General features: G+C 35.0%; 1 protein-coding gene and 2 pseudogenes across 1 annotated transcript; 1 reads left to right on the top strand and 2 right to left on the bottom strand.

The window, feature by feature from the left end:
* The first annotated feature begins 2,463 nt into the window (after positions 1-2,463).
* Positions 2,464-13,964, top strand: LOC116109312 (annotated as a pseudogene).
* Positions 13,965-14,688: 724 nt separating this feature from the next.
* Positions 14,689-35,024, bottom strand: LOC116109362 (annotated as a pseudogene).
* A 14,399-nt stretch (positions 35,025-49,423) lies between these two features.
* Positions 49,424-51,213, bottom strand: LOC116109311 (xyloglucan endotransglucosylase/hydrolase 2-like). Its single transcript, XM_031395550.1, has 5 exons — positions 50,935-51,213; positions 50,669-50,865; positions 50,135-50,574; positions 49,938-50,005; positions 49,424-49,465 (listed from the first exon to the last, which is right to left on the bottom strand). The coding sequence occupies exons 1-5, from the start codon at positions 51,211-51,213 to the stop codon at positions 49,424-49,426; spliced, it is 1,026 nt and encodes a 341-aa protein (XP_031251410.1).
* Between the last annotated feature and the right edge of the window lie 7,950 nt (positions 51,214-59,163).

Raw genomic sequence — 59,163 nt, 5'->3', positions numbered from 1 at the left:
ATAATTGGATGGAGGATATAGTTGAGATGTTTAACTCATTACGACAGAAAGGGAGTGTGGAGGAGTTTCAAACCAAATTTAAAGAACTTAAACTTCATATGGAGAGACTAAACCCTAACTTGACTGAGTCTTATTTCCTATCTAGCTTCATTGGGGACCTCAAAAGTGAAATTAAGCTCATGATGAGGCTCATAAGGCCCACCAATTTGTATCAAGCCATTAAATAGGCCAAGATTCAAGAAATATTCCTTTAAGAGACTGCTAAGGCCCTAAACCATAACCACAAGTAAAATCCCTATTTTAGTACCAATGCAAACACCCACATTCCTACCAACTCAAATAACCAGCCTTATCTAAAATCCAATTACTCGAATTCTACAAACATTAGATTCCATTCTTCTAACAACTCTACCCCACAGTACGGAAACCACGCCAATTCCACAAACACAAACTGCATAAAATCTGCTCATTCAAGCCAAAAATCCTCCTTCATGGGATCTAGTAGGTCTAACACAAATAAAATTCGATCAAAGAAAAACCCTAGGAGCTGTTACAAATGTGGGGACAGATATTTTCTAGGGCACTAATGTCAATCAAAGAAATTGATAGCCCTACAAGAAGAACTAGAAGAATTGATAGTAGAAGACGAAGAGGGAGTGATGGAAAAAGGCTATGAACAGGAAGGGATTGACTATCATGACGAAAAAGAAGGGTGAATGAAGTTATCTATGAATGCTATCGATGGGGGAGTAAGTGATAATACCATCAAGCTCAAAGGGCAAATGAAAGGAAAGTCGGTTTTGATACTGATTAATAGTGGGAGTATCCATAGCTTCGTGGATGGCAAGATTACGAAGGACCTTAAGTTGGAGATGACGCAAGTTTCTCCAATGACTGTTGTGGTAGTTGATAGCAGAAAACTAATGGTGAAGGCCCAATTTTTGGGCTGTACATAGGCTATGTAAGGGCATAAATTCCAGTTTGATGAAAGGGTATTAGATTTGGGAGACTATGATATGATATTGGGTGTAGATTGGATGAAGACCTGCACACCAATAACATTTGATTTTGAGGAAAATCATTTGATAGTTAAGAAACTCGAGAAATTGGTGAAATTAAAAGGTATAACAGAGAAAGCCTCCTTAAAGATGATGAGTTGCAAAGGATTATAGAAGCTGGTAAAAAACAAATGGAATGGAATAAGAATGAAGTTGTTTTCACTAACCATCAGAGAACCTAAAGTCACAGGAAGGTCATAATAGGACAATGAGTTCCAATGGGGATTGGGGAAGTTACTTCACAGATTCTAGTGTGTATTCTCAAAACCCAAGGGTTATCCCTCTTTAGGACACACAACCATCAAATATCGTTAAAAGTAGGAGTCTAGCCCGTCAATGTTAGGCCATATCAACATCCTTAGTTCTAAAAGACAGAGATTGAGAAAATCACTAGGGAAATGTTGAATTTTGAAACAATCCAATCTACTTGCAACCACCCAAAACCTGGAGTAACCATGGAAATCAAAAATCAATGTTGAATCCTGACTATCCAGAAAACGCAGAAGATTGAAGTGGAGAATCACGAAATGAAACACAACAAGGGGCAAACCAAGCGCTTTTTCAAAGGAAAAAGCGAATTAATCAGAATGGAGACAGGGAAGAGAGCAAAAGAAAGATTTTTGAGCTTGCAAGCAGCAAGTAACAACGACTTTTCAGCTGCATCGCACTGCCGCATGAACAATGGATCCGCTAGGCTGGATGAGGAACCTTCTTTGCATTTCCAGATCTCTTAGTCAAGAAGAAAGATGGTAGTTGGATATTTTGCATAGATTAGTGACAACTTAATGAGAGGACTATGAAGAACAAGTTCCCAATTCTGATAATTGAAGACTTATTAGATGAGTTCCATGGGACAGCCATTTTTTGTAAACTGAATCTCAGGGCTGGTTACCATCAAATATGGATGGAACCTGTTGACATCCCTAAGATAGCATTTAGGACGCACACAAGCCATTTTAAATTTTTAGTTATGTTGTTTGGCCTAACTAACGTCCTTGCCACCTTCCAAGTCCTCATAAACCAAATATTTTAGCCTTATCTGAGAAATTTTGTTCTAGTTTTCTTTGATGACATCTTAATCTACAGTCAGGACCCTAAATCCCACTTGAGCCATCTAGAACAAGCCTTTCAAATATTGGTGGAGTAGCAGCTATTTGCCAATATGTAAGTGCAAATTTGGAAAGACCAAGATAGCTTATCTTGGACACCTTATATTTAGCGCGCGTGCACGGGGGGGGGGGGGGGGGGGGGGTGGGTGAGGGGTGTAGCAACAGATCCATCCAAAGTAGAGACAATGAGTTCATGTCTAGTACCTATTACATTGAAAGATCTAAGAGGATTCCTAGGACTAACTAGTTACTACAAAAGGTTCATTAAAAATTATGGAGTAATCAACAGACCCTTGATGGATCTATTGAAGAAAGATGCTTTTATATGGGGTTCTGAGGCTCAAGAAGCTTTTGAAAGCCTCAAAGTTGCAACGGTTTTAGCTCCAATCCTATCTCTACCAGATTTTACTCAAGGGTTTACACCAGAATGTGATGCTAGTGGTTACGGAATTGGCGCAATCCTTATGCAAAAGGAAATGCCTATTGCTTTCCTCTCAAAACCATTTAGCCTGAGAAACCAGCAGCTATCAAAATATGGAAGAGAATTGTTAGCAATCCTATTTGTAGTTTCTAAATAAAGGCACTAGTTAGAGCAAGGCCAATTTATTATAAGGACTAATCATGAGAGCATAAAAAAAGGTCGAGAATAAAGTTGTAGATGCTCTATCCTACAGGCCAGATTTGGAGTATGTATGCTACCTTGCTTTTTCTATTATTCCAACATGGATGGAAGAAGCCCAGGAATCATATGAAGGCGACGAGGAAGCTGTCAAGCTAGTACAAGCTCTATCAGTCAAACTTGACTCTGTAGCTAACTGTACTCTCAAAGCTGAACTTATATATTATAAAGGTAAGTTGTATGTGGGGAGCAGTAGAGATTTGAGGTCCAAATTAATGGAGACTTGTTATGAATCACCTCTTGGAGGACATTCAAGAATCTAGAACACTTACAAGAGGTTGAGACAAGTATTTTATTGGCCCCGCTTGCAAAAATCAATAATAGAGTGGGTTTTAACTTGTGATATTTGTCAAAGATGCAAGTTAGAGTCTTGTGCCTACCTGTTGCCTATCCTGTCACAAGCCTGGCATTCCATATCGATGGATTTCATTGACAAACTACCTAAGTCCCAAGGGTTCGATTCCACACTAGTAGTGGTGGACAGATTCACCAAGTGTAGCCATTTCTTTGCTTTATCTCATCCTTATTCGGTTGTTAAGGTAGCTAAAGTATTCATGGAAGGGTGTTCAAGTTGCATAGGCTGCCTGAAAATATTATTTTTGATAGAGATCGACTGTTCATTGGTCAATTTTGGCGAGAACTCTTCAAGTTGTTCGGCATTAAAATACAACTCAGTACCGCCTATCACCCTCAGACGGACGGTCAAACAAAAAGGGTAAATCATTGCCTAGAAGCTTACCTACGGTGAATGTGTTTTGCACAACCCAAACATTGGCCAAAATGGATGTATTTGGTAGAGTGGTGGAACAACACCACTTTTCACAATTCTCTGAAGATGATACCATTTCAAGCTTTATATGGGTACCCTCCTCCTTTACCGGTTTTGCCTGATCATTCCATTTCGATGGCAGCTGTTGAAGAATTCCTAACTTAGAGGGCTCAGATGTTGGAACAACTAAAGGACCAATTGGCAATTAAAAGCAATAAAATGAAGCAATATGCGGATAGAAACAGGTTAGAAATAGAGTTTAAAGTGGGGGATTGGGTATATTTAAAACTATAGCCGTATCGACAATCGAGCATCACACTTAGGAAGTCACTCAAACTAATAGCATGATACTATAGTCCCTTACAAGTGTCAGAATTGGACTTGTGGCTTACAAATTGAAACTATCGGAGAATAGTTTCATCCACCCTGTTTTTCACATTTCATTATTAAAAAAGAAAACCGGAGATAGAACTGTGCCAATCAATATTCTACTAGAGTTAAAGGAAGATGGGTTATAGTACAACCAGAAAAAATCCTCAATTAGAGGACAATTCTGAGAAACGATCAACATATTTCTCAACTGCTCATCAAATGGAGCAGCTTGCCATATGTAAACTCTACTTGGAGGACCTCACTTTTATTTAGGCTTAATTCCCAGACTTTATGCATTCTTGGGGACATGAATACACTCAAGGGGGAGGAATTGTTACGTATAAAAGGAAGGGAAAGGAGGCAAAGGCAAATTTGTTATGCTTTTTAGGCTGCTATGTTTTCATAATTTCTAAAAGAGTTTGTTATACTTCTTTAGACCCTTAGGCATTGCCAGCTGTAGTTGGTTAGAGATGGTCACTAACAAACCACCATATATACTCAATAATTGTAATGAGGGATTATTAATGAATTAATACAAAAACTCTCCAGACTTCTCCTCTCTAGTTTTCTTTCCCTTCTTCTTCCTTTCTACTCTGTTTTCCCTTAATTTCTCAGGATTGGTTTTAGTCATAATAAAATGCATTCTATAGTTTTGGCTTCAGTTATGGTGTATATGATGCTTAGATTTTGGTGTAATACAAGATGGAAAATTATGGGTTTTAAAGTGGCCTAGCTTGGAAATTATTCTTAATGAGTCGGAAGCTCATATATCTATCATGGATTTATCTTTCAGGTTTTGTACTAGTGATGGAATGAATTAAAGTGTTAATGCCTTAATCTGCAAGCTCGATGAAAAGATAATGAATTCACTACTTTGTTATCATTTATCTAGTTCTACTGATGGTTTGGCTTGGTTCTCTTGTAGCCCTAATGGAAATTCTTGTCTCCTTGGCAAATCTTGCCCCTGGTAGCTTCTCTACATATAATTAATCAATAATACTATACTCACAAACTATTTTTACTAACTTTCTCTCACAAAAGCGATGTGTCAACTCGTAATTGGTCAGCTCGTAATTGGTTTTGCCTGCCCAATAATGAGTCCCGCCTACCCAAATGCGACCTGCCACATCAGCATTTGTAAAAGAAGTTTATGAGAAGTGTTTGTCAGCCTATCTTTATTCATAATTAATAGTTGCTTCTATCTTAACAACAACAAGAAACACATCATGAACTTGTTTACTTCTCCCTTACAAGATAGAAAGATTCTTTTTTTATGAATTTGATCGAAGAAGCAACATGAAGGAACAAGTTAGGGCTGATTTATTTGGTAAATAATATTACTATATAGAGTTCTATTATAGTGTTGGGGTAACATAATGGTTAAGCAGCACAATAGTAAAATTAATATGTTATCCCACCAATATGACAACTCGCTTATGCTATTTGGTTCTTGTACTTAAAATTATGAATGTAACACTTACTAATCATGATTTATAAACCTCGTCACCTGGCTCTGACCATCACAAGCTATAACTTTTAACAAAAATATAACTTCATTTATTTAGGGCATGTTTGACACGTGATATAACATAATATTAAAAAAATTGCATAATATTTCATTGTATAATATAATGATATGCTAAATGTTGTATGATTTTTGTTTTTGGTATCTGGATGTGTCCGAGCTAGTTTGTGTGCACCTAAACTATTCTCTTAGGGCCTTAAAGTTAACGGTTAGGTAAGCCTCTAATGACTATCCCTTATTAGTAGTCGTGGGGATTCAAACTCATGACTTTTTAAGTAATAATGTTGTATGATTTTGGGTAGAACATTGCACTGATTAAATTTTATATTATGCTATATTTGGTGTATGAATTATGTTGTATAATTTTATTTTTATTCTTTAACAAAAATTCATCTATTAAAAACTAATATATATTTTAATTATTATTTAACTAATAATTAAGGGAAAAAAAGTCAAAAGATGAATGGATTAATGGTCAATGCCGGTCAATGGAAGTCAAAGCAATGGTCAAACACTGGTCAATATCGGTCAAACAATGGTTAATTGGTCAATAGTGGTAAATGTCATTGACCAATGTTGACCATAGTTTGACCAGCTATTGCAAAATTAAATTTATAAATACTAAACTAATAGGCAATATTTATTTACTTAAAATTAATGTTAAGTAAATTACAATAATCATACCATAATTTTACTTGACATTATTTTATGTAGAGTATACTGCATTATTTGAGACTTTACATTATTTAATAATAACAATTTACTTACAATTAGACAAAAATTGCACAAAATTTATAGAAAATGACTGTTTTATCTTTTGTTTTTTTGTCTAGTTATATGACTCAATTATAAGCATATCATTTGTCACCAACAATAAAACTACGCTTACAGTTTTTTCATACAACTTTTTTATACAACCCTGAGGTGGTAGGTCGATCACGATTGGTCAATCTGCATTTGGACAGAGGGAACTCATTACAAGCCAACCAATCTCGAGTTGTCACATCAGGGTTGTATGAAAAAATTGTAAGTTTAATGCTACTTTTAATATTATGTGAAATTGTGATATATTTATTTCATGGTTTAAAAATTGGCATATCGAAAAAAAATTGAAAGAACTTTTTTTATTTTTATTAAACTACTCTGGTACATTCATGATTTCTCTATTAAATGGATTTGTCTATCACCTTAATTTAATATCTACTTTTGTGTATAATCTTTGACTTATTTCATCAAATATCAATCCCCTATATAAAGCAATATTTCACTATCAACCTACCAAAAAAAAAAAAAATGCCACTTAGATATTATTCTTCTTAATTCAATTACCAAAAGATTCATCAGTTTTTCTGGAGAAAATTTGCAACATTGAGTCTCTAATTAAGTAGGAAACAAGTAATTAATTTTTTCTCAAACCACCCCTAGGTGGTTGGATAGTGTGATATGAATTCTTAGGTGTATTACTCGAGAAATTCTTTTGGTTGTTAATAAGGGTGGCCACTAGATACCCGGTTGTTAACTTCATAGTCTCGAAGGACTAGTTGAGGTATGCACAAACTGACTCGGACACTTAGTTACCAAAAAAAGAAGAATTAATTGTCTTAATTAGCTTAATTAAGCATCTTTCTCACACACGATTACTCGCACTTATAGGCAACAAAATTTCAAACAAAACACACGAACAAATCTTACCAGTTAGAAGCTTCACTCAAACAAATTAAAAATTTGGTGAACCAGGAATCCTGCATGATTCAACTGTCAATTTTCCCAGCAAACAAACAACTCCCATTACTTGTATATCCCTCTTATTAGATATTAGATACGTCGCGAAAAGCTCTTAAACCGCGCCCCTATATCTATAGATATATATATATATATATATATTATCCTTCTATATCAAGTATTGTTAACATTTTTATGCTCTCTCCAGTGGTGGCCTTGGCAGCTTGAGAACGAGCCTAGAAAGATGAGTGGAAAAGAACTTTCAGGAAAAGTGATTATTGTTCTCTTCATAGCTTGCTTCCTTGCAGGATCAGTTGTTAGGTCATGGACAAGTTCTCATCACGCATTTCAGAAGAATGATCATCAACAAGAAGAGCGAGAATTCCCGATTATTCGCCATCGTATTTCGAAGCGGCTTGCAGAAGTTAGAAGTGATTTTGACCCCGAGAATCCTTTGGTAGATCAAAATTCTACAGTTGCTCCTGACAATTGCCTGTGTTTTTGTTTTTGTCTCTAGAACTGCTTCAAAAATAAGCTGCTGAAATAAGTATGTGATTCAGAAAATATTTATAATGTTAATTCCTGTATAATAAACTGAGTTGTTCTTAATTATACAACTAATGTTGTTATTAATTTAAGCTAAACTCAAGTTTCAATTAATTTCTCGCTCTATATATGAATAAATACGCTCAAGTACTACTTGTGGGTGTAATTTAATTTTTTTTTTTATTTTATTGAATTTCAACAGTAATATGTTTAAATGTGAAATATGTTTTGTTTATTCATTATTTGTTGGACGACCCGACCACATGTTCAAGACCCATCTGTAATTGCCTTAGGTTTTGAGTTTATGCATATTTTGTACAGCCTCCACGCTTGTAATTTTTAAGTCTGTCTTCTATTATAAATATTTGTTCTTATATGGGTTGAAAGAGAAAGCCCAAATCTACGTTTAATCCATAGTTTTCATAAATGCCCTTTATTCTTTTTTTTATTTTTTTTTTATTTTTTAATATTTGAAAAGAGTTAATATTACCTTTTCTTCGTCCCCATCACCGTTGCTTCTGAAATAAAATTTTAGAAAATTGAATTGAAAGTTTAGAAAAAAATAATGCTAAAAAAATTGCTTACAAATAATCTCAAGAACATAATACAATTAAACAACACAATATATAGATTAAAAGTAGCTACCAATACTTTGAGAAAAACAAAAAAAATAAAACAACAAATTTATAAGTGAAGTAATTAAAAACTTACAATTTTATATTGTTTGTAACAAGACATATCACATTGCAAATCTTCTTCCTCCATTGCACTATATTTTTGTTCTAAGAATGATTTGAATAGCATAAAAAAAAAAAAAAAAAAAAAAGGGTTTATGAGATAATAGTGGGGTGTGAAAAGCATTTTTAAAGAACAGGAAATTAAAATTAATTTCTAAATTGATATCTATTATTTGTTATTATAAATTTATTGAAAAATGGAGTTTTTTTAGTCCATTAGTGGATGCCAATAGATCCACCTTTCTTAGTTACAAGATGTATTTATTATATGGTTTAAGCATTAACATATAATAAATATAAAAATAAAGATACACTTGACCAAAAAGCTATAATAGTTCAACATTAGTATTTATGTCCAACAATGTATCACATAAACGTGGATTTGGTTTGATCACTTATCTATTCTTTGAAAGACTTTGACCGGTGTTAAGTGATGGGAGAAATTATTTTACAGTTCATGCAAAAAGCTCAAATTTTGAGCTCTCTAAGCTCAAAAAATTCCCTATTCTATTTTATATTATAAATTTGGCTTAATCTATTCTTGTGTTGAAAACCCTTTTGATAAATTTTTGGAACGTTTCTATGGATTTATTAGAATTGTTACAATATCATAATTAGAATATTTATACACATTAATTTAATTGTTTTCTATTCAAATACAATGTTATTTAATTGAGACATTAGGGTTTAATTGTTAAAATTATCAATTAAGAATATTTATGTTATTTTAATTGTTTTGAGAGGGAAATCAGCCATGAATTTTGATATTAACATTCTCTTAAAATTGAAAATATCTATTCTATAGTTAAAATTGACATTAAATTAGAATTAAAGCTGTATATAAGATCTAACGCTATTATTTAAGTTCAACAAACCTTTCATGTGAAAATATTAATATGATTTTAAAGTTTAACGAACCCGAGCTTAATGCGATTGAAATTGGTTATAACAAATAATGAATAAATATAATAATGGTTAATTCCATACTAGTGTATATTAAATGAACACTTGACTTAAAAGTTAAATTAGTAAATAAGGTCTAACATCGATATTTAAGTCTAACCAAAAAAAAAGAACCAATTTATTATTATTTAACATATACCTTCGTGATTTCTCTATTAAATGGATTTGTCTATCACCCTAGTTTAATACTCTTTTTGGTATTCTTTGACTTATTTCTCAAATATCAATCCACTATAAGAAGCATATTTCCCCATCAAATTAAAAAAAAATAAATAATAAATAATGCCCACTTAGATATTATCCTTCTTATTCAATTACCAAAAGATTCATCAATTTTCTGAGAAAATTTGCAACATTGAGCCTCTAATCAAGCAAGAAACAAGTAATTAAATTGTCTTAATTAGCTAATTTAGCGTCTTTCTCACACGATTATAGGCAACAATTTCAATAAAACACACGCAAATCTTACCAGTTAGAAGCTCCACTCAAAGAATTAAAATCTGGTGAAGCATGAATACTGCATGATTGAACTGCCAATTTTCTCAGCAACCAAACAACTCCCATTACTTATATATCTCCTCATTAGATATTAATTAGATACGTCAAAAAATGATCTTGAACCCACCCCTAAATATTATATATCATCCTTCATATCAAAATTTATCATCAAACACCCCCCGCGATTAACATTTTATGCTCTCTCAAGGTATATTACTCAAAAGTTATATATATTTTTTAAGCTTGGTATGTAAATTTGTTTTTCCATTTAGGAAATTTGCATTAAAATTTGCCAACTTTTTTCAACATTACATATGATCAAATTTCTAGGAAATTTTGGAAAACGTGGAGAATATGAAGCTGGAGTATTCATTTTGCTTCTCGATAATTAATTTCAAGAGATTTGTCAATTAATACTTTGATTTTTTAATCGATTTAGCACATCATATTCCTTCACATGACATGTTTATATTAAACATTAATCTTCCTGTTTGACGATAATTAGCTAGAAAATTATTGACTGATTCAATTTCTTCTTCTCATTTTTTCTGTTTTTGCTTTCATGGATTTTGCCAAGGCAAAAACCCTAGGCTTTTGGCATCCAAAAAGACGAAGCTGACGGTGGGATTGCGGCGACTGATGCACACGGCAGGGGTGGCCTTGGCAGCTTGAGAACGAGCTTAGAAAGATGAGAGGAAAAGCACTTTCAGGAAAAGTGATTATTGTTCTCTGCATAGCTTGCTTTCTTGCAGATCAGTTGTTAGGTCATGGACAAGTACTCATCACCCACTTCAGAAGAATATAAACAAGAAGAGCGAGAATTTCCGTCATTCGCCATCATGTTTCGAACAGCTTGCAGAAGTTAGAAGTGATTTGAACCCAAGATCCTTCGTAGTTCTTAATTCTACAGCTACTCCTGACATTGCGTGTGCCTTTGTTTTTGTCTCTAGAGTGCTTCTGAAATAGCCGCTGAAAATAAGATGCGACTAAGAAATATTATAATGTTAAGATTGTATAATAAATTGAGTTGGTTCTTAATTATAAAATAAATATAAGCTCAACTCAGTTTCAGTTAAATTTCTCTCTAGAATTAAAAGCTCAAGTACTTCTTGTGGTGTAATTGAATTTTTGTTATTTATTGAATTGCAACAGTATAAATGTTACAAAATTAAGAATATTATTTTTTTTTTCTCTATTTAAGCAGAATTTTTGTTAAGGAAAATCAGTAGATATCATGGAAGAGGTCACAAGGCTCACCAAGCTTCCAGTAAGTTAATTAATCTTTCTATTATTGATAAGTTGAGATTACAATTATTTTACCTGAACTGTTTACCTCGTTGAATGATTGAAATATACTTGGAATTTTTCCACGTCGATATTATATTTTGAGGTTAACTTAACTCTTTGCTCTTGTTCAACGTCGAAATATGATCGGTATCCATACCATCTTCCACCGTAGAAATTTTTGGTGCTGTGTTATTTTGATGTTGGTTAATTTTTATATGGAATTATCTTTTTTTTTTTTAATTTTTTATAAATATATGATATGTGTAGGTCACTTGATAAAACATTTCACACTGGAAATGGAACTAGCATTGGCTAGAACAAGGAATATTGATGGCCAAATTCAGTAGAAAGAGCAAGTACATCACAGTTTACAGAAGGCTTTTGTGGTCATTGGAATTAATACAGCTTTTAGCAGCAAGAAAGGAGAGACTCATTCAGAGAAACATGGATGCCTACAGGTTTTCTATTTACCCATATAATGAACTTACAACTTTTGGTCAAAGCATATTAAATGAAATTTTGCAATGGATTATTTAGGCAAAGTTGAAGAAATTGGAGGAAGAAAGGGTAGTGATAAGTTTGTGATAGGGCACAGTGCCACACCAGGAGGTGTTCTTGACAGAGCCATTGATGGGAAGAGCTGATTTTTCTGATTTTCTGAGGCTCAAACATGTTGAGGCTACCATGAATTATCCACTAAGACTCCTTATATTTCTCCACTGCAATTCCATTTGGGATGTGAGTTCTACTTGAAGGTTGTATGATGTTTCATGTCATATAGGTTGTTTCTAATTACTTCTTTTATTTCTTATGAATGTTTTATCAAAACGTCTATGAATGAAATGTTCAAAAATTAAGTTACGTTAGGAAGTTTTTGTTACATACTTCGTCGAGAAGAGGTGTGTTTTTTTTTTAAAAACTTTTTATAGTTATATTCAAATAATAGCCGATTTGAAGTTAAAAGTTGTGAAAAAATTTATATTTGAGAAAAAAGGTTTTTATGATATAATTTCGAAAACGAATAATTTTGAATAATGGAATTTTCAAGAATTATGATACGATCAGAAAGTTTTATTTTTTTTTTTCAAAAATGTTAGATTTACTTATTAATCATAATATTAATTAATTAATTAATGATTATATAATTATTCATTGATTATTAATTATGATATCCATTAATAATTAAGGAATTTCTAATTTTGGCTGTTTTAGGAATGCTAATGAACACTTGGAAGGCACCGGTCCAAACCGAGAATCTATTTGTTTGCATGAAGTCCGGTCCGGTTCTCTCTCAGAGTTAGTGCTCTTTTGTTTTTTTTCCATTCGAATTACATTCCAATATATTTAATATTTAAAAATATATTTGATATAACTTATAACATCTTTCAAGGAAAAATTTATTAATAATAAAATAAAATGATTTTTTTTTAAATTTAATAATATTTTTTATAATTACATTCAAGAACAGTTTTTGAAAACATTCATCAAATTGAATTTGTATTATATATCAAACACGTCCATATTTTTAAACTTTAAAATCCTAAAATATGAATAATAGAAAATTAATGAGATTTTCTTAATGCAGAGGGGTGAAATATCATGAGCCGGAGTATTGGAAATTTGGGGAAGAAGGAACAAATATTTCAGGCATGCAACTGGCCAATCTATGCCATTTCCAGATCTTGCTGCCTATATCCCTCAATTCGTTAGTTCATCATCCCTTTCAGCTCTAAACCCTACATTCAATAAGATTGATTTACAATTAATCAATTCATTTGAATTTCATCATTATTAATTTGTAACGTTATCAAAATGATAAAGAGTATTACAGTTTAGAGACACTTATTTTCCACAAAATATTGATAAGTTTTAAAATACAGTAAAAAGCTTAGAAACTCGTTATTCCAATTAAATTTTACGAATATTAAAAGACAAAAATACCCCAATTGCATAAGGGTGTATCCATTTAACTATTAGTTTAAGGGCATTTATGTCTTTTACTTTTTTCCACACTAGGTTTCTTTGTAAGTTTTGAAAAAAAATGTTGTCTCTAAACTAATAAAACCATATCAATAATTTCTTTGTTATAATCAGAATCTTTGATTATATATCCACCGTTCAAGATTTCACTTTAAGGATGATTATCATTATGGTAAATTACAATTTACCCTTATCAAGATATCGTTTATGATCTCATTAACTACGATTTTTTATTGAATGATTGTCAGGCCTATATGCATAGATATGCGAATGAAGATGTTTCACTGGGGGATGGTTCCTAGGTTGGAGTTGAGCATGTTGATGATCGTTCAATGTGTTGTGGGACCCTCCAGGTATTTATTATTTAAAGCTATTAATCACCTAAATTATTGAATTATATAGATCGATAATCATAGATACAAATCATATCAACTCTATCGAAAAAGTTTTCAGTGAATGACTATATACATTTATCTAATCATTGTGTTAAAACACGTTATTATTCCCTGTTGTAAATTTCCGACCATCGTATTGTTATTGTAGATGATATTTGTATTGTTTGTGTGGTGATTTTGTAGATTGTGAATGGAAAGCAAGAGCTGGGAATGTTTGCGTGGCATCATTGATTGTTCTTGCTGGAATATGCAAATCAGTGGAAAATGAAAGAAGTTCATCATCTGTGGTGAGGAGATGATGCCCTTTGGAATGTTGATTTTTGAGAGGGATTCACATCTTTCCCCCTTTTTTTATTTTTTATTTTATTTTGGGTTATTTAGTTTTTGATAGCCAAATATGTATGGAGAGAAGAAAGAGAGGCTAAGAAATTACACTCTTTTTTATCTTTATCTTAAAAAAAAACCACCATGACGACAATAAATTTGAGATTTATGTTCGATGACACTCATCAACATCAATTTGTCAATAATGAAGGAACAAATTTCAATTGGTTTAGATAAACTTAGAAGATTAATACTACACTTACAAGAAATGTTACAAAGATTTTTCATACAAACTGATGTTTAAAAATGAATGAAATAGTGAATTTAATATTCCTTTATATCTTACCATCTCTTTGTTATGAAAATCTTGTAAAATTTCTTTAAATATATATTATTGAACTTAGAAATAAATAAACGACCTAAAAAAGAATAGTAGAATTCTACGAAGTATAACCAATTCTTCACTTTTTCAGTAGAATTGCGCACCCGTTCAAATAATAGAAAACAAATATTTATTTATTTCGATATATATTAATATAAAAATGAAACAAATGATTTCAATACATCAAAATACTAAATTTTTTGTCATCTAGTATACTTAACGTGTGCCCTCCTTGACCTTCAAGGACACAAGTTAAGACAATAACCTTATAAGGATAGATTTATATGTATCCAAATCAATGGATTTTTTCTGCTAATTCAAACTTACATTTGTTAAACAATGTTCAAAAGCAATGATTCCCTTTTGCATTTACCAGTAAAACTTCATACATGAGAAATCAATAACTTCACTCAAATAGAAAAATATGACCCATATAGAACAACAAGGTGTACAAAATTAGGTACAATAAGGAGTCTTGAAAAGACCTGTCAAAGGGTAATTCTGATTTTGCATAAGATTAAGATTAGTCGGTGTTGATGATTGTAGCTACTCTATATTGTCATTGGATGTTTCTTCAACTTTGGGCCGATTCCTTTTGTACATCATCATTGGCTGATCTTGGACTCCCAGGCAATCCCTTTTCTAGATCGTCGTTGGCTGTACCTGGAGGTCCTGGACTCCCAGGTAATCCCTTTTCCGAACCTGCGTGCAAATCAAAGATTATGAGTTGAATTTACCTGATATTATAGTGGAACTATAAAGCTGAACAGAAAGCAATGTCTATTTTTTGGTTTTTTAAGTCATCAGATGAGTAAATCAACATGATCTAAAACATCTGTATGAATCCCTTGCTTCAAGAAAATAGTGAACACACTTGTGGAACAAAGAAGAATGAGATCAATGAAATAACTAAAATTCTCGGCTTCAAATCAAATTAGCAGTATGCTGAGATTGAAAATCCAGATGCAATCCCAGCAACATTTGCCTCCACAAAATCTGTAATCGAATACCATGAGAATCTAATAATGTTCTGATTTTAGGGGGGAAGCTAACATGGTTTCTCTACGCCATGAATTTAAGAGGTGAAGCATTGGTGATCATCACTATAAATCAAGGTGCCAGACTTGATTGACTACGAGATGAAGTATGCTTTTAGGGAAAGGTTTTCTACATTTGGTTACTTTTAATAAGGTTTTCAAGTCCATGACAAACTTTAAAGAGTGTACCTTGATTGTCAGACGACTTTCCTCTCAGAAAAGAACAACAAAATGAAAAGAAACTTATTATCAAGTTACCACAAACTTTAGTATTCAAAAAATAGGTTAGCCAAGTGATTTCTTTTCGTTTACATGAGTTTGAGCGAGCAAGCGACAGACATGAACAAGTTTGAAGCAAAGCAAACTGAACTGGAAAACATATTACCAGAAAGAGATCAATTACCTCTGTCATCTTCTCTTTTCTCATCAATGCTGGTACTTTTTTCGGTAGGATGTGTTAACAAGACGTTTTTTCCTTCTGAACCCGGAATGGAGGGAACTGTCTTGGTCAGTGAAATGTGTCTAACTGATCTACAGAGACTTGTATATTTTGATACCACATCCTTGTACACTCTCAGCAATCTCTCCACATCTCCAACTGTTAAATCATCAGCCTCAGCTTCCATAAAAGGATAATTATATCCACCTGATTTGGTCACAGATGAATCATTATATAGAAAATAATCCTAAACATTGTTGCACTATTAGGAAATAAATAAATGATATATTATTTAAACTAATGAAAAAGATCTGCACTGTGATATACCTATACCGTTGATATAATATATCTACTTGATAGACAGATAGATACACTGTTATTCTATATATATGTATAGAGTCCTCCGATAAATCCACATTTTTTTACAATCCAGACCACTGTCTGCTATTACTGGTTAACTATTCACCACCACCAGTTAACGCTAAAGACAAATTATACAATCTTTGACTTGAGAGAATTTGACCAAAATTATATCTTTTACTGTTTATTGACGGTAGTAGCACCAGTCTCAATTGTAAAAAAAGTCAAACATTCCGATTAGAGAGACTCTATATAGTAATATACAAACTTATTAAAAGAATCCAAAAATCATGACATGACTTATTACAGTTATGTCTAGAAAGTACAATAGATGCCAGTGGAAAAACATCTCCAAGTACTTCGATGTTGATCTTAAAAACAGTGCGATAGTATAGATAGTAATCAACATTAGAATTTGCAGGGCAAAACCAGCATCAACAGTCATGTATAACAGATAATACTTCAGTAGTAACAAGCCACCACTGTATGATTTCCTTCGCCATGAATTCTTCCCTGAGTGCCAGGACTCTCAATCTCCAAGGCTTTAAAAGTCGTTTGCGAGGAGTGACATTACTACTTAGTGGGACTTTGTTGGCTAATCTTTGCGGCTCTGCGGATATTTTACCCAAATTCCAATTTCCCCAATAGAAAGAATTTAGCATATTAATCGACAACAAAGGTCCTTGGGCTGAGACAACGATTTGTGAAATAAAACTAGCTGCTTTCTGAAGACAAGGCTGTGCTGCCCTCCGGTTACAGCTGGATGCTTTAAGGTTAGAGTGCAGCTGCGGAGGAGTGGCAACACACACAACTCGAACCGTAGAAATGCATGTAGAACCAATCATGCCTCGCAAGCAAGCAGAATAATCAATAAACCAACTGAAATACAGGGAGCCTTTCAAAATCAAATTTGTATCTTCTCCAAAATCATGTTTGCCAAGTATCATAGAATGGAACCAAAGATAAAAAAATCTCAAAAAATTAAGGAAGAAGGCTAAGAAATTAAAAAACACCTTTTTTGTCATTTATTCTTAAAGAACAACCACCATGACGAGAAATAATTTGAGAATTATGTTTGATAAACTTGTTCAACATCAAATTTGTCACTAATGACAGGAACAAATTCAAGTGGTTTAGATAAAATTAGATAGAATAAAGCGGACCCAAGAAAAATAGTACCATTCTATGAAATAATACAAATGCTTCAATTTCTCGAGTTGTCTTACGCACACGTTACACAATAATAAAGACAAAAATATTACTGTATTAGATATACAAAAATACAAAGAAAATGATTTCAATACAATCGAATACTAAATTTATTTTGCCATCTAGTATACTAACTTGTGCCCTCAAGGAACAAACGTTCGATAATAATGGCAAATTGAAAATAGGGTTTATTACAATATAGATTTCCCGTATCAACTCAATGAATTTTTCTCTCTGCTAATTCAAACTACTTTGTTTACTCAAACAATGTCCCAAAAACCAAGAATCCCTTTTGCATTACTAGTAAACTTCATACATGAGAAATCAACTTTGGCCTCAAAAGAAATAAACCCCATATAAACAAACAAGAGTGTACAAAACTAGGTCACAATAAGGAGGCTTGAAAAGACCTGTCCAAAAGGGTAATTCTGATTTTGTATAAGATTTAAGTATTAGTCGGCGTGTATGAACTTGTTTTTAGACTACTCTATTGTCATTGGATGTTCTTCAACTTCCGGCCGATTCAGTTTTTTATTTATATCATTGGCTGCTTGGACCAACTAATTCAACAATCAACTTTTCAGCATCTAGATACAAAGTGTGTTTGTAAATGAAATGCAAGGACTATCAAACTCAATCCAAGTTTGACGTTCATAGACAATTTCAAAGCCATCTAATCCAAATAAAAGGTTGAGTCGAGTTCAAGTCAACACGAAAATTAAGTCGACCAAAATTTCAAGACAACTAACAATTTGTCCAAATAAAGTGAGCAAATATGCAGCAAGACTGAGCTAACTTTAGATTGAAGAACTCAATTTAAATCTATTTCTTCGTTTTTCTTTTGACTGAACATTTTTGACAGCATATGCTAATCGAACATGTTGAAATCGTTTTTGAAAATTGGATCAAATCGACTCCTCAAATTCATCAATCCTATCAAAAGAGTTGCCATGTATGAATGATCATTTTGGATAGATTAATTGTCGATTTTGAACAACCTATCCACTCTTAAGTCACGTTCTTGGACCAACTATGATTAATAACAGGGACACAGGAACCATGATTCCAAACTGAAGAAATGACGATAGGCAGAACGACTTATTACAAGGAGAGCTTGCCTTGTATACATAAAAAAGGACAGAGGAAGTCATGCAGCCCCTGCTAGTACCATAATCTCCGACATTGATGCAGTTAGAGTAAATTGCTGATCACTCTGCACCAATTCATAATACAGAGAAGCTTCTCACGAGGAGCTTTTTACAGTTTCATCTTTGTAATTCTTTCTCCGCAAGCTGGGGAAAGGAACAAATATGAATAAGACCGATATAAACTAATAATTTCAGTCCTAAAAATGAAAATCTAAATTAGAAAAAAATATAAAGATGTAAATACGTTAGCTCATCACTTGAATAAATGGCCCTCTTCCACGATGAGGGAAGAGTAACTATATACACAGAATGAACATAATCATCCATGTGGAGATTGAATAATCAATAATAGATCAAGGTCCAAGCATTGTTGCTAGATCATTCATAAGCTATTAATAATCATCAAAGCCTTAATCACCTAATTTAGTTTACATGATATTTATCTAGAACAACAGAATTTAAGCAGTGCATATTTTTGCAACTGCAAATACCAGCAAGAAATACATTTATAAGAAAATACAGAAACAAAATTTTATAAGAATTTCCCCATACCACGAGGTTTGCCGAAAAAAAAACATTATTTAAACTCAAAAATAAGATGACAATAGAAAATGCATGCAGCTAGACATTTCCCTTTTTTTTTTGGAGCCAAAGTAATGCTGCATCTAATGTCTAATAATAATAGTCAGATTACTGCGTGAATTAAGCATAGCCCATCTTGTAAGTTCATCTAGTGTTTTCAAACTCGCCTATTCTAACAAAATATCATTTTGTTTATCAAGTTTTGAGCCAGGGTTTGGAAATCTAAAATTAGAACTATAAAGAAACAGGGGGCGGTCTTCCCTACATGGTTTTTCTTTTAATTCTAGAACCATATTCACTTGTCGCATCAACATCAAAAAAAACTTATGTACGATGAACATCACTATTCTCAATTCTATAATATTATATGAAGTTCACAATTTAAATGAACAAAGGGCAATCATAACATAAAGCATTAAAAATGCTCAATTAACAGCACCACCATCACATCACAACACTTTAGAAAGTTATACCTAGTCCTACAATAAGCAGTGTAAGATTGATTTCAATCCAGACAAAATAACTTCCACACCAAAAGAAGGTCAGTACCATACAGCCATGAAGCTTCATTTTGAAGTACCACTGGTATATCCAAATGCTCAGCCTCAAGAAGGTTTGCAGCAGGCTATCTTCTCATAGATTTCCTGATCAATCTTCACATCCTCAGGAGTTGAGAAAACGTCCGAAAAACAGCTTTGTCATGAATACTTCTCCATCCCTGCAGAATATGGAAAAGTGATGAAACACTATCATAATGTGTATGAGATGGTAAATTTTTCTAGAAAATTTATAAAAACATAACTTTGAAAGAGGTTCATGACTATGTTCAGCAAACTTTTGAGAAGGTCAATTAAATTTTCAAATCGTTAGGCATTATTTGAATTTTCCACAGTTATAATTTACACAGAGTCATGGTAATCAGGTCATATAGATTACTAAAGTTATATTAGGCGTTAGAATTCAATTTCATTACACTGGTTTCATGTTGAATTTTCCCATGGTTATACATTAACAGCTAATTATTTGTCACATGCTAAATCCTACAAAAATAAAATTTGAATTATATTCATCAGAACCTCGATAAATCTATAAAGTCTATCATTACCAATGGTACCAAAATCAAAAACCTGCCAACTTAGTTACTGTGTCACATCTCATTACACTTATTGGTTACTCTTGACCAAGAACATACTTAAATGTCATGGTCATTCAATATTTTCAAAAACTATTAAAAACTGAAAGCGCTTAGTTAGTTTGTCACACGTTGATAGTATTACATAAACACCTTGACGTTATACTTTATACTTCATACTGAAAAAAATGTCAAAAAACCATGAGCAACGTTGTTTAAGTTACCAGTTCCTCCTCCATGCAGAGTCATTTCTTCCTCGGTACGCACCAACGCCACAAGGGATGATCTCTAATAGCACCTTCCATTGTAGGAGAACTCCTGTACTCTCTTTCCTCCTCATTCTCAGGATTTGCAGTATAAAACGAAAACGAAACTATTGAGCGAAATAAACATACAAACCCCAACTAGATAAACCAAACCTCAAATCCAATGGAGCAAGAGTTTGCAACGGTTGCAACGGTATTGAGTCTATAAATATTAATTACCTGTGTTTCGTTTACTTACATGTAACATCGTTATAACTTATAGTAATCAAAAACAAATTCTCTCCAATACCAGTTTATTTCAACACGAAACATCGTTTAGTAAATGCTACCTACAGGGTCTGCTCCGGTATCTGGACCCTGGTAGATGTTATACACTCAATATGGTTAGACTACTCATGATTTAGTCATCCAAAAACGTATTTTCAGTCCAATTTTCAAAAAATTGTCACCAAAAATCAACTTAGTATCGTTACTAAAAACATCTTTCAAACGGGACTTGCTACAGTATCGGTGTTGGTAACGTTACCATTTAATGTTTCATTTCGTGCACCATTGTTACGAAACCCAAAAAAACCGATTTTTCCTTCCTACAATTATCAAAACATTGTACGCTAAATATCAGCTTAGGACTTACCGCAAAAATCTCCTAAACAGGGTTTGCTACCGCACTAGGCCCGGATACCTTACCGATTATGTTTTCGAAAATTCTCAGTAGTGCAGCCACAAATTTGTAAAAGACCCCCAGAACATTGTTAACAATCACTTCTTTGCTACTGCACTGGATCTCGGTATCGTTACCGTATCTAACCTTTTGTGAAATTTTCAGGGTGTAAGCAACAAAATTGTACTAGACCCACCAAAACATTGTTACTTACTAACGAAAACTATCACCTCGTTAACATTACCGCACAGGTACGCCGACCCCATTCCACCAGAATCAAACAAATAAACTAAAGTAAACCAAAAAAAAACCCACATAAATAAACATAAACACAAAAAAAAAAGTAAAATGAAATGAATGAACATAGCGAGACCTTTTGATGACACGAGATACGAGGGAAGCTGGGTTTCGCATGCGATCGAGAAAGTCGTAGAAGTGACGGATGGAACAGAGGATGGCGATGAGGGTCCATTCGAAGAGTGAGTGTCTAAGGGGTGGGAGAAATTGGTGGAATAGAAGAGAAGAAGCCTTAAAAAGTATAAAAAGGAAAGACTTTATTAAGATGATGGGGTGAGTTTGATCGTTTCAAGAATTTAAAGATTTGATTTTTTTTTTTTTTTTTTTTTTTTTTTTTAAGAGAGAAGACCTGTTAGGTTGCGCACGTGTATGTGAGTACTCCCTCCCAGCAACAGAGTAACAATTTCGGGTGACATGAAACGGGTCGGGGTTTTTGTTTGAATGACATAAAAAATGTCCGATATGTTTTTGTTATTATTTGGGAGGAGGGGTTAAACCACTTTTTCTATCATCCAATATGGTTTTAGAGACACTTTTTTTTCACTTCAAAAAATTTTAAAATACAATTTTATTACCTAAAACTGGAATTTTATTATAATTCATGTAAAGAAGGATTAGATAGTCAAAAATCCGGTGTGTGAAAATAAGGGATTAAAAATGGTCAATTAATATGTGTCATGAAGAATGCAACTCCAGTTCAATTTAACCTTCTCCCTGCCCCAGCTGACTCTTTTTGGACAATTTTGGTCAGCAAAACTGGCCGTTTCCCAATGCTCACGCTACCATGGCCATACGTTTTTAGGGCCAGAAATCGGAAAATACCTCCCTATCACTTCCTCACAAAACCCCTCAAACACTCTCGGTCTAACCCTCCATTCGTCGACCACCGCACCACCTAGGTGGTTTCACGATTCTCCCTTTTTCGATCGCTTCCAACTTTGGAATCCCTCTCGAGACCACAATCAACTCACCAGCTCACCCCTCCAAAACCCCAACATATTCTATCGCCAATTGCCGTCGTTCACGTCTCCATCACCTAGGGTTTCGCATATTTGAAGACGTGGGTTAAAACAATTGAGGTGGGAGGAGTGATCGGAAAACCAACAATCAACGTATAAACACACCAAACACTCCAATAATACCAAATCCCTATAAAAAAAAACACCTTCAGAATCAATCGCCAACAAACCCACATTCGACAAACAAAGAACGTTAAAATTCGAAAACATAATAAATCATTGAATCTGCAAGGCGAAAAAATACAGGGAAAGAGTAAGGCAAAAGAAAGGGTTAACAAATAAGTTGAATGAAACATTGGGTTAAGCAAGAATTACATTATAAGAAGGAAGAAAGAAGAAGAAGAACGACAACAAAAGCAACATCTATCTTTCATTACTGATTCTGTTTGGGTCACTACGCGCATTTAATAGTCCTCAAAAACCGAACACGGCCCTTTTGGAAATAAGGACAAGTAGTTACACAATTCGTGGCCAACAAATTCGTAACTTCTTGTAATTCGAACCTGAGACCACAGGGGACAACATCCCTTGACCCAGCCCAGTCTTATCACTTGGCCAACCCATTTGGGTTACAATCTTCTAACTTCTCAATTACTTTTCAATAATAATAAATGTCAATTTTCTAAATGAATTTTTATATTTAATTTCAACTATAGAGACGCAGTCCATATAATTATCAATAAGATTTGTCTTCAATGTTAGCTCAAAACGGAAAAGTTTCTTCTTTTCACATTAGGGGTTCTAGAATAAAATGACAATTTTACACTTCTAAATGAAAGTTTACTAATATTAGGAAATGCATTCCCAAATTTTACTTCTCCCTGGGCTGCGGTCACGATACGAATAATGTTTTCTTTGAGAGTTCAAACCTATGATTAATAGTTTGAACATCTTGTATGATAAAGGATAAATTCGAAGTATGTACTGACTGTTGTAAAGCGATTGATTTTTAGGTTTTGTTAGGGTTGGTTAACTTACTTTGGTGAGTTAGATTACCCATTTTAAGTGCAAACAGAATAACTTTTCCTTTTTTTTTTTTTTTTTTTTTTGGGTGTGGTTTGTTATTGGGTAGTTTTTGGTAGCCAAAATTATGTAGGAGAGAGACGAAAGAGAGAGGCTACGAAATTAAACACTTTAGAGAGGGAATTCATGTGCTTTTTTTTTTTTAATCTTTTTCTTACAAGAAAACCACATAACGATGAAGAAATTGAGATTTATGTTCGATGAACCGTTGCAAAACATCAAAATTTGTCGTAATAATGAAGGTAACAAATTTCAATTGGTTTAGATAAACTTAGAAAATAGAATAAAGCTATTGTCAAGACGTGAGCCTGAAAAAGAATAGTAGAATTCTATGAAATAATACAAATTCTTTCCACTTTTCTTGAATTGTCTTACATATACATTACAAATTAATAGAAGACAAAATTTACTTATTTTGATATATATTTATATAAAAAGGGTGAAAAAAAATATAATTTCCAGATCCACAAAATACTAAATTTTTGTCATCTAGTAGACTAACGTGTGCCCTCCTGATCTTCAGGACACACTTTAAGACAATTAATCGCATAATTGAAATACTGGGTCCTTATTAAGTGCCCGCCTTGGATCTTCAAGGACACACGTGTTTAAGACAATATCGCATAATTGAAATACTTGGGTCATTATAAGATACATTTCTATGTATCCAATCAATGAATTTTTTCTGCTAATTTACAAACTACACTTTGTTTACTCTCAAACAATGTCCAAAAACTTTATTCCCTTTTTGCATTTACTAGAAAACTTCATACATGAGAAATCAAACTTAGCTCCCAATAGAAATATGACCCATTAAAACAACAAGTGTACAAACTAGGTACACCAAGGAGTTCCTGAACAAGACCTGTCAAAAAGGGTTACTTCTGATTTTGCAAGATTTCAGCATTAGTCGCGTTGATGATTGTAGCTACTCTATAGCTCTCTCAAGTTTCTTCAACTCCCGGTCTCGTTCTTTTTTTATATCACATTAATAGCTGATCTTGACTCCCTGGCAATTCTTTCTAGATGTCGTTGGCATGTACCTGGACTCCCAGGTAATCCCTTTTCTGAAACCTGAGTACAGATAAAAAATTTGAGTTAGATTTATCCGATTTATTTTGAAACTATAAAGCACTATAAAGCAAGTCTTTTTCTTTTTCTTTTTCCTGGTTTTTTTAGACAACAGAATGAGAAATCGACAGATCTCACACATTTGTTGTGAATCCTTGCTTCAGAAAATAGTGACACCACTTTCGGAACAAAGAAGAATGAGATCAATGAAATAAGTCAAATAACACCAGGTACAATTCTCGGCTTGCAAATACACATTTTTTTACAATCCAGGACACAACCACCGAGTGAATGGCTAAAGACCAATTATACAATTTTTGAATAGAATTTTGACCAAAATTATATCTTTTACTGTTCATAACGGTAGTAGACGGCGGTCAAAATTGTAAAAAAAAGTCAACATCCGCATTAGAGGATGGATCTATATATAAATAACAAAATATTACAAAGAATTACTCCAAATTCATGGCACTGCTTTGTAGTATATGCCTAGAAAGATACCATAACTAGATACTAGATGGAAAAATCGTCCCGAAGATACTTCCATCTAATGATCTTAGAAAAATTGACGATAGATAGTAATAATCAATATGTTATGAAATTGCAGACAAAACAGCTTTAAACCAGTCACGTATAACAGGATAGATAACTTCAGTAGTACCAATCCACCACTTGCATTGTTGTTCCGTCGCCATGGAATTCTCCGATGGGGCCAGACCTCTCACATCTCCCAAGGGCTTTAAAAAATCGTTTGAGGTGGAACGAAGACTTCTACTTGTGGGACTTGTTGGACTAATCTTGCGGCTTGCATATTTTCCTCAATCAATTTCCAATTTCCTCAATAGAAAGAGGATTTAGCATTTAAATCGACAACAAGGTCTTGGCTGAGACCAGATTGTGAAATAATACGATGCTTGCTTTCGAAACAGCTTTGTCTGCCTCTCCGGTACAAGTGGATGAATTTATGTTGAGTGCGCTGCAGAGGATTTGGCCCTAACAACACAACTCAAACCCCGTTAGAACTGTCTTCATTTAAGAACAATCGCTGCTCGCTGCTTCCCGCAAGCAGCAAATAATAAATAAACAACAATTCTCAACATACATAAGCCTTCAAACTCAAAATTTGTATTCTCCAGAATCCCATCATGTTAAGAGACAAGGTATAACATGAAAATGGTAACCACAAAGGCGATACATAATATTAATTTTCCCTTCCACCTTTTATTTTTCTAATTTTATAGTAAACAAAAAGAAACGTGAATGAGTGAATGAAAAAACGAAGAATAACAAGATTACATACGCCAATAAAATCTCAATAAAATAAAAATAATATTGTACAAACTGAATTCACAATCAAATATTCAGATAATCCTAGATACAAGTGCGTTTGGGTGATGGAATCACCAGAAAATCACACAACTCAACCAAATATTATTAAGGAAATTCAAATAAAACAACCTGCTCTGTAATACAAAACAACTGATATTCTCTATACAGATTGGGAATTGTTAACACTCGCAACAACAAAAATAATGACAAAGAAAAGTTAAAAGTTGGCTAGCACTTCGAGGGTCTAGCAGCCTCCTGATTCCAGATTTCATCTCCTCGAGTACAAATGTTCTCTCTTAAATACTGCTGAACTACACTTTCGCAATGCCTTAAGTGAGATTCTTCCTAACTGATTTAAAACTGCATTTCCTTGTTGCCCCTGTCCAGTGAATTTCCCATGCTGCCTTTCTCCTCTTTTTGAAACTTTGGTTATAGGAGGCCTACAATTACCACCCCTCCCCCCCCCTCCCCCCCCACTTCAGAGCACCTGTCCTCAAGGTGAAAAATCAGGAACTGTAGTCGGATCGTATCAGAAGCCTCTCAAGAACGCTTCAAATGTGGGGAGGTCCTGCCATTTAATCAGTACTTCCAGGGAGCCTCAGTAGTCGGCGTGTGGACAGGACTGTTTTCCGGGTAACCTGTATCAAGTCTTCGGTTAAAGGAAGGAGCTGCGCTGAATGGGAACGGAAGAATGGAGGCTTGGCTAAGTTGGGGAAACATGAAAAACCGGGTGGATTCGAGACGTAGGGGGAGTCCAATCGATAAGCAAGAACCCGATCCTTTATACCTTAAAAGGGTCATAGAAGCCAGGGCTTAGGTTCTCATTAAGCTTCCGAGCAAGATCTAAATCGTATGGTTGGAGCTTAGATAGGCGAAATCCCTGGTTGGAATACAACCTTTCGGCGATGGGCGTCGGCAGATTGCTTCATCTGACCCTGGCCACAGCCAAATTATGCTTGAGGTCCTCCAATATGGCATTGCTGTCCCTAATCTGGCGGTGACATCCTCAATCGTGAGGGGCAGTCATTGAGTTTAAACAGAATGGGGGGTCCTCCATAAAGAGCCTTGAAAGGTGTCATTTTGGTGGAGCTGTGGTATGTCGTGTTGTACCAAAACTCAGCCCACGCCAACCATTTGGGCGCCACGTCGCGGTTGGGAGCTGCAGAAACAAAGCGGAGTAGGCTTCAAGCATCTATAACTACCTCCGTTTGCCCATCCGTTTGGGGGGGGATAGGCCGGAACTGAATTTAAGAGATGTACCTGCAAGCTTAAAACAACTTTGCCAAAATTGGCTCATGAGACCTGTCGCGATCCTGAGACAATAGATAGTGGAAACACCATGGAGTTTAACCACCTGATATAAAAAACATTAGCTACGTCCTTGGCCATATAAGGATGGCTTAATAGGAAGGAAGTGGAGTATTTGGATCTCGATCGACGCAACGAAAATAGTGTCAATCCTCTGGCTTTCGGAAGAAACCCCCTATGAAAAATCAGATGAAAGGGTCCTCAAACACCTGGGTGGGTTTATGGGAAGAGGCTTCGTACAAAACGCAAGGTTTGAGTGAGGAATGCTTTTGACTTATGAGCACCGCAAAGCTGAACAAATTTAATTAACATCCGACGGATACCCTCCCAATAAACGATGGAGCAGCAACTTCGTTTATATGTCCTAAAAAACCCCGAGTGACCCCCACCGGGCTGCAAGGGCAAACTCTTATGAATAACTTTGATAGTGAAGGGGAGTCGAGGTTAGAACCAACCTGTTTGAACATGAGGCAGCTCTGCGAAAGTGGTGGTGGGGTGACTGTTGGGTTTTGCGAACAGAAGGTTTGGATAAAAAGTTTGAGCTTCGGGGCAGATTGTGTTCAGCGGATAGTCTCATTCGTCTGTTGAAATGGACATGGAAATGGCCGTTGTTCCTTGGGTGTCCTCTCTCCTGGATATGCATCCGCTACCTGTTAGAATTTCCGGGGCAGGTAGTGGATCTCAAAAGAGACACATGAGCTTCGAAATCCACTTGTGTTGATCTGGTGTTTAAAAAAAAAATCTACTTGATCCTAAAACTGCAAGAGCGCTGGTCGTTTTGATGAAAATTTTCGGACAATGAGTACTGACTCCACTTACGAAACGCGAAGACAACTGCCATCCGCTCCGTCCATAAGCTGATTTCAATCGGGATTGCCGGGTGAGGAAAGCCTTACTGATGAAGGCAATCGGTCTTGCATTCTGCACTAAACAGCCCCATTCCGCCCGGAAATCAGTCTGAATTTTCAAATGGTAGCTCAAAATTAGGTACAGTAAAACGGGGACAGTAGTCATGGCCGTCTTAAGACGGTTCGAATGCCTCGTGAGCTTGCTTATCCCAGCGAAACGAATCTTTTTTATAAACTGAGTCAGTGGTTGGGCTATGGATCCGTAACCTTTCACAAATCGCGGTAATCCCCGTGAGCCCGAGGAACCCCCTCAAACATTTCACATTATGTGTACTGGCCAGGAGTCATTGCAACAATCTTTGCGGATCAGCCTCTACGCCGGCAGCTGAGATTAAGTGGCCCAAGATATTCCAGCTTATGTTAGCAAATAGACATTTCTTTTGGTTGACCACCAACGCTTATCCTGCAAAATTGGAAGGCTTGTCTCAAATGTGAATGTGTGTTGACCATGTCCGGCTGTAGATGAGGATATCATCAAAGAAAACTAGAATAAACTTCCGCAGTAAAGGTCGAAAAATTGTGTTCATAAGAGCCTGAAAAGTGGATGGTGCGTGTGTGAGCCCGAAGGGCATCACCAAGAATTCATAATGGCACCCCCATGGGTTCGGAAAGCTGTCTTCGGACATGTCCTCTTCCTTAACGCGAATTTGATGATATCCCGACTTCAAATCTAACGTGGAAAAGACCGTGGCCCGGCTAGCTCATCCCAACAGCTCTCAATGGCAGGAATCGGAAACTTGTTTGGTATGGTGATGGTATTGAGTGCTCTAAAGTCAAACAGAATCTCCAACTCCGTCTTTCTTCTTGACTAACAATAGGGGCTGGCGTAGGGGGGTGTCGGTTGAATGATTCCCGCATCCATCATTCCCCAACTAATCTCTCGATCTCATTTTTTTGCAGGTAAGGGTATTTATAGGGTCTGATATTGGGTGGGGCTAGTTCCTGGTCAGAGTGATAGCGTGGTCAAGTTGTCGGTGGGGGGGTAGCCTAGGGTTTGGTCAAAAACTGGTTAAAAATCCATAAGCAACTCTGCCACCACGGGGTTCCAATTGTTCCTCCTCTCGGTTCTCATGAACTTCTATTGAGCTGCATTCAACCAGGAATCCATCCCCTTCCCGTGGCAACATGCCCAGTAAGGTTTCAGAGAGACAACAGTTTAACTAGGGAAGATCACCTTTGAGAACCACCCGTGTTCCTTCCTTATAAAAAGCCATAGTCAATCGGCCCCAATTAGAGTTAACATCCACCTAGGGTACTAAGCCAAGTGATCCCAAGGACCAATCCGCACGCCAATTGGAATGGAAAAAAAATCTGCTGCACTTCATCCCTTGCATTTCAATCTTAACCTCTCTGCATATTCCCTCTCCCTGGGCGACCTGAACATCATTGCCCACCATGACACCGAAAGATTTCGATCAATCCACCGGGTATTCCAATTTTCGCACAAACCCTTGTGAATGAAGTTATGTGAAGCTCCACTGTCCACTAAAACACCATCCTCTACTCTCACGATCTGCCCCCCCGAAGCGTCATTTGTGCGATCGGTAGTGATGCCCACGATGGAGTTAATAGATAGGTGAGTGGACCACTTCTGAAAATTTTTCTGGTTCTAGTTCACTCGTGTTTTCCCCCTCTTCAGCTTATGTCATCCATCAGTAGAAGAACTTGAAGGATCGGCTTGCACTTGTGATTTGGCCAAATTTTTCGTCACACCGGAAGAACAACCCCCTTTCGCGTTGTACTGCAAATCTGCCTCGGTCAGTCGTCGGAAGCCGTCGTGCGTGGTGGCGTGAGGGTTCTCCCATGCTTTTCTCCTATCCCATGCGCGATTACCTGTCCTGTTTCTGGAGGTCTAGCACCTAGGTTCCACAACTTTGTCTCCCTAGATCTGCGTGGTGATACCCGACTGTATGATCTCTGGTTTGCTCATGGGCTGTCGGATCTGCCCATTTGATTTCTAAAAGGCCTGGGTTTGGATTTGTCCCAGGACCCAGTTTTTTTCTTCTATGCGGAGGGCCCTGATCCATTATAAATAGGTCATTGATTTGCTCACTCTATTCAGCCCTTAACTCTTCTAGCCCATTACGAAAATGCCATCAGGAGGTCTTCTCCTCAAACACGTAAGGGAGCGGACTTCTTCAAACTGCCGCGGAATTCAGTCACTGTCCCTGTTTGCTTAGCAGTACCAGTGCCTCATGCGCCAGATCCCTATACAAAGGTCTGAATCTCAATAGTGCTGACTGAAGGAACTCAAAGAATTTATTGGCGACGAGACTCAAACCCAGTGGTCAGTTCAAGCTCTCCCCTCATACAACCGCTGACTGCCCGCATTTATCTTCATCTTCATATTATTCCGCAAAAGACCTATCAGCTATGAAGGTCATACGAAAGGGTCATGCTCTGTTTAAATACGGTAGTTCTAGTTTGGAATTTCTTATCCTCTCTCATATTATCGCTGTGGATTTTCTTTCCAACTCCTGTCTGGGCTGGATTTTTGTCCCACGCTGAGGTTGATGATTCTCTTGTCTCGCTTTTATACTTTCCTCCCTCATACGCATTAATTCGCGATCTCCGTTAAGTACTCCCTCACATTCCAGTCAGTTTTCATTGTGTCCATACTTTCCTTAACTGTTTCATTTCTTTTTCAACGTTTCCATCCATGCTACATCTTTGGTTTGACCATTCCCCAACCAGGCTTGATACCAAATTGGAGGAATCACCAGGAAATCACACAACTCAACCAAATATTATTAAGGAAATTCAATAAGACAACCCTGCTCTGTAACACAAAACAACCGAAATTCTCATATACAGATTGGGAATGGTTAACACTGCAACAGCAAAAATAAATGACAAAGAAAAGTTAAAAGTTGGCTAGCACTTCGAGGGTCTAGCAGCCTCCCTTGATTCCAGATTTCATCATGCTCCAGCTTACAAATTGTTCTCTCTTAAATACTGCTGAACTCACACTTTTCGCACTGCCCTTACGTGGAGATTCTTCCTAACTGATTTAAAACTGCATTTCCTTTGCTGCCCCTGTCCAGTGAATTTCCCATGCTGCCATTTCTCCTCTTTTTGTAAACTTTGGTTATAGGAGGCTTATCAATTTGTAAATGCAAATGCAAGGACTAGTCAAACTCAATCCAAGTTTGACTGGTTCGTAGAAATTTCAAATCCATCTAATCCAAATAAAAAAGGTAGATTCGAGTTCAAGTCAACAGAAAATTAAGTCGACCAAATTTCAAGACAATCTAACCTAATTTAGTCCAAATAAAGTGAGCAAATATGCAGCAAGATTGAGCTAACTTTAGATTGAAGAACTCAATTTAACATCTATTTCTTCAGTTTTCTTTTGACTGAACATTTTTAACAGCATATGCTAATCGAACATGTTGAATCGTTTTTGAAAATTTGGATCAAATCCAATCCGTCAAATTCATCAATCCTATTCAAAATGAAGTTGCCATGTATTGAATTGATCTTGAGAGCCAACCAATGAATTAATAAATATACAGGACACGGGAACCATGATTCCAAACTGAGAAATGACGATAGGCAGAACGACTTATTAACAAGGAGAGCTGGCCTTGATCATAACATAAATAAGGACAGGAAGGAAGTCATCAGCCCCTGCTAGTGCCGTATTCGCCGACATTGATGCAGTTAGAAGTAAATTGCTGATCACTCTGCCACAATTCATAATACAGAGAAGCTTCTCACGAGGAGCTTTTACAGTATTCATCTTCTGTAATTCTTTCACCAAAAGCTGGGGAAAGGAACAAATATGAATAAGTACACAATATAAACTAATAATATTCAGTCCATAAAAATGACAATCTAAATTAGAAATAAAATTTAAAGATGTAACTGGATAAAGGTATAGCTCCAGTCACTTGAATAAATGGCCCTCTTCCATGATGATGGTGAAGAGTAACTTACATACACAGAATGAACATAATCATCCATAGATAATCAATCATAATATCCAAGGTCCAAGCTATTGTTGCTAGATCATTACATAAGCTAATCACTAGTCATCAAAGCCTTAATCACATAATTTAGTTTACATGATTATTTATCTATGAACAACAGCATATAAGCAGTTGCAATATTTTTGCAACTGCAAATCCAGCATAAAATACATTTATAAGAACAAATACAGAAACAAAATTTATAAGATTTCCCTCATACCATCGAGGTTTGCCAAATAAAAAAAAATCATTATTTAAACTCAAAATAAGATGGCCAGTGGAAAATGCATGCAGCTAGACATTGCCCTTTTTTTAAGCCAAAGTAATGGTGCATCTAACGTCTAATCATAATAGTCTGATTGATTGTGTGAATTTAAGCATAAGCCCTATCTTTGTAACTTCATCTAGTGTTTTCAAAATTCTGCCTATTCTAACATAATATCATTTTGTTTATCAAGTTTTGAGGCCAGGGTTTGGAAATCTAAAATTAGAACTATAAAGAACAGGGGAGCGGTCTTCCCTAAATGGTTTTTCTTTTAATTCTAGAACCCATATTTCACTTGTCGAGCAAGAATCAAAAAACTTTATGTTACGATGATACATCAACTATTCAGTTCACATTCTATAATATTTATTTATTGAAGTTCACAATTTAAATGGAACAAAGGGCAATCATAACATAAGCATTAAAAATGCTCAATTACAGCACCACCATCACATCAACAACACTTAGAAAGTTATACCTAGTCCTACAATAAGCAGTGTAAGATTAATTTCAATCCAGACAAAATAAACTTCCCACAACAAAAGAAGGTCAGTAACCATACCAGCCATGAAGCTTCATTTTGAAGTACCACTGGTATATCCAAATGCTCAGGCCTCAAGAAGGTTTGCAGCAGGCATATCTTCTCATAGATTTCCTGATCAATCTTCACATCCTCAGGAGTTGAAGAAAACGTCCGAGAAAACAGCTTTGTCATGACATACTTCTCCAATCCCTGCAGAATATGGAAAAAGTGATGAAACACTAGCATAATTGTGTATGAGATGGTAAATTTCTAGAAAATTTTATAAAAACATAACTTTGAAAGAGGTTCATGACTATTTTCAGAAACTTTTGAGAAGGTCAATTAAATTTTCAAATCGTTAGCATTATTTGAATTTTCCACAGTTATAATTTACACAGCCAGTCATGGTAACTCATTTCATATAGATTACTAAAGTATTATGGCGTTAGAATTCATATTTCATTACACTGGTTTCATGTTGAATTTTCCCATGGTTATACATTAACAGCTAATTATTTTGTCACATGCTAAATCCTACAAAAATAAATTTGAATTATATTCATCATGAACCTCGATAAATCTATAAAGTCTATCATTACCCAATGGTACCAAAATTACAAAAACCTGGCCAACTTAGTTACTGTGTCACATCTCATTACACTTAATTGGTTACTCTTGGACCCAAGAACATACTTAAATTTCATGGTCATTCAATATTTTCAAAAACTATTAAAAACTGAACAGCCTAGTTATTTTGTCACACGTGATATATTACTAAAACACACTTGAGTTATACTTTATATCTCATACTGAAAAAATGTCAAAAACCATGAGCAAAGTTTTTAAGTTAACCAGTACCTCCAATGCAGAGTCAATTTCTTCCTCGGTAGCACCAACCCACAAGGGATGATCTCTAATAGCACCTTCCATTGTGAGGTAGAACTCCTGTACTCTCTTCCCATCATTCTCAGGATTTGCAGTATAAAACGAAAACGAAACTATGAAGCTGAAATAAACATACAAACCCCAATTAGATAAACCAAACCTAAATCACATGGAGCAAGTTTGCAACGGTGCAACGGTATTGAGTCTATAAATATTACTGTACCTATGTTTTTGTTACTACATGTAACATCGTTATAACTTATAGTAATCAAAAACAATTTCTCCAATACCATTTAATTACACGAAACATCAGTTTAGTAATGCTACCACAGGGGTCTGCTCCGGTACTGGACCGTTACTACACCTAAATTATGGTTAAGACTACTCATGATTTAGTATCCCAAAAACGATATTTTCAGTCCAATTATTAAAAAATTGTCACCAAAACATCAACTTAGTAGCGTTACTAAAAACATCTTTCAAACGGGGACTTGCTACAGTATCGGGGTTTGGTAACGTTACCATTTCTATGTTTCATTTCGGTGCACCATTGTTCTAGAAACCAAAAAACCGATTTTCTTCCATACAATTATCAAAACATTGTACACTAAATATCAGCTTAGTAACATTACCGCAAAACATCTCTCAAACAAGGGTTTGCTACCGCACTGGACCCGGTATCCTTACCGCATCTGTGTTTCGAAAATTCTCAGTAGTGCAGCCACAAATTTGTACAAAGACCCACCAGAACATTGTTAACTATCACTTCTTTGCTACTGCACTGGATCCGGTATCGTTACCGTATCTAACTTTTGGAAATTTTCAGTGGTGTAGCAACAAAATTGTACTAGACCCACCAAAACATTGTTACTTACTAACGAAACTATCACCTCGTTAACATTACCGCAAAGGTACCGACCCCATTCCACACAGAATCAAACAAATAAACTAAAGTAAACAAAAAAAAACCCACATAAATAAACAATAAAACAAAAAAAAAAAAGTAAAATGAAATGAAATGAAATAGCGAGACCTTTTGATGGATCGAACGAGATCGAGGGAAGCTGGGTTTCGCATGCGATCGAGAAAGTCGTAGAAGGTGACGGATTGAACAGAGGATGGCGATGAAGGGTCCATTGCGAAGAGTGAGTGTCTAAGTGGGCTGGGAGAATTGATGGAATAGAAGAAGAAGCCATTAAAAAGGATAAAAAGGAGAGTAATTTATTAAGATGATGGGTGAGTTTAGATCGTTTCAAGAATTCTAAGATTTGATTTTTTTTTTTTTTTTTTTTTTTAAGAGAGAAGACTGTTAGGTTGCGCACGTGATGTGATTACTCTCTCCAGCAGCAGAGTCAAATTTCGGGTTGACATGAAACGGGTCGGGTTTTGTTTGAATGACATAAAAATGATGCCCATATGTTTTTATTATTATTTGGGGAGTAAACCACTTTTTTCCATCCAAATCATGGTTTAGCGACAATTTTTTCACTTAAAAAGTTTTAAAATACAACTTTATTACTCAAAACATGATTTTATTAATAAATTTCATTGTAAAGAAGGGTAGATAGTCAAAAACCGTTATAAATATGGATAAAATGGTCAATTAATATATTGGTCATCGAAGAATCAACTCCCAAGTTTCAATTTCAACCTTCCCCTGCCTCAACTGACTCTTTTTGGACAATTTTGGTAGAAAACGTGCCAGTTTCCCATGACTCACGCCCATTGGCTATCGTTTTTAGGCCGAAATCGAAAATACTCCCCATCACTCTCTCATCAAAACCCCTCCAACTCTCGTTCGTCTAACCCCTCCATTCGTCGACCACCGCACATGGTTGGTTCTCATGATTCTTTCCCTTTTTCGATCGCTTCCAATGTTGGAAATCCTTCTCGAGACCACCAATCAACTCACCAACCTGCCACCTCCAAAACCCCCAACATTTCTGACGCCAATTGCATGTCGTTCACCGCTCTCCACCACCTAGGGTTTCGCATATTTGAAGACTTGGGGTTAAAACAAATTGAGTGGGGAGAGTGACCAGAAAACCAAAAATCAACCGATAAACACACAAAACACTTCCAATAATCCAATCTCCTATAAAAAAAACAACTTCAGATCAATCTCCAATCAAACCCACATTCGACAAACAAAGAACGTAAAATTTTTGAAAACATAATAAATCATTGAAATCATGCAAGGAGAAAAAATACAGGGAAACAGAGTAAGGCAAAAGAAGGGTTAACAAATAAGCTGAATGAAACATTGGGTTAAGCAAGAATTACATTAATAAGAAGAAGAAGAAGAAGAACGACAACAAAAGCAACTCTTATCTTTCATTACTTGATTCTTGTTTGGGTCAACTTACGCGTATTTCGATTAGTCTTTCGAACCCGAACAAAGCTTCTGAAATAAGACAAGTCGTACACAATTCGTGGCTAACAATATTAGTAACTGTTCTTGTAATTCGAACTTGAGACCACAGGGGGAGCAAATTCCTTGACCCCAAGTCTTTATCACTTGGCCAACCCATTTGTTGGTTATAATCTTCTAACTTCTCAATTACTATTTCAAATAATAATAATATGTTCTAATTTTCTAAATGAATTTATATTTAATTTCAACTATATATGATCGTCAAGCTCCATATAATTATCTAAATGAATTTGATCTTTTCATCAATGTTAGCTCAAAATGGAAAAGTTTCTTCCTTTTCACATTAGGGCTTCTAGAATAAAATGACAATTTTAACCTTCTAGAATAAAGTTACTTAATATTAGGAAATGCATTCACCAATATTTTACTTCTCCCTGTCTTGGTCACGATACGAATAATTGTTTTCTTTTGAGATTCAATATTGATTATATAGTTTGACATCTTGTATGTTAAAAGGATAAATTCCGAAGTATGTGACTGACTGTTGTAAAGCGATTGATTTTTATTTTATGTTAGAGTTGGTTAACTTACTTTGGTGAGTTAGATTACCCATTTTAAGTGCAACAGAATACTTTTCCTTTTTTTTTTTTTTTTTTTTGGGTGTGTGTTGTTATTTAGTTTTTGGTAGCCAAAATTATGTATGGAGAGAGAGAAAGAGAGAGGCTAAGAAATTAAACACTTTTAGAGAGGGATTCATGTGCTTTTTTTTTTTTAATCTTTTTCTTAAAAGAAAACCACCATAACGAGGAATAAATTTGAGATTTATGTTCGATGAACTCGTGCAACATCAAATTTGTCGAATAATGAAGGAACAAATTTCAATTGGTTTAGATAAACTTAGAAATAGAATAAAGCTATTGTCGAGACGGAGACCTGAAAAAGAATAGTAGAATTCTATGAAATTAATACAAATTCTTTCACTTTCTTGAATTGTCTTACAGATACATTACAAATAATAGAAGACAAAATATTTACTTATTTTGATATATATTATATATAAAAAGGTGAAAAAAATATAATTTCAATGCATCAAAATACTAAATTTTTTGTCATCTAGTAGACTTAACGTGTGCCCTCCTTGATCTTCAAGGACACACGTGTTAAGACAATAATCGCATAATTGAAATACTTGGGCTATAAGTGCCCCCTGATCTTCAAGGACACACTGTTAAGACAATAATCGCATAATTGAAATACTTGTCTTATAGGATACTTTTCTATGTATCCAAATCAATGAATTTTTTCTGCTAATTCAACACATTGTTACTCAACATGTTCAAAAGCATTTAATTCCCTTTGCATTTACAGTAAAACTTCATACATGAGAATCAAAACTTAGCTCAAATAGAAATATGACCCCATATAAAACAACAACGTGTACAAAACTAGGTACAACAAGGAGTCTAAAGACCTGTCAAAAGGGTACTTCTGATTTTGCATAAGATCAGATTAGTCCGCTTGATGATTGTAGCTACTCTATATCGCTTCAGACGTTTCTTCAACTTCCGGTCGATTCTTTTTTTATATCTATTAGCTGATCTTGGACTCCCTGCAATTCCTTTTCTGATCGTCGTTGGCTGTACCTGGACTCCCAGGTAATCCCTTTTCTGAACCTGAGTACAGTAAAAATTATGATTTAGATTTATCCGTATTATTTTGAAACTATAAAGCTGATATAAAGCATGTCTTTTCTTTCTTTTTCTGGTTTTTTAAGACAACAGATGAGTAAATCGACATGATCTAACACATTTGTTTGAATCCCTTGCTTCAAGAAAGGTGAACACACTTTCGGAACAAAGAAGAATGGATCAATGAAATAAGTCAAATAACTACATCTCGGCTTCAAATCCACATTTTTTACAACCAGACACAACCACCAGTGAATGCTAAAGACAAATTATACAATTTTTTGACATGAGAATTGACCAAAATTTCTTTTACTGTTCATTAACGGTAGTAGACGGCGGTCAAAATTGTAAAAAAAAGTCAAACATCCGCATTAGAGATGACTCTATTATAATAAACAAATTATAAAAGATACTCCAAAATTCATGGCACTGGCTATGTAGTATATGCACTAGAAAGATACATAAATAGATACGATGGAAAATCTCCCGAAGTACTCCATCTAATGATCTTAGAAAAATGTAAGATAGATAGATAATAATCAATATGTTAGAAATTGCAGACAAACAGCTTTCACAGTCACTTAAACAGATAGTACTCAGTAGTACAAGCTCACCACTTGCATGGTTTCCGTCGCCATGAATTCTTCCTGATGGTCCAGGACCTCTCACATCTCCCAAGGCTTTAAAATCGTTTGAGGTGACGAACTTCTACTTGTGGGACTTGTTGGCTATTCTTGCGGCTTGCATATTTTCCTCAAATTCAATTTCCTCAATAGAAAGAGATTTAGCATTTAAATCGACAACAAGGTCTGGCTGAGACAAGATTTGTGAAATAATAAGCTGCTTCTGAAACAAGCTTTTCTCGCCTCCGTACAGCTGGATATTTAAGGTTAGATGCAGCTGCAGAGGATGGCCTAACAACACAACTCAAACCCGTAAGAACTTCATTTTAAGAACAATCGCTGCCTCCGCAGCAGCAAATATCAATAAACAAATTCAACATACACTAGCCTTTCAAAATCAAATTTGTATTCTCCAAATCATTTTGACAAGTAAACAGAAATGGAACCAAGGGCCATAAAATATTAATTTTCTCACCTATTTTTCTAATTTTATAGTACAAAAGAAACGTGAAGTGATGATGAAAAAGAAAATACCAAGATATACATACGCCAATAAAAAATCTCAAAAAATAAATAATATTGTACAACTAATTCACACATCAAATATTCAGATATCTAGATACAAAGTGCGTTTGTGATGAATCACCAGAAAATCCCACAACTCAACCAATATTATTAAGAAATCAATAAAACAACCCTGCTCTGTATCAAAACAACTGATATTCTCATAACAGATTGGGAATTGTTAACACTGACAACAAAAATAAATGACAAAGAAAGTTAAAAGTTGGCTAGCACTTCGAGGGTCTAGCAGCCTCCCTGATTCCAGATTTCATCCTCCCACTTACAAAGTTTCTCTCTTAAATACTGCTGAACTCACACTTTCGCACTGCCCTTACGTGAAGATCTTCCTAACGATTTAAACTGCATTTCCTTTGTGCCCCTGTCCAGTGAATTCCATGCTGCCCTTCTCCTCTTTTTGTAAACTTGTGTTATAGGAGGCCTATCATTACCCCCCCTCCCCCCCCCCCCCCACCCCCCCTTCAGAGCCACCTTGTCCTCAAGGTGAAAATCAGGAACTGTATCGGATCGTATCAGAAGCCTCTCAAGAAGCTTCAAATGTGGGGAGGTCCTGCCATTTAATCGTACTCCAGGGAGCCATCCAGTAGTCGGCGTGTGGACAGACTGTTTCCGGGTTAACCTGTAGTCCAAGTCTTCGGTTAAAAGGAAGGGAGCTGCTGAATGGGAACGGAAGAATGGAGGCTTGGCTTAAGTTGGGAAACATGAAACACCGGGTGATTCGAGACTAGGAGGAGGTCCATCGTAAGCAACAGACCCATCCTTTCTAATACTTAAAGGGTCATAGAAGCCAGGGCTTAGCTTCTCATAAGCTTCCGAGCCAAGGATCTAAATCGGTATGGTTGAGCTTAGATAGGCGAAATCCCCTGGTTGGAATACAACCTCTCGGCGATGGGCGTCGGCAGATTGCTTCATCGGACCCTGGCACACAGCCAAATTATCTTGGGTTCCAATATGGCATTGCTGTCCCTAATCGGCGGTTGACATCCTCAATCAGTGGGGCAGTCATTGAGTTTAAACAGAATGGGGGTGTCCCTACCATAAAGAGCCTTGAAAGGTGTCATTTTGGTGGAGCTGTGTATGTCGTGTTGTACCAAAACTCAGCCCACGCCAACCATTTTGGGCCCCTGTCGCGGTTGGGAGCTGCAGAAACAGCGAGGTAGGCTTCCAAGCATCTATTAACTACCTCCGTTTGCCCATCAGTTTGGGGGTGATAGCGGAACTGAATTTAAGAGATGTACCTGCAGCTTTAAACAACTCTTGCCAAATTGGCTCTGAAGACCCGGTCGCGATCCGAGACAATAGATAGTGGAAAACCATGGAGTTTACCACCTCTGATATAAACACATTAGCTACGTCCTTGGCCATATAAGGATGGCTTAATAGGAGGAATGGGAGTATTTTGTGATCGATCGACGACAACGAAAATAGTGTCAACTCCTTTGGTCTTCGGCAGACCCCCTATGAAATCCTTGAAGGTCTCAAACACTTGTTTGGTATGGGAAGAGCTCTAACAAACCGAAGGTTTGAGTGAGGTGTTGTTAACTTGGCAGACCGCACAGCTTGAACAAATTTAATTACATCCCGACATACCCTCCCACATAAACGAGAGCAGCAATTCGTTTATACGTCCTAAAAAACCCAGAGTGACCCCACTCGGGCTGCAATGGAAACTCTTCGAAACTTTGGAATGAAGGTGGAGTTCCGAGTTAGAACCAACCTGTTTTGAACATGAGGCAGCCTCTGCGAAGCTGTGGTGAGGGTGACTGTTGGGGTCGAACAGCAGGTCGGATAACAAGTTTGAGCTTCGGTCAGATGTGTGCTTCAGCTGGCGATAGTCTCATAGTCTGTGAAATGGACTGTGGAATGGCCGTATTCCTTGTGTCCTCTCCCTGGATAATGCATCCGCTACCTTGTTAGAATTTCCGGGCAGGTAGTGGATCTCAAAAGAGTACCCATGAGCTTCGAAATCCACTTGTGTTGATCTGGTGTTTAACTCGTTGATCCGTAAGAAACTGCAGCTGCGCTGGTCCGTTTTGATGACAAATTTTCGGCCAATGAGTATGACTCCACTACGAACGCGCAAGACAACTGCCATCAGCTCCCGTTCATAAGCTGATTTCAATCGGGATTGCGGTGAGAAAGCCTACTGATGAAGGCAATCGGTCTTGCATTCTGCACTAAACAGCCCCATTCCAGCCCCGGAAGCATCAGTCTGAATTTCAAATGGTAGCTCAAAATAGGTACAGTTAAAACGGGACAGTAGTCATGGCCTCTTAAGACGGTCGAATGCCTCTGAGCTTGCTTACCCAGCGAAACGAATCTTTTTTTATAACTGAGTCAGTGGTTGGGCTATGGATCCGTAACCTTTCACAAATCGTCGGTAATACCCCGTGAGCCCGAGGAACCCCTCAAACATTTCACATTATGTGGTACTGGCCGGATGTCATTGCAACATCTTTTGCGGATCAGCCTCTACGCCGGCAGCTGAGATTAAGTGGCCCAAGTATTCCAGCTTATGTTTAGCAAATAGACATTTCTTTTGTTGACCACCAACGCATTATCCTGCAAAATCTGGAAGGCTTGTCTCAAATGTTGAATGTGTGTGACATGTCCAGGCTGTAGAGAGGATATCATCAAAGAAAACTAGAATAAACTTCCGCAGTAAAGTCGAAAAATTGTGTTCATAAGAGCCTGAAAAGGGATGGTGCTTCGTGAGCCCGAAGGGCATCACCAAGAATTCATATGGCCCTCATGGTTCGGAAAGCTGTCTTCGGATGTCCTCTTCCTTAACTCGAATTTGATGATATCCCGACTTCAAATCTAACGTGGAAAGACCGTGGCCCGCGCTAGCTCATCCACAGCTCTCATGGCAGGAATCGGAAACTTGTTTGGTATGGTGATGGTATTGAGTGCTCTAAAGTCAACACAGAATCTCCAACTCCCGTCTTTCTTCTTGACTACAATACGGGGCGGCGTAGGGCTGGTGCTCGGTTGAATGATTCCCGCCATCCTTTTCCCCAACTAATCTCTCGATCTCATTTTTTTTGCAGGTAAGGGTATTTATAGGGTCTGATATGGGTGGGCTAGTTCCTGGTTGCAGAGTGATAGCGTGGTCAAGTTGTCGGTGGGGGGTAGCCTAGTGGTTTGGTCAAAAACTGGTAAAAAATCCATAAGCAACTCTGCCACCACGGGGTCCAATGTGTTCCTCCTCTCGTTCTCTGACTTCTATGAGCTGCATTCAACCAGGAATCATCCCCTTCCCGTGGCCAACATGCACAGTAAGGTTTTCAGAGAGACAACAGTTTTAACTAGGGAAGATCACCTTTGAGAACCACCCGTTTCCTTCTTATAAAACCCATAGTCAATCGGCCCCAATTAGAGAAACATCACCTAAGTACAAGCCAAGTGGGGATCCCAATGACCACATCCGCACCGCCCAATTGGAATGGAAAAAAATCCTGCTGCACTTCATCCCTTGCATTTCAATCTTAACCTCTCTGCATATTCCCTCTCCCTGACCTGAATCCATTGCCCACCATGACACCGAAAGATTTCGATCCATCCACCGTTATCCCAATTTTCGCACCAACCCTTGTGAAATGAATTATGTGAACTCCCTGTCCACTAAACAACCACCCTCTTCTCTCCGATCTGCCCCCGAAGCTATATTGTGCTATCGGTAGTGATGCCACCGATGGAGTTCTAGATAGTGAGTGGAGCCACCTTCCTGAAAATTTTTCTGGTTCTAGTTCACTCGTGTTTTCCCCCTCTTTCAGCTTCATCGTCATCCATCAGTAGAAGAACTTGAAGGGATCGCTCTTGCACTTGTGATTTGGCCCAAATTTTTCGCACACCGGAGCCAACCCCCTTTCGCGCTTGTACTGCAAATCTGCCCGTCAGTCGTCGGAAACCGTCGTGGCGTGGTGGCGTGAGGGTTCCTCCCATCTCCTTTTCTCTCCTATCCCATCGCGATTACTCTGTCCGTTCTGGAGGCTTACACCAGGTTCCACCCACTTTGTCTCACCTAGATCTGGCGTGGTGATACCGACTGTAGATCTCTGGTTTGCTCATTGGCTGTCGGATCTGCCCATTTGATTTCTAAAAGGCTGGTTTGGATTTGTCCCAGGACCCAGTTTTTTTTCTTCTATGCGGGGGGCCTGATCATTAGCTCACATAGGTCATTGTATTTGCTCACTCTTACTTCAGACCCTTACTCTTCTCTCAAGCCCATTTACGAAAATGCCCCATCAGGATCTTCCCTAAATCACGTAAGGGAGCGGACTATTTCTTCAAACTGCGCGGAATTCATTCACTGTCCCTGTTTGCTTAGCGCTACCATTGCCTCATGCGCAGATCCCTTATACAAAGGTCTGAATCTCTCACTATTGCTACTGAAGGAACTCCATGAATTTATTGGCGACCGAGACTCACCCATTGGTACCAGTTCAATGTCTCCCCTCATACACACCCTGCTGCCTGCACTTTCTCTTCCTCTTCATCTTATTTACCGCAAAATACCTATCAGCTCTGAAGGTCCATCCGAAAGGGTCATCTCTGTTTAAATATCGTAAGTTCTAGTTTGCGAATCTCCTTCTTCCTCCTTCTCATTATCGCTGCTGGATTTTCTTTCCAACCCTTGTCTGGCTGGAATTGTGTTCCCCCGCTGAGGTTGATGATTCTCCTTGTCTCTTTTCATCCTTTCCTTCCCTCATACGCATTAATTCGCGCATCTCCGTTAAGTACTCCTCACATCCCACGCAGTGTTTCATTGTGTCCATACTTTCCTTCACTGTTTTCATTTCTTTTTCAACTTTTTCCATCCTATTCTCCATCTTTGGTTTGACCATTCCCAACCCAGGCTCTGAACCAAATTGATGGAATCACAGAAAATCACACAACTCAACCAATATTATTAGGAAATTCAATAAAACAACCCTGCTCTGTAATACAAAACAACTGATATTCTCATATACAGATTGGGAATTGTTAACACTGCAACACAAAAATAAATGACAAAGACAGTAAAAGTTGGCTAGCACTTCGAGGGTCTAGCAGCCGTCCCTTGATTCCAGATTTCATCCTCCTCAGCTTACAAATTGTTTCTCTTAAATACTGCTGAACTCACACTTTTCGCACTGCCCTTACTTGGAGATATCTTCCTAACTGATTTAAAACTGCATTTCTTGCTGCCCCTGTCCATGAATTTCCATGCTGCCATTTCTCCTCTTTTTGTAAACTTGGTTATAGGAGGCTTATCAATTTGTAATGCAAATGCAGGACTAGTCAAACTCAATCCAAGTTTGACGGTTCGTAGAAATTTCAAACCATCTAATCCAAATAAAAAAGGGAATTCGAGTTCAAGTCAACAGAAAATTAATCGACCAAAATTCAAGAAAATCTAACCTAATTTAGTCCAAATAAAGTGAGCAATATGCGGCAAGATTGAGCTAACTTTAGATTGAAGCTCAATTTAACATCTATTTCTTCAGTTTTCTTTTGACTGAACATTTTTGACAGCATATGCTAATCGAACATGTTGAATCGTTTTTGAAAATTTGGATCAAATCCAATCCGTCCAAATTCATCAATCCGTTCAAAATGAAGTTGCATGTATTTGAATTGATCTTGAGAGCCACCATGAATTAATAAATATACAGGACCACGGGAACCATGATTCCAAACTGAGAAATGACGATAGGCAGAACGACTTATTAACGAGAGCTGGCCTTGATCTAACATAAATAAGGACGAAGGAAGTCATCAGCCCCTGCTAGTGCCGTATCCGCCACATTGATGCAGTTAGAAGTAAATTGCTGATCACCTCTCACACATTCATATCAGAGAAGCTTCTCACGAGGAGCTTTTACAGCATTCATCTTCTGTAATTCTTTCACCAAGCTGGGGAAAGGAACAAATATGAATAAGTACCAATATAACTAATAATATTCAGTCCATAAAAATGACATCTAAATTAGAAATAAAATTTAAAGATGTAACTGGATAAAGGTATAGCTCCAGTCATTGAATAAATGGCCCTCTTCCATGATGATGGTGAAGAGTAACTTACATACACAGAATGAACATAATCATCCATAATAATCAATCATAGATCCAAGGTCCAAGCTATTGTTGCTAGATCATTACATAAGCTAATCACTATCATCAAAGCCTTAATCACATAATTTAGTTTACTGATTATTATCTATGAACAACAGCATTAAGCAGTTGCAATATTTTTGCAACTGCAAATCCAGCATAAAATACATTTATAGAAAAATACAGAACAAAATTTATAAGATTTCCCTCATACCATCGAGGTTTGCCAAAAAAAAAAAATCATATTTAAACTCAAAATAAGATGGCCTGGAAAATGCATGCAGCTAGACATTGCCCTTTTTTTTAAGCCAAAGTAATGGTGCATCTAACGTCTATCATAATAGTCTGATTGATGGGGTGAATTAGCATACCCCATCTTTGTAATTCATCTAGTGTTTTCAAAATTCGCCTATTCTAACATAATATCATTTTGTTATCAAGTTTTGACGGCCAGGTTTGGAAATCTAAAATTGGAACTACAAAAACGGGGACCGTCTTCCCTCAAGGTTTTTTCTTTAATTCTAGAACCTATATTTCACTTGTCGAGACATCACATTCGTTCACATTCTATAATATTTATTTATTAAGTTCACAATTTAAATGGAACAAAAGGCAATCATAATATAGCATTAAAATGCTCATTACACCACCACCATCACGTCAACAACACTTAAAACTATGCCTGGTCCTACAATAAGCAGTGTAGATGAATTTCATCCAGACAAAATAAACTTCCCACAATAAGAAGGTCAGTACCATACCAGCCATGAAGCTTCATTTGAAGTACCACCGGTATATCCAATGCTCAGCCTCAAGAAGTTTGCAGCAGGCATATTCTCTCTAGATTCCTGATCATCTTCAAATCCTCATGAGTTGAAGAAACGTCCGGAAAACAGCTTGTCATGACATACTGCTCAACCCCTGCAGCATATGGCAAAGTGATGAACACTAGCATATTGTGTATGAGATGGTAAATTTCTAGAAAATTTTTAAAAACAAACTTGGAGAGGTTCATGATATTTTCAAAACTTTTGAGAAGGTCAATTAATTTTCACACCGTTAGCATTATTTGAATTTTCCATAGTTTAAGTTACACAGCCAGTCAGGTGACACTATATATACTAAACTAATGTAGCGTTAGAATTCATATTCATTACCTGGTTTCATGTTAATTTTCCCATGGTTATACATTCCGCTAATTTTTTGTCACATGCTACATACTAAAACACAAATAAAATTATAATCATCATGACCTGATAAATATAAAGTCTATCATTACCCAATGTACCAAATTATGAAAACCTGACCCGCTTAGTTACTGTGTCACATCCATTACACTTAATTAGGTTACTCTTGAACCAGAACATACTTAAATTCCATATCATTCAATATTTTCAAAACTATTAAACACGACCAGCCTAGTATTTTTGTCACACTGATATATTACTAAAAACACACTTGAGTTATACATTATATCTCATACTGAAAAAATATCAAAACCATGGGCAAGTTTTTAAGTTAACCAGTACCTCCATGCAGAGTCAATTTCTCCTCGGTAGCACCAACCCACAAGGGATGATCTCTAATAGCACATTCCATTGTGAGGTAGAACTCCGTACTCTCTTCCCATCATTCTCAGGATTTGCAGTATAAAACGAAAACGAAACTATGAAGCTGAAATGAACATCAACTCAATTAGATAAACCAAACCTAAATCACATGAAGCAAGTTTGCAACGGTGCAACGGTTGAGTCTATCAATATCACTGTACCTATGTTTTCGTTACTACATGTATATTTAGTATTAAAAACATCTCCCCAACAACGGGTTTCTTTTTCCCCAAAAAATTATCAGAACTTGTACACTAAATATCTAGCTTAGCAACATTACCGCAAAAAATCTCTCAAACAAGGGTTTGCTACCGTACTGGACCGTTATGTTCGTATCCATGTTCGCAAATTTTCAGTATTGTACCCCAAATTGTACAAAGACCCACAGAAACCTTGTTACTTAGTAACCAACTACACACGACAACTACGACACTGGTACCTGTTTGCTACTGACTGGACCTTCCGTAACCGTATCTAAATTTGGAAATTTTCCTGCAGTGTAGCAACAAAATTGATAGACCACCAAAACATCGTTACTCACTATCAAACTATCACCCGGTAAACCCCACCGGTACCGACCCCATTCCACACACAATCAAACAAATGAACTAAATTAAACAAAAAAAAAAAAAAAACCTCATAAATAAACAATTAAACAAACCCAAATTCACAAAATTAAATAAAAAGTAAAATGAGATGAAACAGCGAGACCTTTTGATGATCGAACGAGATCGAGGGAAGCTGGGTTTCGCATGCGATCGAGAAAGTTAGAAGTGAGGATTGAACGGAGGATGGCGATGAATGGTCCACTGGGAAAGCGAGTTGTTTAGTGGGCTGGGAGAATTGTGGAAATAGAAGAAGAAGAGAAGAAGAAGCCATTAGAAAAAGATAAAAGGAGAGTATTTATTAAGAGATGGGTGAGTTTAGATCATTTCGGGAATTCTAAGATTTGATTTTTTTTCAATAGAGAAGACCGTAGGTTGTGCATGGATGTAATGTGATTACTCTCTCAACAAGAGCGTCAAATTTCGGGTCGATATGACGGGTCGGGTTTTATTCGATAGACATTAAAATTATGTCTAAAGAGATTTTATAATTACTCAAATAACAAAATAATCATGAGTAAGAATAACAAAATAAATAATAAATTTATTAAATAATCTGAGAACTCTAGAATTGATTTTAAAAAAGTATCTTTAGAGGGATGTAATAAGCCCGCCTTATCATGGTCTTGACTCCGTTATTTTATACTAAAAAAAAAAAAATGTTCATAAATCAACAATAAACATTAAAATTCAAAAATACTACTAAAATATTGATTGAAATAAAAACTCTCAATGATTAAACCCCAAAAAGTGTATGTTTTTGAAATATTTAATAAAAATATATCCCTCCCCATTACAAAATACAAAATAAAAAATATATAGAGACTTTATAACTCAATGCATGTGACCTAATGCCTTTTGTTTTGGGCTATGAACATATAATTTCAATAGTAGCTGTTATGTGGTTTGACACTTTAATTGCGCTTATGTGTCTCTTGGATTTTGTAAGTGCTTTAGAAATATTTGATTAAGAACTACTACTGAATAGTCTGATAAAAGAGTGAAATGAGGTTTTATGAATTTTTAAAGTTCAAATCCCCACAAGCCTTAATAGGGGTGACCATTAAAAGGCTTACGTAATCGTTCAACTTTAGGGTCTCAAAGAATTAGTTAAGATGCGCACAAACTGATTTTCTAATATCAATATTATCTCGTCATAAGCAGGGTCAGCCCAAGGGGTAGGCAGGTGAGGTGAGGCACCTGCCTAGGACCCCCAAAATAAAAGCCCCAAAAATCTCTCTTGAACTTTTGGAGATCATCAGGAGAAGTTCTCTTCTTGAATCTTTTCCGAAGACGGCTTGCTGGATAAGATAATCCCATGTGCTTACCAAATGAATTTCTTACTAAAAATCTTTTCCAAGTTGCATTTTTTGTTGTTGCTTTGCCTGATTGCAACCCAAATATTAATGTCTATCCCTTGAAAATTCACACTTAGTGCACGAAAGACAAGGGAAGCCTATTGTCCCTTTATTTGATACAAAATCTATTCATTCACCATAGCACCGTGAACTTATTGCAATATTTATCGCAACATGGGTTACAAATTATAATAGGTCTCATTAATGCTCTGTTATGTTCACAACATTAATCATCATACGAACTAACAAAGATTTATGAGGATTGAAATGTCACTTTCGCATTTCGTTGGAGCCAAATTTTTTTCCCAAACCTAAGCGACGTATCTGTTATTATCCTAGAGATTCCATAATCTATTTACGATTTGAAACAGACGGTGGAGTTACACAACAAAATAAAGCTCTAAAGGAACCAAATTATCATAATATCAAATACACCCCCTTATTTGTGAATTAGTATATAAACATACATTTAAAATGGGATGATAATAAATGAACCAATTTTTTAACCTTAAAAGCAAAAAGAATATTAATTTTTATATACTTAAGAAATTTTAAATTAATAATAATAAAAAAAATTAACTAGTGTTGTTCATTTTCTTGCATAAACTTCTAACTTGTGTATTACAATTTCCAAACAATAATATTTTCTAGTGGTTTTCTACATTAATTTTTATTTTATGGTCAAGGATATAGTCCTCTTTTCACCCTTTACATTTCCTCCTCTTTGAACAAGTCCAATAGTGCAAGTGCCTGCAATATATCCAATTGAAACATTAATCAATAATATTATAAGACCAAAATATATTTATCCACAACCAAATCCTAAAGTTTGACTCCATCCAACGAATATCAATCATTCGATTGACATTCAAAATTTGTGAAATGCTAAGTATTGTCTTTTTTTCACTTTCTCACTCTCCTTTTAACACATATACAACAGACAATATAGCAAAGACAAAAATATTTTTCGCATTTCTCTTAAAATATCGCAAAGTGTACAGTAATAAAAACAAAAACAAAAACAAAAAACAAAAGCAAAGTGTACCTCTGGAACAGAAAGCTGCAAGTGAAATTTTGGGCCGTCATAGTGATATAAAATGGGCCTAAAAGCATCTTCTTCCAGTGGTTTGTATTTCTTCTTCATTCTAATTCTAACCTGAAACTAATTAATCATTATTAATTACTCTAACTTAGAGTAATAATAATTAAGAATTTAAATTACCTGGGCTGGAAATCTCGATTCTCCTCTGCACTTCTTATCTTCCCATGCCGTTGGGTCAATGTTTGACCCTCCAAAACTTACAGNAAACTAATCAACAGCAATAAGAAAGCATAACCAGCATTGCAAATTACATGTTTGGATTCCTGTATTTGTGCTTATTGTTGATGGTACGTGTAAAAGGTTTCAGTGAATAGTACCGTTTGGAGCCTGTTGAATGGTGTTTGGAGCAGGTTGAGTAGTGTTTGGAGACGGCTGAGCAGTAGTAGTGTTGGGAGTGGGTGCTGTTGTAGGAGCCATTCCAGGCTGGATTGATCTTACAAACTGGCATTCAGTATCGTTGGCATAGGTGTCGCAGTAGTTGTAAATCATGTGCTTCACTTGCACCCTGTGAAGATCTATTTTTTCTTGGTCAGTAAATCCTATTTTCTCGCCTGCATAAGGCGTTATTTTGAGATTCCTGTAGTAGGCAGTGAAAGGAGCCTTTGTCCAATCGGTCTTCTCCAGCCCTTTTTTTGTAGCCCATTGGTCAGCATTCCAGAGACTGGCATAAAGCCTCATGGCTTGTTTTGTTGGGAATGGAACTCCCAGTCTTTCCAGGTTCTCGTGCACCCTTATAAGCTTTCCATCCACCATGAACCTACACTTATTTTCAATATTAATTATTAGAAACGAAACGACTATGTTTTCATTACAGACAATTCGGTATAATATAATTAATGAGAGTTGTTTACAAGATCTGTTCAGGATTCCAAACGATAGAGTAATTGTGGAAGTCCTTTGTGCGATCAAACCAGAGATTGAAACCTTGTTCTCTCCTGCCTTGTCCCTGTGCATACACATTGGTATGCATTGTATATGGATCCCCACTTGTGTTGCCCAAGAACTCAATATCAATCTCATCGTGAGTTGGTCCTTCTGGTGAAGTTAGCTGCATAAAAACTTAATTAAGTCAGCCATTAATATAATATATAAAACTTTGATCAAGGTTGAAACTTACATAGAATGTGGTTACGGTGCCAGCTGAATTGTCAGGCACTAGTTTCATTTCCGCTTCAAATCTTGCAAAGATGAATTCATTCTTACTCCTAAAGCCAGAGCCAGAAGTTTTGTCCAGAGTAAGAGAAAGGGTTTGGCCTCCATCCATTATCTTAGCACGACCTTCACCAAATGTAATGTCGACGTCGGCGTTAAAGTTACCCTCTGAGACTGCCATCAGACTACATATTACCAAGGGAATCAGCACCATTGATGGTAGCCTCAGCGAAGTCGACGACATTTCTTTTGGTTTTATTTTGCTGATGATAAAAACTCAACTTCATTCAAATTCTTTGTGTAATCATAACTGAGAACCCTTTATATATTGGTATATGTTTTAATTTTTCCAAGCAGGGAGTACACTCAAATTAGTTATTGAATATGTCAAACGTGTCAAATACAAAATAGCCTCAGAAATGAGAGAGATAGATGCAGTTCCAAATTGATTTGTATGGCAGATTTTGGCAGAGCTATTTCAAGAAAGAGGGATTATTGGGTTGTTCCTATGTTATTGGATATCCAAGACAAAGTACAAGAAATCCTCTAGTATGAGACACGGCTTATTTGTTTATTAACATTGACCCTGCCAAATTAGTATGATAAAAAATTGAAGTTGTTAAGGCTTAAAAGCAGTTTTTGAGTGTATGTGTTTTCTCATTAATAAATCCCAATATTAGTAATTGATATAGACATTAGACAATATATATCTGCATATTTATTAAGAGATATATACATACAAAATATTAAATATTATATCTAATTTTAAGAGTTACCTTATAATTTAATGACCATATCTTATGAATATTTTTGTCTTGAGAGTTAACTTTACAGATTGAATCATAAACAAAAAGCTTATATATATATATATAACTCCTCTTGGTTGATCGACACATGACACATTTTGGAAGCTCTAAAATTATTCTATTTTGACACATAGGATTTGTAGTTGTCATGTGATTGAATTTTATTGGTGATTGAATTTTATTGGTGATGATGTGGACATATATTAATTGTTGCATTGATATTCCAAATCCAAAGTAAAAATATAATTATTTGAGTGACACGTAGGACACTTTTTTTTTTTTTTTTAAGCTCTAAAATTGCTTTATTTTAAAGCTCTAGAATTACTCACTCTTGCCACGTTAGATGTGTGGTTTAATGAAATGTTAATGCACTGCATTGATATTGCAACTGTTCATATCAACCCAAACTTTTCTCGATTAGGTTTAATGAGATATTAATGCACTGCATTGGTATTCCAAACGTTCATATCATTCAGGATTGCTATTAATAATTATATAGATGCATTGTATTGACATTGCAAACATTTTTTCGTATGCAGTTCGTATTTAATTGTGTTGGCATTCGAAAAGTTTAAATAAGGGGTTATAAAAGGGGCATATGTTCAGTTGTGTATTATCGCAATATGTTAATTGGTGTCAACAATACATCTGGTCTTTTGTTAATTGTTTATAGGTCATGTTAGTTTGTGTCAATAATATGTCTGTTCTTCATGATTTTGTTCATCGATGATTTATTTATGTTTTTGTTATTTACAGGTCAAAAATTCATGAATTGACATGAAATAAAGGCAGGATGTCCAATTGACATTGTCAAATGAGTTGTTATTTTGATTCGTTCTTCTAAACTATAAGTATATCTTCTAATTATTTTAATATAAAACTGTAAGTATATCTCCTAACTATTTTAACAGTTATTATTTGATTGAATGATTGTTTTTATTCGGTCAATCTATTTAAATGATTAATTGTGTTAATCCTGTCAAACGGTAAGTATATTCCTTTAAAAGTTTAATATGAATATTAATTAACTTTTGTTGATTTCGTTTTCAGGTAACAATTATTATACGAATGAATGATTGTTCCCTAACAATCTTAACATGAAGATCAATTAAATTTTGTTATGTTTGTTTTCAAGGAAATGTTTATGTACTTTACTAAGATCAAATCGAAGATGATCCTATTATCAGCCGAACTGTGAGTATGTGTCATATCTATATTAGTAGAAACAGTTCATTTGTGTTGAATATGTTTTATGTAAAAACGTTCATGTATTTTAATTTGTAATATAAATGATTAATTGTTTATGTCTTGCTGGTGTGCGAGTATATATGTTAAATGAATTAATTTTGGCTGATTCTGTTTTCCAATTAATAGGTGTTATTTGAAATATTTCTTATTAGTCCTAATATGATAATCCATTAAATTTGGGTTAAGTAAACCATTCATTTTATCATCACATGTATTTCAGTTTCCACTGAACAATCAGTGGTAAATTGACAATAACTTGCTCAATAAAAATTCAATTGATGAGAGGATTGAATATTTAGAAACTATATAGACAATGTTTTAATTATATATATATATCCAAATTAATATATATATATATATATTATATTATTATATATATATATAAGTATATATATATATATATATTAATTTGGATAACTGTAGCCCCATTGCCCGAACCATTCATTTTATCATCGCACACATTTCGGCTTCCACTGAACAATTAATAGTAAATTGACTATAACTTGCTCAATAAAAATCCAATTGATAAGAGGTTTGAATCTTTAGAAACCAGACAAACAAGGCTTTAAATTTATATATTATACGCTTAATTTGGATAATTGTAGCCCCACTTCCAAACCATTCCTTTTATCATCACACACATTATGTTTCCCCTGTTTCTCAATTTCTACTAAACAATCATTGTAAATTAGCTATAACTTGCTCAATAAAAATCTAATTGATGAGCGGTTTGAATCTTTGAAAACTAGACAAATATAGCTTTAATTTTTTATATTATACGCTTAATTTGGATAATGGTAGCCCCACTGGCGAACCATTCATTTTATCATCACACACATTTCAGTTTCCACTAAACAGTCACTAGCAAATTGACCATAACTTGCTCAATAAAACTCCAATTAATGAGAGGTTTGAATATTTATAAACTATATAGATAGCGATTTAATTTGATCTATTATACGCTTAATTTGGATAATTGTATCCCCGCCATCGAACCATGCCTTTTATCATCACACATTTCGGTTTCCATTGAACAGTCAGTAGTAAATTGACCACAATTTGCTTAATAAAACTCTAATTGATGAGAGGTTTGGATCTTTAGAAACTAGACAGATAAGGCTATAATTTGATATAATATATGCTTAATTTGGATAAATGTACCCCCACTTCCGAACCATTCCTTTTATCACCACACACATTTCAGTTTCTCCTATTTCTCGATTTTCACTAAATAGTTAGTAGTAAATTAATCATAACTTACTCTAAAAAAAATATATATATCTAATTAATGAGCGGTTTGAATCTTTGGAAACTAGAAAGATAGAGCTTTAATTTGATATATTATATGATGAATTTAGATAACTATAGACCTCTTGCCGAATCATTCATTTTATCATCACACAAAAAATCAATTCAATTTTAGTGATGACAAAGGAAAACAAGTATTGATATGTAGTCTTAATTGTATTTGTTCTACCTCTTTTTGTTGATATTTTTTTAAGTTACATACATATATCGAAACAGGTTGTTGTTGAATATAACAAATTTTATTTGTATTAACCATGTAGCTTTAGTAAACCATTTGTTATATGTTAAACCATCATTATTATCCTTAAAGGAAAACAAATACTAATATGTAGTTTTAATTGTAATTGTTCTATCTCTTTTTGTTGATATCTTTTTATGTTACATACATATATCATGAAAAGAGTTTATTGCTGAATATAACTAATTTCATTTATTTAACAAATATCAACTAATGTTTGATGCCAAACCATGTAGCTTTAACAAACCATTCATTTTATCATCACATACATTTAGGTTTTCACTGAAAAATTAGTAGTAAATTAACTATAACTTACTCAATAAAACTTCAATTGATAAGAGGATTAAATCCTTAGAAACTAGACAGACAGAGCTTTAATTTGATATATTATACGCTTAATTTGGATAACTGTAGCCCCACTTTCGAACTATTCCTTTTATCATCACATATATTTCGGTTTCCACTAAACAGTTAGTGGTAAATTGACTATAACTTTCTCAATAAAAATCCAATTGATGAGAGGTTTGAATCTTTAGAAACTAGACAGACATGACTTTAATTTGACATATTATATGCTTAATTTAGATAACTTTAGCCCTATTTCCAAATCATTCCTTTTATCATCACACATATTTTAGTTTTCACTTAACAGTCAGTAGTAAATTAATCATAACTTGCTCAGTAAAAATCCAATTGATAAGATGTTTAAATCTTTAGAAACTAGACAAACATGACTTTAATTTGATATTATATGCTTAATTTGGATGACTGTAGCCCTACTGTCGAACCATCCCTTTTATCATCACACACATTTTAGTTTTTCATGTTTCTCGATTTCCACTAAACAATTAGTGGTAAATTAGTCATAACTTGCTCAATAAAAATCCAATTGATGAGCCGATTGAATTTTTGAAAACTAGAAAGATAGCGTTTTAATTTTATATATATATACGATGAATTTGAATAACTATTGACCTACTGCCGAACCATTCAATTTATCATCACACACATAAAACAAACTCAATTTTAGTGATGACAAAGAAAAACAAATTTTTATATGTAGTTTTAATTATATTCGTTATATCTCTTTTTGTTGATTTTTGGATTGATTTTGTTATTTGATTTGTAGGTTTTGTAGGTTTTACAATTTTCGTCTTTCTTTAGGATGCTATCATTAAATGTTTTTTTTTTTATATCCCTCTTGGTTGTTTGACACGTACCACATTTTAGAACTCATTTTGGGGCCGTAAAATTGTTCCATTTGGACATATTGGATTGACAAGTAGGATTTGTGGTTTCATAAGCCCAACCAAATTGCTTTATCTTGACACGTTGGGTTTGTATTTATTGCTCCATCTACAATTGATAATTAATAAAAATTAGTGGATTTGTATTAATAATACAGATGCATTTCATTGACATTCCAAAGTTGTAACCATTTTGATGCGTTTGATGTGCAGTAATGACAAGTATACGAGTGCATTGGATTGCTATTAATAATTGTGGTTTAAAGACATCTGTCTAGGATTACTATTAATAATTACATAGGTGTATTGTATAGACATTGCAAACATTTCTTCGTATTCAATTCGAATTTAATTGCGTTGGCATTCGAAAGGTCTAAATAAGGGGTTATAAAAGGGACGTATGTTCAGTTGTGTATTATCACAATATGTTAGTTGGTGTCAACAATACATCTGGTCTTTCGTTAATTGTTTATATGTCATGTTACTTTGTGTCAATAATACGTCTGTTTCTTCATGATTTTGTTAATCGATGATTTTTTATTTATTTATATTTTTATTGTTATTTACAGGTCAAAGATTTATGAATTGTCATGAAATAAAGGCAGGATGTCCGATTGACATTGTCAAATGAGTTGTTATTTTGATTTGTTCTCCTGAGCTATAAGTATATCTTCTAACTATTTTAATACGAAACTGTAAGTATATCTCCTAATTATTTTAACAGTTATTATTTGATTGAATGATTGTTTTTGTTCGGTTAATCTATTTGAATGATTAATCGTGTTAGTCATCCCGAATGGTAAGTGTATTCCTTAACCATTTTAATATGAAGATTAATTAACTTTTGTTGATTTCACTTTCAGGTAACAATTATTATACGAATGAATAATTGTTCCTTAACAATCTTAACATGAAGATCGATTAAATTTTGTTATGTTTGTTTTCAAGGAATGTTCATGTACTTTATTAAGATCAAATCGAGGATGATCATATTGTCAGCCAAACTATGAGTATGTGTTATATCTATATTAGTAGAAACAGTTCATTTGTGTTAAATATGTTTTCTGTAAAAACATTCGTGTATTTTAATTTGTTATATGAATGATTAATTGTTTATGTCCTGCTAATATGCGAATATCTATGTTAAATGAATTAATTTTGATTGATTCCATTTTCCAATTAATATGTGTTATTTGAAATATTTATTATCAGTCTTAATATGATAATTCCTTAAATTTGGGTTAAGTAAACCATTCATTTTATCATCGCATATATTTGAGTTTCCACTAAACAATCAGTAGTAAATTAATCATAACTTAATAAAAATCCAATTGATGAGAGGATTGTATCTTTAGAAACTAGATAGACATGACTTTAATTTGATATATTGTATGCTTAATTTGGATAACTGTAGCCTCACTGCTGAACCATTTTTTTTATCATCATATACATTTATGTTTCTACTGAACAATCAGTAGTAAATTAATCATAACTTGCTCAATAAAAATCCAATTGAGGAGAGTTTTAAATCTTTAGAAACTAGATATACAATACTTTAAATTGATATATTATATGCTTAATTTAAATTACTGTAGCTCCACTACCGAATCATTTCTTTTATCATCACACACATTTTAGTTCTCCTATTTCTCGATTTCCACTGAACAGTCAATAGTAAATTAGCTAGAACTTGCTCAATAAAAATTCAATTGATGAGCGGCTTGAATATTTAAAAACTCGACAGATAGATTTTTAATTTGATATATTATACGCTTAATTTGGATAATTGTAGCCCCACTGCCGAACAATTCCTTTTATCATTACACACATTTTAGTTTCCACTGAACAGTCAGTAGTAAATTGATCATAACTTGCTCAGTAAAACTCCAATTGATAAGAGGTTTGAATTTTTAGAAACTAGATAGACAAGGATTTAATTTGATATAGTATATGCTTAATTTGGATAAATATAGCCCTAATTCTAAACCATTCCTTTTATCATCATACACATTTTAGTTTCCACTAAACAGTCAGTAGTAAATTGATCATAACTTGCTCAATAAAAATCAAATTGATGAGCGGTTTAAGTCTTTGGAAACTAGAAAGATAGAACTTTAATTTGATATATTATACGATGAATTTGGATAACTATAGACCTGTTGCCAAACTATTCATTTTATCATCACACACATAAAATTAATTCAATTTTAGTGATGACACGGGAAAACAAATATTGATATGTAATTTTAATTGTATTTGTTCTATCTCTTTTTGTTGATATTTTTTTATGTTACATATATATATCATGAAAACAGGTTGTTGTTGGATATAACAAATTTTATTTGTATGACAAATATCATCTAATGTTTGTTATTGAACCATGTAACTTTAGTAAACCATTTGTAATATGTCGAACTATCATTATTATTCTTAGAGGAAAACCAATATTGATATGTAATTTTAATTATAATTGTTCTATCTCTTTTTGTCGATATCTTTTTATGTTATATACATATATTATAAAAAGGAATTGTTGTTGAATATAACTAATTTAATTTATTTAACAAATATTAACTGATGTTTGATGCTTAACTATGTAGCTTTAGTAAACCATTCATTTTATCATCACACACGTTTAGGTTTCCATTGAACAATTAGTAGTAAATTAATCATAACTTTCTTAATAAAAATCCAATTGATGAGATGTTTGAATCTTTAGAAACTAGACAGACAGGCTTTAATTTGATATATTATACACTTAATTTGGATAACTGTAGCCCCATTGTCGAACCATTCATTTTATCATCACACACATTTCGGTTTCTACTGAATAATCAGTAGTAAATTGACCATAGCTTTCTCAATAAAAATCCAATTGATGAGAGGTTTGAATCTTTAGAAACTAGACAGACATGGCTTTAATTGGATATATTATACGCTTAATTTGGATAACTGTAGCCCCACTGGCAAACAATTTCTTTTATCATCACATATATTTTGGTTTCCACTGAACAGTCAGTAGTAAATTGATCATAACTTGCTCGATAAAAACCTAATTGATGAGAGGCTTGAATCTTTAGAAACTAGACAGACATGTCTTTTTGATATATTATATGCTTAATTTGGATAACTGTAACCCCACTATTGAACCGTTACTTTTATTATCACACACATTCTAGTTTCCCCTATTTCTCGATTTCCACTGAACATACAGTAGTAAATTAGTCATAACTTGCGCAATAAAAATCCAATTGATGAGCGGTTTGAATCTTTGAAAACTAGAAAGATAGGGCTTTAACTTGATATATTATATGATGAATTTGAATGACTATAGACCAGCTGTTGAA

Source organism: Pistacia vera, unplaced genomic scaffold (genome assembly GCF_008641045.1).
Source record: "Pistacia vera cultivar Batoury unplaced genomic scaffold, PisVer_v2 Contig578, whole genome shotgun sequence".
Taxonomy (NCBI): Eukaryota; Viridiplantae; Streptophyta; class Magnoliopsida; order Sapindales; family Anacardiaceae; genus Pistacia; species Pistacia vera.
Note: the sequence above shows the minus strand (reverse complement) of the source record. Positions and strands in the feature narration are given on the sequence as shown.

Bases quoted from the DNA above. Each gene is read 5' to 3' on its own strand.
- LOC116109311 (XM_031395550.1), bottom strand. From the start codon at position 51,213: ATGTCGTCGACTTCGCTGAGGCTACCATCAATGGTGCTGATTCCCTTG. The intron at 50,575-50,668 runs GTAAACAACTCT...AAATAAGTGTAG, and splicing joins TGGAATCCTGAACAGATCTT to GTTCATGGTGGATGGAAAGC. The intron at 49,466-49,937 runs GTAATTTAAATT...GATATATTGCAG, and splicing joins AATCGAGATTTCCAGCCCAG to GCACTTGCACTATTGGACTT.